Source organism: Oncorhynchus keta, chromosome 25 (genome assembly GCF_023373465.1).
Source record: "Oncorhynchus keta strain PuntledgeMale-10-30-2019 chromosome 25, Oket_V2, whole genome shotgun sequence".
NCBI lineage: Eukaryota > Metazoa > Chordata > Actinopteri > Salmoniformes > Salmonidae > Oncorhynchus > Oncorhynchus keta.
The window spans coordinates 22,245,510-22,315,840 of NC_068445.1; the positions used below are offsets into that span (position 1 = coordinate 22,245,510).

At 44.7% G+C, this 70,331-nt stretch overlaps 5 protein-coding genes across 40 annotated transcripts in view; 3 read left to right on the forward strand and 2 right to left on the reverse strand.

Annotated features, from left to right (window-relative positions):
- Positions 1-25,069, forward strand: part of LOC118377435 (THO complex subunit 5 homolog) — a 26,547-nt gene extending 1,478 nt beyond the window's left edge. For 3 of the 4 annotated variants that reach the window (XM_052478893.1, XM_052478895.1, XM_052478894.1), the window contains exons 2-20: positions 2,905-3,027; positions 3,159-3,302; positions 8,340-8,453; positions 8,570-8,667; positions 8,801-8,947; positions 9,039-9,153; positions 9,228-9,360; positions 9,493-9,570; positions 9,711-9,757; positions 12,858-12,957; positions 16,878-16,986; positions 17,079-17,180; positions 17,305-17,401; positions 17,506-17,617; positions 17,992-18,095; positions 18,324-18,411; positions 19,505-19,620; positions 19,760-19,950; positions 24,425-25,069. In XM_052478893.1, coding sequence (XP_052334853.1) covers positions 2,935-3,027; positions 3,159-3,302; positions 8,340-8,453; positions 8,570-8,667; positions 8,801-8,947; positions 9,039-9,153; positions 9,228-9,360; positions 9,493-9,570; positions 9,711-9,757; positions 12,858-12,957; positions 16,878-16,986; positions 17,079-17,180; positions 17,305-17,401; positions 17,506-17,617; positions 17,992-18,095; positions 18,324-18,411; positions 19,505-19,620; positions 19,760-19,950; positions 24,425-24,488 — 2,052 coding nt within the window. In that variant the 5' untranslated portion in view covers positions 2,905-2,934 and the 3' untranslated portion in view covers positions 24,489-25,069. Of the gene's footprint in view, positions 1-2,904; positions 3,059-3,158; positions 3,303-8,339; positions 8,454-8,569; positions 8,668-8,800; positions 8,948-9,038; positions 9,154-9,227; positions 9,361-9,492; positions 9,571-9,710; positions 9,758-12,857; positions 12,958-16,877; positions 16,987-17,078; positions 17,181-17,304; positions 17,402-17,505; positions 17,618-17,991; positions 18,096-18,323; positions 18,412-19,504; positions 19,621-19,759; positions 19,951-24,424 lie in introns of those variants that run through there. The other variant, XM_052478896.1, reaches the window with a different exon arrangement.
- A 2,798-nt stretch (positions 25,070-27,867) lies between these two features.
- Positions 27,868-33,646, reverse strand: LOC118377430 (neurofilament heavy polypeptide-like). 31 transcript variants are annotated; one of them, XM_052478923.1, is made up of 6 exons: positions 32,521-33,644; positions 30,618-30,817; positions 30,411-30,535; positions 28,920-30,225; positions 28,800-28,859; positions 27,868-28,591 (listed from the first exon to the last, which is right to left on the reverse strand). In XM_052478923.1, exons 1-6 carry the CDS (start codon positions 33,386-33,388, stop codon positions 28,535-28,537), a joined length of 2,616 nt encoding a protein of 871 aa, XP_052334883.1. In that variant the 5' UTR covers positions 33,389-33,644; the 3' UTR covers positions 27,868-28,534. The 31 variants fall into 31 exon arrangements, with proteins under 31 accessions (XP_052334883.1, XP_052334880.1, XP_052334876.1 ...); XM_052478920.1 differs by having other exon boundaries at positions 27,868-28,621; XM_052478916.1 differs by having other exon boundaries at positions 27,868-28,651; positions 32,521-33,643.
- A 9,254-nt stretch (positions 33,647-42,900) lies between these two features.
- Positions 42,901-53,704, forward strand: LOC118377433 (transitional endoplasmic reticulum ATPase). Its single transcript, XM_035764341.1, has 17 exons — positions 42,901-43,079; positions 44,352-44,463; positions 44,661-44,833; positions 44,938-45,080; positions 46,557-46,687; positions 46,935-47,066; positions 47,244-47,346; positions 47,466-47,599; positions 47,840-47,975; positions 48,078-48,190; positions 48,903-49,067; positions 50,796-50,918; positions 51,206-51,418; positions 51,589-51,897; positions 52,096-52,251; positions 52,362-52,516; positions 53,168-53,704. Exons 1-17 carry the CDS (start codon positions 43,063-43,065, stop codon positions 53,271-53,273), a joined length of 2,421 nt encoding a protein of 806 aa, XP_035620234.1. The 5' UTR covers positions 42,901-43,062; the 3' UTR covers positions 53,274-53,704.
- Positions 53,705-54,565: 861 nt separating this feature from the next.
- akr1a1a (aldo-keto reductase family 1, member A1a (aldehyde reductase)) lies at positions 54,566-57,879 on the forward strand. 2 transcript variants are annotated; one of them, XM_035764342.2, is made up of 11 exons: positions 54,566-54,710; positions 54,881-54,970; positions 55,773-55,886; positions 55,979-56,098; positions 56,196-56,347; positions 56,470-56,665; positions 56,739-56,788; positions 56,921-57,070; positions 57,164-57,236; positions 57,436-57,522; positions 57,730-57,879. In XM_035764342.2, the coding sequence occupies exons 3-11, from the start codon at positions 55,806-55,808 to the stop codon at positions 57,793-57,795; spliced, it is 975 nt and encodes a 324-aa protein (XP_035620235.1). In that variant the 5' UTR covers positions 54,566-54,710; positions 54,881-54,970; positions 55,773-55,805; the 3' UTR covers positions 57,796-57,879. The 2 variants fall into 2 exon arrangements, with proteins under 2 accessions (XP_035620235.1, XP_052334889.1); XM_052478929.1 differs by lacking the exons at positions 54,566-54,710; positions 54,881-54,970 and having other exon boundaries at positions 54,978-55,886.
- Positions 57,880-63,092: 5,213 nt separating this feature from the next.
- Positions 63,093-70,331, reverse strand: part of LOC118377431 (dnaJ homolog subfamily B member 5-like) — a 13,397-nt gene continuing 6,158 nt past the window's right edge. For both annotated transcript variants that reach the window (XM_035764340.2, XM_035764339.2), the window contains exon 4: positions 63,093-63,775. In XM_035764340.2, coding sequence (XP_035620233.1) covers positions 63,542-63,775 — 234 coding nt within the window. In that variant the 3' untranslated portion in view covers positions 63,093-63,541. The remainder of the gene's footprint in view (positions 63,776-70,331) is intronic.

Here is a 70,331-nt window from a genome sequence, read left to right on the forward strand (position 1 = left end):
TTTAAACTTACTTTACCGGTTGTCCATGTGGCTGGTCCTTTTGCAGGTAGGAATTAGACAATATATCAACAGGGAAATATAATCAAATCAACTATTCATAGTGCTGGTAGTACATTCAGATTGCTGTCACTTGAAGCATGTACATGATGACAATACATGTGTGCATATGTAACAGTATAGCTTCTGTCCCTCTCCTCACCCCAACCTGGGACCCTCTGCACACATCAACCTGGGACCCTCTGCACACATCAACTACAGTCACGCACGAAGCATCGTTACCCATCGCGCCACAAAAGCCACGGCCCTTGCAGAGCAAGGGGAACAACTACTTCTAGGTCTCAGAGCGAGTGACGTCACCAACTGAAACACTATTAGTGCGCACCACCGCTAACTAGCTAGCCATTTCACATCGGCCACACCATACTTGCCGAGTTCTGCATATGCTTCAGGTGATAGAAATATGAAAGCACTGCCAGCACTTTAATAAGGTGACTTAATTATACTTTCCTGTGGATATATAGTATCGCATTCTTACCTTCCAAAGGACCAACAGCGATAACAACTGGTAGAATATGTTTCGGCTAGGCTCACTGCGTGGACACCTAGAGGTAACTAGGGGTCTAGGCGCTAACTGTGCAGTTGTACCTTCATCCACTCAATTTTTTGGGGACAAAATATCAACAGGAAAGTATTGTTTACCCTACTTTTTAGATCGCCCATACTACCGTTGAAATTTAAATCACCTGGCAAAAGCATGTAAGCCCCTAAACACTTTGGTTACAGGTAGGCGTTTTCTTCTGTCTTGTGTTCAGCAGCTGCCTTTGGTCAGAAGAAAACGTATTGATTGCCAGACATAGACCCATGTTTTGAAGACGGGTTAAGAACACTATCCTGTGGATATTTTGTCTCAAATTTAGACCAACTGAAGGACCCAACACCACAGACAATTGGCAGAGGTCAAATGAAGTTTATTCAACATTCGGACTTGTAGAGGGACAGTTTGGAATTGTTGAACATAAATGTGCATGGCGTTTCCTACATAATTTGAAAGCATCACCAAGTTTCGTACCTACATCGTGGCTAGTGCTGGGCGATTAACCACCATTTTGGTGGGGCGGGGGGGTATTAAACAACTAATTGACCAATATCAGTTCAATTACTTGAATTCCATTCAGTTTGAGTTTTTTTTGTGAGCCCAGTGCTGTTTTCTAGAACAAAATCAAATCATCCACGAGAGAAATCAAGGCAAGAACTGTGTGGGACGCTGGGCTGAAGGGAATTGTAGTTTTCATTAAGGAACTATTCAACCTCGTCAGAGATCTTTTTATAATGACGAGATGCTCATGTCTCCGCCCTAACGATCGTTGTTGGGAAGGGGTCATTCCCAATTTGGGAAGGCAGGCGACAAGTTTAGCTCCAAGATAAACCCATAGAAATGCATTGGGATTATTTTGGACAGATTTTGGCAAGTGAAACCTTTCGCTTTGCCTCTTTTCCTTTCTGACCAAGTTCAGAGAAGAAACGTAGTTATTAACTACAATGACCATAATCCATTGCACCTGTTCTTTCCGGCTCGCACAGACTAATACCCCAACTACACCGCTCGCGTTGCATGTCGTCGTAATTGCTAGTCGTCGTAATACTATGAAAGTTTAGATGTCAATCACCATATAAGTCCAAAGATGAAAAAGCCTGGAAAGAGGAGAAATTACTAGAAATGATTCAGTTGACCATTTTATGTGTGGATTAATTGTTGGAGTAGAGGATCTTGTGCATTTCCAGATAAAATAACTCATTGTTTATATCCCAGGACAAATGAACTAGCAACATCAAGTTGGCAACTTTGTTTAATGCTTTTTGACCTGTCCCCAAATTAATGTAATTGGTTCAGAGTTTGTTTTGATATTTTATCCTGCGTGTCATGATCGCGTTTGGTGTGGGGGTACAAAATAAATTCATGCATGATGGCGCACGTGTGCAGCCGGTTTGGGTTCCTTGTAATACACGTTTACGCCTGCTACATTAGGTTTGATACACACTGACCGCATGAGAGAGGAATGAACACAACGATGAGAAGGAAAGACACAGTTCGTGAAAGTACTACTTTGAAAAACGAGTACAATTATTTAGTCAGACAGCTCTGCAGCATACAGCAGTCAAGCCTAGCTAAATTGGATGACTAAAGACAGTACAGAAATAACGTTAGATGGTTGTCTGGCTGCAACTGCCTGAGCTGAGATGAAGACTTTAAGGAATTAAAAATAATGAAGTGATAAGTAATATACACAACTGAAATATTGTATTATTTCATAGTAATGATGTTTATCCATTGTGGACAATGGAATATTTTCAATGTTTTGGCAATTGAATGTTTGCTATTTTTGGCTCAAATCTAACGGAAAACGAACCAGTCTCAAATAGCAGTAATCGCTCATCACATCTACCTAGCTAGATCCTCTCAGTTACTGACGTTGACTTTGTTTTTAGAACAATCATATGGTCACTTATGATTAACATTTGTTGAACTTTGGTAAATAGCTATTTATGTGAAATGCATTAGTAACAAATAAAAGAAAATGTTATTTGTCACACACATATGGTTAACAGATGTTAATGCGAGTGTAGTGAAATGCTTGTACTTCTAGTTCCGACAGTGCAGTAATATCTAACAAGTAATCTAACAATTCCCCACAACAACCTAATACTTACAAATCTAAAGGGGTGAATGAGAATATGTACATAACTATATGGATAAGCGATGGCCAAGCTGCATAGGGAAGGTGCAATAGGGAAGGTGCAATAGATGGTATAAAATACAGTTTATACATGTAATATATGTAAATATTATTTAGAGTGGCATTGTATTTTTTACTGGTCTGTTTCCATACCAAAAACCTGCTATAGTGTCCTAGACTAGTCTGACGTTGACCAGCCATGTCTGACGCCCTGAAGAAGCGCAAGTCGAAGGTTCTCCGCAGCGAGATGGGCACACCAGAGGTGAAACGTGGCCGTGGAGAGGGGGACCAGGTGAGCACTGGAGAGGAGGGGTGGACAGCAGGTACAGTGGAGGAAGGGAGGGGGGTGGGGGTCAAGATGGGAACTGCAGAGAGGATGGAGCATTACTGAAATTGACTACTTTGTTTTGTGTGTGTATTCAGGATGTACGTGTGTATAGTGAGGAGGTGGAGCTGCATGGCAGGGACCCAGAGGAGGACTACCAGCAATATAAACTAACCTGTGAAGCTCTGGCCCAACTGATGAACGATATCCAGGAGCTGAAAGCCAACGGCGCCAAGGATGGGGTAAGAAACATACACACACCATGGTTTTTGTTAGCTGGTAAATGCCGGCTTTTGGCCGATTTAAAATGTAATAAAAGCAACAAAAAAAAAGAAATGTAGCCGGCCATATTGTCTGGAGCTGCATATCATACCCCCGGATCTTGCGCTTAAGCACCATTCTCTCACTCCTTGGCATTGCCAACTGCCTTACGTGCATGCACCTGCTGCTGAGGTCTACGCTACTGTTGATTGTGAAGAGGGAGGACTTTTTCATTGATGTAAAGCGAAAGTTAGGCATACTCTCTATGTTGAATAGCGTGAAAGGGGCATGTCCTCTTTAGCGGGGCCAAATGCAGGCTACTGTGCAGCTGTATTCAGGTAGGAACTTTTATAAAAACATTTGTATTTATAATAGTTTGTTTTAGCATTATTATTGTATGTCGTTGTCGTAGGCCTATTGATTAATATAAACCCGTTCTTTAAATATGCAAAATGTGTTTAGTTTAAGATGGGTGTTAAGTAGGCTTGTTGTAAAATAGATAGAATGGCTTGTGAAAGTATTCACCCCCCCTTGGCATTTTTCCTATTTTTTTTACATTTTTTGAGGGGGGTTTGTATTATTTGATTTACACAACGTGTAAAGTTGAATGGGTTCCGCTGGTGTACAGCAATATTTGTCATGCCACAGATTCTCAATTGGATTGAGGTCTGGGCTTTGACTTGGCTATTCCAAGACCTTTAAATGTTTCCCCTTAAACAACTCAAGTTTTGCTTTAACAGTATGCTTAGGGTCATTGTCCTGCTGGAAGGTGAACCTCCGTCCCAGTCTCAAATTTCTGGAAGACTGAAACAGATTTCCCTCAAGAATTTCCCTGTATTTAGCGCCATCCATCATTCCTTCAAGTCTGACCAGTTTTCCAGTCCCTGACGATTAAAAAAAAAAAAAAAACAACAACAACGACAACAACGACAACAACAACAACAACATCCCCACAGCATGATGCTGCCATCACCATGCTTCACTGATGGTGTTCTCGGGTTGATGAGGGGTGTTGGATTTGCGCCAGACATAGCGTTTTCTTTGATGACCAAAAAGCTCAATATTAGTCTCATCTGACCAGAGGACCTTCTTCCATATGTTTGTGGAGTCTCCCACATGCCTTTTGGCGAACGCTAAATGTGTTTGATTATTTTTTTTCTTTAAGCAATGGCTTTTTTCTGGCCACTCTTCCGTAAAACCCGGCTCTGTGGAGTGTACAGCTTAAAGTGGTCCTATTGACAGATACTCCAATCTCCGCTGTGGAGCTTTGCATCTCCTTCAGGGTTATTTTTGGTCTCTTTGTTGCCTCTCTGATTAATGCCCTCCTTGCCTGGTCTGTGAGTTTTGGTGGGTGGCCCTCTCTTGGCAGGTTTGTTGTGGTGCCATATTCTTTCCATTTTTTAATAACGGATTTAATGGTGCTCCATGGGATGTTCTAAGTTTCAGATATTATTTTATAACCCAACCCTGATCTGTACTTCACAACTTTGTCCCTGACCTGTTTGGAGAGCTCCTTGGTCTTCATATTGCCCCTTGTTTAGTGGTGTTGCAGACGCTGGGGCCTTTCAGAAAAGGTTTATAATCTCAGCAAAAAAAGAAACATCCCTTTTTCAGGACCCTGTCTTTCAAAGATAATTTGTAAAGATCCAAATAAATTCACAGATCTTCATTGTAAAGGGTTTAAACACTGTTTCCCATGCTTGTTCAATGAACCATAAACAATTAATGAACATGCACCTGTGGAACGGTCGTTAAGACACTAACAGCTTACAGACGATAGGCAATTAAGGTCACAGTTGTGAAAACTTAGGACACTAAAGAGGCCTTTCCACTGACTCTGAAAAACACCCAAAAGAAGGATGTCCAGGGTCCCTGCTCATCTTTGTGAATGTGCCTTAGGCATGCTGCAAGGAGGCATGAGGACTACAGATGTGGCCAGGGCAATAAATTGCAATGTCTGTACTGTGAGACGCCTAAGACAGCGCTACAGGGAGAAAGGACGGATAGCTGATCGTCCTCGTAGTGGTAAACCATGTGTAACAACACCTGTACAGGATCGGTACATCCGAACATCACCACCTGTGGGACAGGTACAGGATGGCAACAACAACTGCCTGAGTTACACCAGGATTGCACAATCCCTCCATCAGTGCTCAGACTGTCCGCAGTAGAGAGGCTGGACTGAGGGCTTGTAGGCCTGTTGTAAAGGCAGGCCCTCACCAGACATCACCGACAACAACGTCGCCTATGGGCACAAACCCACTGTCGCTGGACCAGACAGGACTGGCAAAAAGTGCTCTTCATTGAGGAGTCGCAGTTTTGTCTCACCAGGGGTGATGGTCGGATTTGCATTTATCGTTGAAGGAATGAGCGTTACACCGAGGCCTGTAATCTGGAGCGGGATAGATTTTTGGGGTGAAGGGTCCGTCATGGTCTGGGGCAGTTTGTCACAGCATCATCTGACTGAGATTGTTGTCATTGCAGGCAATCTCAACGCTGTGCGTTACAGGGAAGACATCCTCCTCACTTATGTGGTACCCTTCCTGCAGGCTCATCCTGACATGACCCTCCAGCATGACAATTCCACCTGCCATACTGCTCGTTCTGTGTGATTTCCTGCAAGACAGGAATGTCAGTGTTCTGCCATGGCCAGTGAAGAGCCCGGATCGCAATCCTTTTTAGCACATCTGGGACCTGTTCGATCGGAGGGTGTGGGCTAGAGCCATTCCCCCAGAAATGTCCTGGAACTTGCAGGTGCCTTGGTGGAAGAGCGGGGTAACATCTCACAGCTAGAACTTGCAAATCTGGTGCAGTCCATGAGGACGAGACACTGCAGCACTTAATGAGGCTGGTGGCCACACCAGATACTGACTTAAACTTTTGGTTTTGACCCCCCCCCGTTTGTTCAGGGACATATTTTTCCATTTCTGTTAGTCACATGTCTTGAAACTTGTTCCGTTTATGTCTGTTGTTGAATACATATGCACACACCACTTTCCCGTTTTTGTTTATTTTTTAGAATTTTTTTAAACAAGTATTTATTTTTATTTTTTCACTTCACCAATTTGGACTATTTTGTATGTCCATTACATGAAATCCAAATAAAAATCTATTTAAATTACAGGTTGGAATGCAACAAAATAGGAAAAACGGCTAGAGGGATGAATAATTTTGCAAGGCACTGTATCATTAGCTTGTTGCTGTCATTTGTTGGATACTGTAGGCACTAGTCTTTCTTTATAATTGCTGCAATATAGCCTGCAGAAGAAACAAACTCCTTCATATGTGACCCTTTCGTCCACGCGCACAGACACGGCTGGCTGTTTAAACCTGTCTGAAAACAGCCTATATTATATCTTTGCCTATAAAAAATCTGAGCTGCATGCAATTGAACGAGTCACAGGAAGCATGCGCTCCTTTTGTTGCCTTTCTTGTAGAAAGAATAAAACAGGTTTGGGCGGATTATTTGAAACATTTACTAGCCTAACCCTGGTAATAATTAATTTTCTTCAATTGGCCATATAATCTAATTATCAATAGTAAAACTAGGCCTATGATACTTCATTAATGTAGACTCAGACAGAATATGTTGGATAGGAATTGCCTTTAGCAAAGCATTGCGGCTGGTTCTGGCCGATCCTCTCGAACTTGTCAGCAGCACTCCGAATTTCTCCATCAATTGGAGGAGTTTAAGGCTACTAGTAATTGGCACCAATATGTGAAGTCTGACTTTAGCCTATTACCAGTTGCATTTTTTCAATATGAAAATACTGAATGTGACTGACCTGCACATGTAGGAAAGTGTCCAGATGACTGTGTGCTTATTTACCAGTAGGATAGGTGTGAATGTTCTGAAAGATGAATTCCCTAAATTGATGTTGGTCATCTGCTAAGAGAGAAAGCAAGGATGTTTGGAAAGGGATATAATTTTCTTTAATTCAATTGAGTAGTTTTTATTCTGGTTGTGAGGACTAAACTGATATATCACACTTGTCTGCCAAATGTGTAGGTGTCCACATAATATTTAAATTGAGTAAGTGTGATCATAATAGTTATTTTAGCGATCCACAGTAGACGTCCTTGCTAATGAAAAGCCATCCCCCAATCCCACTGACATGAGCTGCTGAACAGCGCACTTGCACTAATTTATGGATGAGAAAGTAAACTTGCCTACTCCAAAACGTTTTAAATGTAGGCCATTCATATGAAATATGTGCGCTGTACTTTGTTTTAAGCATAATTGTATTCTAATCAGTTCTTGTTTTTTGGCTCTAACTGCGAACAGCATCTGTCAAACTCTGTAATGACTCTGAAAACACACGGCCGTTGGATTTTTGCAAACAGTACGTTATTCTGGCAGGAATGATCTCCCGCCATGTAAAAATGGACATGGCAGGGCCTCCATAGTGGTTGCAGCGGTCTAAGGCACTGCATCGCAGTGCTAGAGGCGTCCCCACAGACCCGGGTTCGATCCCAGACTGTCGCAGCCAGCCGTGACCGGGTGACCCATGAAACGGCGCACAATTGGCCCAGCATCGTCCGGGTTCGAGGAGGGTTTGGCCAGTCAAACGTATTTAATTATTTATTCCAACATTTATACTGGATATGTGTGCCAATAAAGTTCAACATTCACATTTTGCTACTATTTCTGTCAAGTCTACGCACACAATTTGATGCATACATTAGATAAATACAACTTATGCAATGCAACACAATGCTGCAAGGCAAACGCAGCGTTCCATTGGAAATGAATGTACTTCTGGTGTACCAAAACACAATGATGCTGTCTCACATTGAGGCATTACTTGACAAAAAGTAGCGCTGCGTGGGTGGACGGTCTAATGGGTTACGCACCCAATGCACATGGATGACATTTCTTAAAAGTCCGAATAATGTCAATCTTCCCAGTTGCTTGTTTGGCTGCAAATTTTCCTGGCGGGAAACCTTGACACAGACGCTCCTCAGTGTTAAAAGATAGTTGTTGCTCTGACCCCCATGTTGTCTGCCCTTCCCTCCAGTGTGCTGAGGTAGAACAGAAGAGGATGCAGAGCTGTATCCACTTTATGAGTCTGAAGAAACTCAACCGCCTGGCTCACATGAGACTGAAGAGGGGGAGAGACCAGACGCATGAGGTATATATATATATATATATATATATATATCTCTCTCTTTCACACTCACAGTTCCCTCTACACACACACACGGCAAAAGCAGTTATTGACTCTCCTCACCGCTCTCCCTCCTCCAGGGCAAGCAGAGAGTAGATGTGTTGCACCTGCAGCTCCAGAACCTGCTCTATGAGGTCATGCACCTGCAGAAGGAGATTAGCAAGTGTCTGGAGTTCAAGTCAGTAAAAGGGGGAGATGGGGTTCTAATTCGCATTTGTCCAGGAACGAGAAGCTTAAGTTTTGAGGCACAATGTCTAATGTTAATAGTATATTTTCAAAGTTGATGTTGTCCTCTGCGTGTGTGTGTCCAGGTCAAAGCATGAGGAGATAGATCTTGTGAGTATAGATGAGTTCTACCAGGAGGCCCCCCCTGAGGTATCCCGCACCCCCCTCACCAAGGATGACACCCACCAACTCACGCTGGCCAGGCTGGACTGGGAACTGGAGCAAAGGAAGAGGTGCCACACACATTGAGAAACCTTTCTTGCTCTGTAGATTAGCTGAGCAGTACATGAGCTCCCACTGTTGTGTGTGTGTGTGTGTGTGTAGGCTGGCTGAGCAGTACAAGGAGTCTCTCTCCAGTAAGGAGAAGATCCAGAAAGGCATTGAGGTGAAGAAGGAACACCTGAGTTCTCTACAGCCTGGACTCAACGCTATCATGCAGGTAACATACACTCTTTGTAACTCACACTCATGTGACCTTCCAGGCCTGAAGCCTAAACCTGTCCCCTTCCCCAGGCATCCCTCCCAGTCCAGGAGTATCTCTCCATGCCGTTTGAACAGACCCAGAGACAGACAGAGATCGCCCGCCACCTTCCCACCTCTCTCTATGTCCTACTGGTACAGGCCAGTGCTTACGGACAGGCCTGCGGTGAGCGTTTGTGTGTGTTCACTTAAATTTGTGAACACGACTGTGTGCCAGAATTTTTTTTTAAATTGTCACATTATCCATTTTGATGAGGACATGCGGTTTTTATGTGTTTTGTGTTTGTGTGTGTTTCAGATAAGAGCCTGAGTGTGTCCATCAGTGGAGATGTGGACGAGGCCAAAGCTCTGTCTAAACCTCCAGAGGACTCCCAGGGTAAGACTGCAGCACACCTGCCTGGCTGCATGTTAATCACTCTATATTATGTGTGAGTGTTCGACAGGGCAGTGATTTTAAATAGAGAAACGTCTATGTGTATTTTGACTATGTGTGTCATTTGATTGTCTCCTCTCTAGATGATGATTCTGGGGATTCTGATGCAGAGGAGGAACAGGAGAAAACGGTGAGTGTGAGAGTATCCCACACCATGCTGCCACGAGAGGCCCCTGTAATACCACACACACACACACACACACACACACACACACACACACACGTGTCAGGGTCAACGAGTTCACCTCTCCTATACCCAACCCTCCTACGTACACACATTTTAAATTGCCTATTGTTATTTATTTATTGATTCATATTTCTGCTGAAAGCAACTGTCTGTGGTTGCCTGGACACATTACTGCTGCTCTGCCAAACCTCAGCTGAAACTCCTTTTCACCCCTCTTCCCTCCCTCCCTTCCCGCCAGCTAGTCCTTCACTTTCTCTGTGAAATATGTATGATCTGATTGTCTCTATTGAATACTCCTCCTATAATCTTAATAACAGATGATCACTTATAGATTGCTTCCCAAGTGGCACCCTATTCCCTATATCAAGGGTTCCCAAACTTTTTCACTCAGGCCCCCCTTCCAGCATTGATGAACATCCTGCAACGTCTATTTCTATGGAAACAAACACTGTTCATGACACAAACTGTTTACATTTTTTAAAAATAATAATAATCTTGCAATTCTTAACATTTTGCCATGTCTAATGTGTATTCTTGTGACATTTGAGTGACTCCAACATTACCACAAAAACCTACCGGTAGCTAAAAAACATTATCTGACATGGGCTAGTTGATCTGGACATTTCTGACTAGTTATAAATGGTTCTTTAAGGTATGCAACTGATGATGAACTACCCAATTTCAAAATTTCAACTTGTGCATTCTACTATTACAACTTTCATAAGTAAGTTGAAAGCCAGACTGAGTTCCCCCAAAAGTGTATGTATGTATGTATGTATGTATGTATGTATGTATGTATGTATGTATGTATGTATGTATGTATGTATGTATGTGTGCCTTCGGAAGGTATTCAGACCCCTTCACTTTTTCCACTTTTTCTTACGTTACAGTCTTATTCTAAAATAGATTAAATAAAAATCCTCAGTAATCTACACACACTACCCAATAATGACAAAGCGAAATGCTTTTTTATTTATTTTTTAAATTGGTGCAAATGTATTAAACAATTTTATTTTTTTAAATACCTTATTTTCATAACTATTCAGACCCATGTGACTCGAATTTGAGCTCCAGTCTATCCTGTTTCTATTGATCATCCTTGAGATGTTTCTACAACTTGATTGGAGTCCACCTGTGGTAAATTCAATTGATTGGACATGATTTGGAAAGGCACACACCTGTCTATAAAAAGTCCCACAGTAGACAGTGCATGTCAGAGCAAAAACCAAGCCATGAGGTTGATGGAATTGCCAGGAGAGCGCCGAGACAAGATTGTGTCGAGGCACATGTCTGGAGAAGGGTACCAAAAAATGTCGCAGCATTGAATGGCCTCCTTCGTTCTTAAATGAAGAATGATGGAGACACCAAGACTCTTCCAAGAGCTGGCCGCCCAGCTACACTGAGCAATCGGAGGAGAAGGGCCTTGGTCAGGGAGGTGACCAAGAACCCGATGGTCACTGACAGAGCTGCAGAGTTCCTCTGTGGAGATGGGAGAACCTTCCAGAAGGACAACCCTCTCTGCAGCCCTCCAACAATCAGGCCTTTATGGTAGAATGGCCAGATGGAAGCCACTCCTCATTAAATGGCACATGACAGCCTACTTAGAGTTTGCCAAAATGCACCTAAAGACTCTCAGACCATGAGAAACAAGATTCTCTGGTCTGATGAAACCAAGATTCAACTCTTTGGCTTGAATGCCAAGCATCACATCTGGAAGAAACCTGGCACGATCCCTATGGTGAAGCATGGTGGTGGCAGAATAATGCTGGGGTGATGTTTTCAGGGGAAAGTACTAGGAGGCCAGTCAGGATCGAGGGAAAGATGAATGGCGCATCGTACAGAGAGATCCTTGATGAAAACCTGCTCCAGAGAACCCAGGACCTCAGACTGGGGTGAAGGTTCACCTAACAGGACAACAACCTTATGCACACAGCCAAACAACTCAACTCGTCGAATGTCCTTGAGCGGGCCAGCCAGAACCCAGACTTCAACCATAAATCAAACATCTCTGGAGAAACCTGAAAATAGCTGTGCAGCAACTTTCCTCATCCAACCTGACACAGCTTTAGAGGATCTGCTGAAAAGGATGGGAAAAACTCCCCAAATACAGGTCTGCCAAGCTTGTAGAGTCATACCCAAGAAGACTCAAAGCTGTAATCACTACCAAAGGTGCTTCAACAAAGTACTGAGTAAAGGGTCTGAATACTTATGTAAATGTAATATTTCAGTTTAAATGTTTGTATAAATTAGCAATCCTTTTTTTTTTTAACTGTTTTTGCTTTACATTATGGGATGTTGTGTGTGTTTTAGAATAAGGCTGCAACCTAACAAAATGTGGAAAAAGTAAAGGGTCTGAATACTTTCCAATGCGCCTTTCCCAGCGCTCTGGTCTAAAGTAGTGCACTGTATAAGGCATAAGGTAAAAAATATATATATATATATATATATATACACACTGAGTATATAAAATAGGTGAATTCAGGTGAAAGCTATGATCCCTTATTGATGTCATTTGTTAAATCCATTTCAATTAGTGTAGATGAAGGGTAGGAGACCGATTTTTAAAGAAGGGTTTTTAACCCTTGAGACAATTGAGACCTGGATTGTGTATGTGTGTCATTCAGAGGGTGAATGGGCAAGACAAAATATTTAAGTGCCTTTGAACGGGGTATGGTTGTAGGTGCCAGGTGCACCGGTTTGTGTCAAGAAGTACAACGTTGCTGGGTTTTTCCACGCAGTTTCCCGTGTGTATCAAGAATGGTCCACTACCCAAAGGACATCCAGCCAACTTGACACAACTGTGGGAAGCATTGGAGTCAACATGGGCCAGCATCCCTGTGGAACGCTTTCGACACCTCGTAGAGTCCATGCTCCAACAAATTGAGGCTGTTCTGAGGGCAAAGAGGGAGGGGTGCAACTCCATTTTTGGAAGGTGTTCCTAATGTTTGGTTAAGTTAGTGTAGACATCAGTACATCTGATTAATGAGCAGTAGAACATGACAGTGTGATTACATAGTAATGGTAATTCTCTGTGTATGTGTAGAAGAGGAGGAGACCTACTACAGGTGGACAGCTGGATGATAAGAGACGTGAAATGCTGAAGAGACACCCTCTCTCCCTCTGCCTAGACCTCCGATGCAAAGGTACACACACACACACACACACACACTTTCTATTCCAGTAGTTTCTGTGTGTCAGCATCTCACAGATGGTGCTGTTTTTTTATCTCTGTGAAAGACTGCAGTACTCAGTCACTGCTCCTCAGTGACACGCACACTGTTCCTGTGTGACAGGCAGCAGGACGCTGTCACTGCTTCTTAGTCTCTCTGGGACAGTAAAGGGGAGAAATTACATCATTCAGAGCTACCGTTGAAGTCGGAAGTTTACATACACCTTAGCCAAATGCATTTAAACTAAGTTATTCACAATTCCTAACATTTTAATCATATTAAAAATGCCCTGTCTGAGGTCAGTTAGGATCACCACTTTATTTTAAAAATGTGAAATGTCAGAATAATAGTAGTGATTTATTTCAGCTTTTATTTCTTTCATCGCATTCCCAGTGGGTCAGAAGTTTACATACTAATTGAGTGTATTTGGTAGCATTGCCTTTTAAATTGTTTAACTTGAGTCAAAAGTTGCAGGTGTCCTTCCACAAGCTTCCCACAATAAGTTGGGTGAATTTTGGCCCATTCCTCCTGACAGAGCTGGTGTAACTGCGTCAGGTTTGTAGGCCTCCTTGCTCGCACACACTTTCAGTTCTGCCCACAAATGGTCTATAGGATTGAGGTCAGGGCTTTGTGATGACCACTCCAATACCTTGACTTTGTTGTCCTTAAGCCATTTTGCCACAACTTTGGAAGTATGTTTATGGTCGTTGTCCATTTGGAAGACCCATTTGCGACCAAGCTTTAACTTCCTGACTGATGTCTTGAGATGTTTCTCCTCCTTTTTCCTCCAAACATAACGATGGTCATTATGGCCAAACAGTTCTATTTTTGTTTCATCAGACCAGAGGACATTTCTCCAAAAAGTACGGTCTTTGTCCCCATGCGCAGTTGCAAACTGTAGTCTGGCTTTTTTATGGTGGTTTTGGAGCAGTTGCTTCTTCCTTGCTGAGCGGCCTTTCAGGTTATGTCGATATGGGACTCGTTTTACTGTGGATATAGATACTTTTGTACCTGTTTCCTCCAGCATCTTCACAAGGTCCTTTGCTGTTGTTCTGGGATTGATTTGCACTTTTCGCACCAAAGTCCGTTCATCTCTAGGAGACAGAATGCGTCTCCTTCCTGAGCGGTATGACGGCTATGTGGTCCCATGGTGTTTATACTTACTATTGTTTGTATAGATGAATGTGGTACCTTCAGGCATTTGGAAATTACTCACAAGGATGAACCAAAATTTTGCAGGTCTACATTTCTTTTTCTGAAGTCTTGGCTGATTTGATTTAATTTTCCCATGATGTCAAGTAAAGAGGCACTGTTTGAAGGTAGGCCTTGAAATACATCCACAGATACACCTCCAATTGACTCAAATGATGTCAATTAGACTATCAGAAGCTTCTTGTCATGCACAAAGTAGATGTCCTAACCGACCAAAACTATAGTTTGTTAACAAGAAATTTGTGGAGTGGTTGAAAAACAAGTTTTAATGACTAAGTGTATGTAGACTTCCGACTTCAACTGCATATGACTGTTATAAATGGATATTAATGTTGGTGATAAGGATTTTGTGGTGCAGTGTATATGGTGATGGTTAAGTGTATAGATTGAACAATAATTATTAATTTAGTGTAATCAACAATAACATCACTACTAAGGTTACACAATGTCGCCTCGTCTCTCCTGGCTCTGCAGTCAGACAGAACCCAATGGCACCCTGAGAGACGGACACCCAGACACACACACTCTCACAAATATACACAAACACATACGCAGCTTTTACTGCTGCAAACTACCAAAAGCTGCTTCATGGTTTAGAGCAGTGGTTTCCAACCTTTTTCAGTTACTGTACCACCAACTGAAGCCTATGGTCTCATGAGTCTTCTAAAATACCCCCTGTGGATAGGCCCAGTACCCTCCATGGGTCCTAGTAATCCTGGTTGGGAACCACTGGTTTAGAGGACAACAGAGAGTGTGAGAGGAGGCTGATGTAAATGTGCTTAAAATAAGGTGTGAGTGCTGCAGCGCTACAGTGCTGCCAGCTCCACACACACACACACATATACCGTCCTCCCTGCCTGCAGCACAACATCGCTGCCAGATCCACACACACACATACCGTCCTCTCCTCCCTGCCTGCAGCGCAACATCGCTGCCAGCTCCACACACACACACATACCGTCCTCTCCTCCATGCTTGACAGTGGATAGAGTTACGCCTGCAATGCAGAACATCCCCCTCCCCTCTCACCTCATCTCTCCTCCTCTTTAACGTCTCTCCCTCCCCTCCTCCTCTTCTCCATTCCCCAGTTCCTCTCTTCCTCCCCTCCTTCCCCTGTCAGCAAGATAATGCCTCACTTCATCTTATATAGTACTTGTGAACTCTGTTTTTGGCTGCTATGAAGCCAAAAACTATTTTCAAACCCTAGCGCCAGGATTGGTTATTTACCTGTTGTATATGAGCTCACTTGCGCTGAAGTGGGAGGGGTGGCAATATCTGAGGTGTGTCCTTGAAAACGTACGCCGAAGTGGCAATTTCATTATTTACATTTAAGTCATTCAGCAGACGCTCTTATCCAGAGCGACTTACAAATTGGTGCATTCACCTTATGACATCCAGTGGAACAGCCACTTTACAATAGTGCATCTAAATCTTTTAGGGGGGGTGAGAAGGATTACTTATCCTATCCTAGGTATTCCTTAAAGAGGTGGGGTTTCAGGTGTCTCCGGAAGGTGGTGATTGACTCCGCTGTCCATATTATGCTCTGGTAGGGCTATTTAAGACCAACCGAAAGCTGGTCTTAGCGCTAACACTGTTGGTTATGGCATGGATTTTAACATGGGTTATGGCATGGATTTTAACATGGGTTATGGCATGGATTTTAACATGGGTTATGGCATGGATTTTAACATGGGTTATGGCATGGATTTTAACATGGGTTATGGCATGGATTTTAACATGGGTTATGGCATGGATTTTAACATGGGTTATGGCATGGATTTTAACATTGGAAGTGCAGCCTATCTAGCCGTGAAGCACAGTGCCCATATACACATGGAACAAGAGATGTGCTTTTTGTGCCCATAAACCTTTTATTTAGAAACACAAACTCGTGTTTTTTCCCCCTCTCTCAATGAAGGCTGTTTTTCCCCTGTCCAATTCATTCGTCAAGTAGTCAAGACTGTTGATGACTCATGAGTCCGCTTTGAAATTAGTCTTAATCACCAAAGTTTGGCGGCAGCAAAACAGTGAGCGGACATCCCCCTTTTATCTATGTAGGCGATTGTACATTATTTTAGCCAGCTCATGTTATTATTTTGGATGTGCTTAAAATACCCTCCATGTAGGCTATATGCCCATCATGGAACGAGAGATGAGATAATCCAGTGACACTTATATTCAGAAGCTTGCAAGGCTTTAGGCTACCCTTACGCTACTATAATGAAAGCATGGTGATAGAAAATGGTGTTCATAAAGTACGCATATTTTCCCTGTTTTTTTTCTTCTGCCTTCTCCCCATTAAATACAGTTGAGGAATGTGACGCCTTTGCAGCCTGAATGGACAATGTTTTAGGTACAAACCAGTCCACGGGGGATACAAGTGTATTGCTGGCTGCATACAATGCTTTTGAACGCTAAGATTGCCATCTCTATATTTCCATCTGCTGGCCTTTGGGCTGTCTTGTGGCAGATACAATTTTCCATCCACGATACTTGCACACACACACACACACACACACACACAATGTCTCATCTCCCTGTTTGCAGTTTTCCATCCACGATACATGCACGCACACACACACACACAATGTTTCATCTCCCTGTTTGCTAAATAGCCTATTATGTATATATTATGAATAGATCGCATCATACTAAGTGAACCCCTGTCCCTCTATGTCTAGATGGCAGTGTGCTGCATCTGTTCTTCTACTACCTGATGAACCTGAACATCATGACTGTCAAGGCCAAAGTCTCCACCGCCACAGATCTCACTGGAGCCATCAGCGCCGGGTGCGTGTGTGTGCGTGCGTGTGCTTGCGTGTGTGTGTGGAGTTTGGAGAGTGCGTGTCTATCTGTCTTGTAATGATTCTATTTTCTGCCAGGGAGCTGTTGAACTCTGGCACGCTGCTCAACTGCCTGTATGCCAACGACCAGGGGTGCGAAACGCCCAACCCCTCTAATCGCTACCAGTTTGATAAAGTGGGGTAAAGATGCTGTCCTAAAGCCCAACACCTATATACACAGTGTGTACAGTTTCGCTTCAGTATCAGTACAGATATTGTTTAATTGTAGGATCAGTATTATTTGATATATTTTGTGTTATTGTAGGATCAGTTCATTTGGAGACTACGTGGCAGAACTGGGTCATCCCTACCTGTGGGTGCAGAGTCTGGGAGGACTGAAGTTCCCCAGTGACGCCCCAGAGGTGTGTGTGTGTGGCCCTCCCATTGCATTTAATGAAGTGTCTGTTGCTATGGTGTGCTTCTTTCTCTCCGTGTGTGTGTTTTAAGCCTACCGTGTGTGTTTCAGGGTTTGCATGCAGGCAGTTCTCTGAGTGCCAGTCACATGGAAAGCACCATGAAGCTGCTGAGAGGACGAGTCCTGTCACGCCTGGCCCTGCACAAACAGTTCTCCTCACTAGGTATACACACGCCTGGCCCTGCACAAACAGTTCTCCTCACTAGGTATACACACGCCTGGCCCTGCACAAACAGTTCTCCTCACTAGGTATACACACGCCTGGCCCTGCACAAACAGTTCTCCTCACTAGGTATACACACGCCTGGCCCTGCACAAACAGTCCTCCTCACAAGGTATACACACGCCTGGCCCTGCACAAACAGTCCTCCTCACTAGGTATACACACGCCTGGCCCTGCACAAACAGTCCTCCTCACTAGGTATACACACGCCTGGCCCTGCACAAACAGTTCTCCTCACATTTCTCATCCCTGGGTACACGCACACAGACAATAAAATAAATGTTTAGGGTATTGTATGCGTGTGTGTTTTTCAGAGCACAGTATTGTTCCAGTGTCCAGTGACTGCAAGCACCTGTTCCCTGCTAAGGTTCTCTCTCGCCTGGCTCGCTGGACTACCATCACACACCAGGAGTACACGGTACGAAAAACACACAAAACACTTCCTCACATTTTGTTTGCTGTCAACACAAACGAGGAGTACACAGGAAGTACACAACTTTGACTACAACTCAACCTCACACTCAATATAACAATTTCTGACTCTCATTGTAGCTGCTGTGTAGATGGTGTGGCTATAAAAGGCATTGTGGTTTAATTAAATAAACCATATAGTTTACTATTCTTTGTGTTCTCTCTCGCTCTATAGAATCTGGTGTTCACGCAGCATGTGTCAGAAGCAGGTCTGGCTCGGGAAACTGACCTCTTCTTCATGGCCATATTGGAGAGAGGAACAGGTAATTACCAAATCAAATCAAATGTATTTATATAGCCCTTCGTACATCAGCTGATATCTCAAAGTGCTGTACAGAAACCCAGCCTAAAACCCCAAACAGCAAGCAATGCAGGTGTAGAAGCACGGTGGCTAGGAAAAACTCCCTAGAAAGGCCGAAACCTAGAGAGGAACCAGGCTATGTGGGGTGGCCAGTCCTCTTCTGGCTGTGCCGGGTGGAGATTATAACAGAACATGGCCAAGATGTTCAAATGTTCATAAATGACCAGCATGGTCGAATAATAATAAGGCAGAACAGTTGAAACTGGAGCAGCAGCACAGTCAGGTGGACTGGGGACAGCAAGGAGTCATCATGTCAGGTAGTCCTGGGGCACGGTCCTAGGGCTCAGGTCCTCCGAGAGAGTGAAAGAAAGAGAGAATTAGAGAGAGCATATGTGGGGTGGCCCGTCCTCTTCTGGCTGTGCCGGGTGGAGATTATAACAGAACATGGCCAAGATGTTCAAATGTTCATAAATGACAAGCATGGTGGACTGGGGACGAATAATAGTAAGGCAGAACAGTTGAAACTTGAGCAGCAGCATGGCCAGGTGGACTGGGGACAGCAAGGAGTCATCATGTCAGGTAGTCCTGGGGCATGGTCCTAGGGCTCAGGTCAGTTGAAACTGGAGCAGCAGCATGGCCAGGTGGACTGGGGACAGCAAGGAGTCATCATGTCAGGTAGTCCTGGGGCATGGTCCTAGGGCTCAGGTCCTCCGAGAGAGAGAAAGAAAGAAGGAGAGAATTAGAGAATGCACACTTAGATTCACACAGGACACCGAATAGGACAGGAGAAGTACTCCATATATAACAAACTGACCCTAGCCCCCCGACACAAACTACTGCAGAATAAATACTGGAGGCTGAGACAGGAGGGGACAGGAGACACTGTGGCCACATCCGAGGACACCCCCGGACAGGGCCAAACATTACCAGGGGTTAAAGTGATGATTCACTATGTAATATATTAAGACATTCCTGAAGAATTGGAGGCCTGTCTGCTTTGTTTGGACAAATTCTTTAGAAAAGTCAGGGAAATAAGTTGTCTTTTTCCCTTCCAGCTCGTCTTCAGGCTGCGGTGGTGTTGAACCCCCGTTACCCAGTCATTTCTCCTCTCTTTGCTGTCTCAATCAGCTGGAAGGGGGAGCGCAGTGGACGTACTGACGACAACCTTCGAGTGAGTATACACACCCATCACACACTGTGAATACGAGATGCTATCACAGGGGAGGGCAAATCTATATGCTGTTATGCCCTTTGATGTTAGTGGTTAGACACTCACCGGCTGTGATTGACACATCTAACCTCTCCCACAGGCCATGGAGAGTGAGGTGAACGTTTTCAAATCAGAGCTCCAGGGGCCCCGCCCAGGCCACCAGCTGCTGACGAATCAGGTAGCTCGTCTGGGTGTCTGTCTGGATGTGTACCTGGAAACTGATGGACAGGACGACAGTGTGGAGGGACCAAGGGAGTTCCCCAGAGAGAAGATGTGTCTACGCACTGTCAGGTACACGTACACACACAGAGTTGGCGCCAATCGACATGGCCGTCCTGTTTCTGGCTCCTAAGCAACTTTGCAGTATATATTTTTGTTGTTGTTCTCACATTATTAGCCCAGAGTGTTTTTTGCATTATTACATACAGCCAGAAATAACTTCTGTATATCAGAGCAGCAGTAACTCGCCAGCGTTTCGACCAGAAATACGACTTTCCTGAATTGGATCCTTTGTTGGTACCCCCCAAAGCAATTTAACTTATCCCAGTGGCTGCTCCAAGACGCCGCCAGTGGAGAAGAGGTATTTGGAGTGGAGGCGGGCGGACACACCATCCACCGCTTCTGAGTATATTACTCGCTAATGTTCAGTCAGCTGGACAATAACGTAGACAAGCTCAGGGTGAGGATCTCCTTCCAGAGAGACTTCAAGGACTGTAACATACTCTGTTTCACGGAATCATGGCTCTCTCCGGATATACTGTCCCCTTCCATATAGCCAGCTGGGGTCTCGGTACATCGCGCAGATAGGAATAAAGAACTCTCAGGGAAGAAGAAAAGTGGGGGGTGTATGCTTCATGATTACCTACTCATGGCGAGATTGTGGTAACATACAGGAACTTAAGTTTTTTTTTCACCCAACGTAGAATACCTTAATCAAATGTTGATCGCATTACCTCCTAAGATAATTGTCTTAGGAGGTAATCGTCACAGGCATGTATATTCCCCCTCAAGCCGGTACCACAATGGCTCTCAAGGAACTACGCTGGACTTTGTGCAAACTGGAAACTGCATATCCTGAGGCCACATTTATTGTAGCTGGGAACTTTAATAAAGCAAATCTGAGGAAAACGCTACCTAAGTTTTATCGACATATACTCGCGCTTCAAAAACTCTGAAACATTGTTTCTCTTCCTTCCAGGATGGCTACAAGGCCCTCCCCGCCCTCACTTCGGCAAATCAGATCACGACTCCATTCTGCTCCTCCCTTCCTATAGGCAGAAACTCAAACAAGAAGTACCTGTTCCACGGTCTATTCAACGCTGGTCTGACCAATCGGAATCCATGCTTCAAGATTGTTTTGATCACCAGGACTGGGATATGCTCTAGGTTGCCTCTGAGAATAACATTGACCTATACGCTGACACATGGTCACTAAGTTCATCATGAAGTATATAGGGGATGTTGTTCCAACTGTGACAATTAAAAACTATTCAAACCAAAAACCGTGGATAGATGGCAGCAATCACGCAAACCTGAAAGTGTGAACCACAGCAAGGTGACTGGGAATATGGCTAAATAGAAACAGTCCAGTTATGCCCTCCGCAACGCAGTCAAACAGGCAAAACGTCAGTACAGAGACAAAGTGGAGTCGCAATTCAATGGCTCAAACACGAGATGTATGTGGCAGGGGCTCCAGACAATCTGCGATTATAAAGGGGAAACCGGCCACATCGCGGACACTGACGTCTTGCTCCCGAACAAGTTAAACAACACCTTTGCCCGCTTTGAGAATAACACAGTGCTGCCGACACGGGCCACTCTCAAGGACCGGGAGCTCTCGTTCTTCGTGGCCGACGTGAGTAAGCGTGTTAACCCTTGCTTGGCTACCGGCCCAGGCAGCATCCCTAGCCGTGTCCTCAGAGCATGTGCAGACCAGCTGGCTCGAGTGTTTACGGACATATTCAATCTCTCCCTATCCCAGTCTGCTGTCCCCACTTGCTTCAAGATGTCCACCATTGTTCCTGTACTCAAGAAAGTGAAGTTAACTGAGCTAAATGACCATTGCCCTGTAGCACTCACTTCTGTCATCATGAAGTGCCTTGAGAGGTTAGATAAGGATCATATCACCTCCACCTTATCTGACACCCTAAACCCATATTAATTTGCATACCGCCCCAACAGATCCACAGATGATGCCGTCTCTATTGCACTCCACACTGCCCTTTCCCACCTGGACAAAAGGAACACCTATGTGAGAATGCTATTCATAGACGACAGCTCAATGTTCAACACCATAATGCCCTCAAAGCTCATCTATAAGCTAAGCACCCTGGGACTTAACACCTCCCTCTGCAACTGGATCCTGGACTTCCTGACGGGCCGCCGCCAGGTGGTAAGGGTAGGTAACAACACATTTGCCACGCTGATCCTCAACACAGGGGCACCTCAGGGGTGCGTGATCAGCCCCCTTCTGTACTCCCTGTTCACTCATGACTGCATGGCTAGGCATGACTCCAACACCATTATATTTGCCGATGACACAACAGTGGTAGGCCTGATCACCGACAACAACGAGATAGCCTACAGGGAAGAGGTCAGAGACCTGGCCGTGTGGTGCCAGGACAACAACCTCTCCCTCAATGTGATCAAGACAAAGGAGATGATTGTGGACTACAGGAAAAAGAGGACAGAGCAAGCTCCCATTCTCATCGACTGTGCTGCAATGGAGCAGGTCGAGAGTTTCATGTTCCTTGGTGTCCACATCACCAACAAACTAACATGGTCGAAGCACACCATGACAGTCGTGAAGCGGGCACAACAAAACCTATTCCCCCTCAGGAGACTGAAAAGATTTGGCATGTGTCCTTAGATCCTCAAAAGGTTCTACAGCTGCACCATCGAGAGCATCCTGACTGGTTGCATCACTGCCTGGTATGGCAACTGCTCGGCCTCTGAACGCAAGACACTGCAGAGGGTAGTGTGGACGGCCCAGTACATCACTGGGGCCAAGCTTCCTGCCATCCAGGACCTCTCCTCTATACCAGGCGGTGTCAGAAGAAGGCCCTAAAAATTGTCAAAGACTCCAGCCACCCTAGTCATAAACTGTTCTCTCTGCTACCACATGGCAAACAGTACCGGAGCTCCAAGTCTAGGTTCAAGAGGCTTCTAAACAGCTTCTACTCCCAAGCCATAAGACGCCTGAACATCTAGTCAAATGTCTACACAGACTACTTGCATTGCCCCCCCCCCCTCCCCTCTCCACACCACTGCCACTCTCTGTTGTCATCTATGCATAGTCACTTTAATTAATTAACTCTACCTACATGTACATACTACCTCAACTAACCGGTGCCCCCGGCTCCCCCCTGTGTGTGTGTATGTATATATATATATATATATATATATAATTTTTTAACATTTTTTTTTTTACTGCTCCTCTTTAATTACTTGAGTTTTTATTTTTACAGGGACAGTGCACATTAATCAACGTTTCAGTAAAAGTGTCGGTTTTAGCCAGCCAGCTAATTTTCAACCGCAGTCTCTGGGCAGGTTATTAAAAACAATTACAATATAGACAATCATTGAGCAGTGAGCACACGCAGAGCAACAGGACAAGCAAGACATAGCATACAGACAGAGCAACAGGACAAGCAAGACGTAACATACAGACAGAGTAACGTAGAACAAAAAGCAGCAAGACAAAATTGTGTTTCCACACCTCACAAGCTACAGACAACATGGAAAGTGGCAATAGACAGCTAGGGATTATGATCACACATCTGAAAGCAGGGACTGGGACACTACTCGGGATCAAAGGAAAGTACAGAGTGATCCTTGATGAAAACCTGCTCCAAGAGCGCTCAGGCCAGACTGGGGCAAATGCTCACCTTCCAACAGGACAACGACCCCAAGCACACAGCCAAGACAACGCAGGAGTGGCTTCGGGACAAGTCTCTGAATGTCCTTGAGTGGCCCAGCCAGAGCCAGGGCTAGAACCCAGTCGAACATATCAGGAGAAACTAGAAAATAGCATTGCAGCAACATTCCCCATCCAACCGGACAGAGGATCTACAGAGATGAATTTGAGAAACTCTCCAAATACAGGTGTGCCAAGCTTGTAACATCATAACCAAGAAGACTCGGTCTGTAATGCTGCCAGGTGCTTCAACAAATTAAAGGGTAAAGGGTTTGAATGTGACATTTATGGGATTGCTGCATCAGATGACCTGGCCTCCACAATCACCTGACCTCAACCAAATTGAGATGTTTTTGGATGAGTTGGACCGCAGATTGAAGGAAAAGCAGCCAACAAGTGCTCAGCATATGTGGTAACTCCTCCAAGACTGTTGGAAAAGCATTCCAGATGAAGCTGGTTGAGAGAATGCCAAGAGTGCAAAGCTGTCATCAAAGCAAAGGGTGGCTACTTTGAAGAATCTCAATTATAAAATATATTTAGTTTTGCTTACGACATGATTCCATATGTGTTATTTCATAGTTTTGATGTCTTTGCTATTATTCTGCAATGTAGAAAAAATAAAAAAATTAAGAAAAACCCTTAAATGAGTGTGTCCAAACTTTTGACTGGTAGTGTGTGTGCATGCGTGTATCAGATATTGCTGCACTGTTGGAGCTAGGAACACAAGCATTTCGCTACACCCACAATAACATCTGCTAAATATGTGTATGCGACCAATACAATTTGATTTGACTCTCTCTCTCGCTCTCAAAATATCTGACAATGTGTTTCTCTCTGGTTGTGTTTCAGGGGTCCGAACCGTCTGAAGCCATTCAAGTACAACCACCCCCAGGGCTTCTTTAGTCACCGCTGACCTCTCCTTTACCCCTTTCCCTTCACCCCTGACCCCCTCACCCTAGATCTCTTACCCTACCTCGAGGCTTCTTCAGTCACCGCTGACTTCTCCTTTACCCCTTTCCCTTCACCCCTGACCCCCTCACCCCAGATCTCTTACCCTACCTCGAGGCTTCTTCAGTCCCCGCTGACCTCTCCTTCACCCCTGACCCCTCACCCCAGATCTCTTACCCTACTTCGAGGCTTCTTCAGTCCCCGCTGACCTCTCCTTCACCCCTGACCCCCTCACCCCAGATCTCTTACCCTACTTCGAGGCTTCTTCAGTCCCCGCTGACCTCTCCTTCACCCCTGACCCCCTCACCCCAGATCTCTTACCCTACTTCGAGGCTTCTTCAGTCCCCGCTGACCTCTCCTTCACCCCTGACCCCCTCACCCCAGATCTCTTACCCTACCTCGAGGCTTCTTCAGTCACCAGTGACTCCTGAATTTACCCTCTGTCATGCCCCTGCCCTCATATCCCCATATCTTGTTTGTTTAACACACTGTTTGACACATTATGTGTGTCGGTTGGTTAATAAAAAGCTAGTGATCTTGTTTGGATCTGCAAGTTCTTTGTCTTTTTTAATGTTATTCTTCACTGCTGACTGATTTATGCTCACTTTTATTCTACTATGAATGATCTCTCTTTTAGCTAGTACATATTTATTTCCTCATCTCTCCCTGCCATCCCTTTTTCTTTCTCCCCGCTCTCTCTGCATCAGATCACATTGTTATGTCCTTTATTATCATGGCTCAGCACTTCTCTAAAATGACTCATTCCTATGGGTCCTGGAAAAACAGTGTATACACTATCACACACACTTAGAAATGTGTTCCCTATTCTGTATTTATAGTGTAATAAGAGCTGCTTAATTGTTTCCTATGTATTTACAGTAAGAGATGATTAAATGTGTTCCCTATCCTGTACTTGCAGTGTGGCAAGAGCTGTTGAATAATACAGGACCACTTGATTATTGCTCTGGATGTAATCTGACATTAGTGCAGCATCACAGAGCCCCAGTACTGCTCTCTCCTCCAGGACAAGCTTGCCACTGTTAGGATGTAGCTGAGGTGTTTTGTGGGTTCCATACCATGGTGATCATTAGGGGAAGTGGTATTCTGAGGATGTTTTTGCTGCAGGTTGTGTCTCCTGTTGATACCCAGTCATCCATCAGCCATAAAGAGATCACATTACAACACCAAGGAGAATGAAATAATTTGAGGAGAAACTTAACGTGCGTGATGATATCCTGTCAGAATTCAGGGAGATTCACCTCATGGCCAAAAGTATCTGGACACCTGTTTGTCAGAGGCATTAATATGGAGTTGGTCCCCCCCCCCTTTTCTGCTATAACAGCCTCCACTCTTCTGGGAAGGCTTTCCACTAAATGTTGGAACATTACTGCGGGGACTTGCTTTCATTCAGCCACGAGCGTTAGTGAGGTCGGGTACTGATGTTGGGCGATTAGGTCTGGCTCGCAGTCGGCGTGCAATTCATCCCAAAGGTGTTTGATGGGATTGAGGTCAGAGCTCTGTGCAGGCCTGTCAAGTTCTTCCACACAGATCTCTACTAACCATTTCTGTATTGGCCTTGCTCTGTGCACGGGGGTATTGTGTTGAAAAAGGAAAGGGCCTTCCCCAAACTGTTGCTATGAAGTTGGAAGCACAAAATCCTCTAGAATGTCATTGTATGCTGTAGCGTTAAGATTTCCCTTCACTGGAACTTAGGGGCCTAGCCTGAACTATGAAAAACATCCCCAGACCATTATTTCTTCTCCACCAAACTTAACAGTTGGCACTATGCATTGGGGCAGGTAGCGTTCTCCTGGCATCCTCCAAACCCAGATTTGTCCGTTGGACTGCCAGATGGTGAAGCATGATTCATCACTCCAGAGAATGCGCTTCCTCTGCTCCAGTGTTCAATAGCGGTGAGCTTTACATCACTCCAGCCAACTCTCTGCATTGCGCGTGGTGATCTTAGGCTTGTGTATGGCTGCTCGGCCATGGAAACCCAACGAATAGTTCTTGTGCTGACGTTGCTTCCAGAGGCAGTTTGGAACTTGATAGTGAGTGTTAACAGACAATTTTACGCGTTTCAGCACTGAGCTGTCCTGTTCTGTGAGCTTGTGTGGCCTACCACTTCACGGCTGAGCCGTTGTTGCTGCTAGACGTTTCCACTTCACAATAACAGCACTTGACCGGGCAGAAATTTGACAAACTAACTTGTTGGAAAGGTGGCATCCTATGACAGTGCCACGTTGAAAGTCACTGAGCTCTTCAATAAGGCCATTCTACTGTCAATGATTGTCTATGGAGATTGCATCGTTGTGTTCTCAATTTTAAACACCTGTCAGCAACTACACAGCATATCACAACCACTGTCGCCCAGTGCAGTTGACTAGTGTTGTTTCCATGATGATTATGGACCACTGTGTTCCATCAAGGAAATGACAGAAACTGATATCAAAGTCAACAATAGACCTTTTTCTGTTCAGAAATAAAGGGGGTGTTTTTTTAAGCACTTCTCATACTGAGATCTATCTTTTGCAGCAATTGCATAGATCTTCAGATTAGCGTGTGTAGATTCTTCCCTGGCTGGGTAGGTTACTGCAGTATCTCTACTTTATGGTTACTGTTGTAGCAGGCTGGCATTGTAGAGCAGGTACAGTGTGTGTGTGAGAGAGAGAGAGGTAAAAGAAGGGAGAGGTGAGACAAGGAGAGACCTAACCAAAGGACAAGAGAGAGATGTGAAGGGGCAGATGTATTCTCTAGGTCTAGGATGTTGTGTGGAAGAGGGGAACAGTTCTGTTCAGGTAGCTCTATTCTCCAGACCACCTCCGGATTTATGTATGAGCCCAAGATAAACAATGTCAGAGCAGGGAGTGGAGGGGAGGAGAGAGCGATGTGAGGGTGCTGCAACACCAGTCACTGCACCCCTCAGCCGCAATGCAGCAAAACACACACACACACACAGTGTTTTAGGAGACCCACACCCCTCTCACACCTCAACTTCCTCCCTCTCACACACACCTCATCTTCCTCACTTCCACTGTGCTTCTCTTCATACCACCTTAGCACTCAGACAGTGTACTGTTCAGAACTGTTCCTTCCTTCGTAGTGTGTATGCTGAAATGTACATGAGAAGAACATGACAGAAGCTATAGCATTTACGTAATTTAGTTCAGTATCTTAGTACTGTACCAGGAAATGATCTATTTTAGCGAGCTAATTTGTCTCTCTAAGTGAGCACATCAGATCAAGACCATCACAGCAGCCATCCGTATCATTCACACCAGAGTAATACAGTATCTCTTTGCATTTGTATTAGAGTAATATAATAATGACAACACACAGAAATATTTTGGTTTGAACTTTTATTAGTTCATCAGTTTGTATTGCATACTCTCAGCAGTTTATACATAGCACAGTCATCCCTGACTTCAGAGTTCTCCTCACTGGCCTAGGTATCATTACTGACCACAGCACAGTGAGTCAGCACAACCATCAGACAGGGAGCTGTTTAAGATGCACAATGAGTAGGTTTGTAGTCTTTCTCTGCTTTTTATAGTTGTTAATATAATATACACATTTATATCTTCATAAATATACACATACAGTACAATATATTGATCTGTCACAATCATTTATAGACATTTGTTGACATTGTTACCCTTGAAGGCTTTAGAAGGTGCATGGTCCTGTGCTGTGCTCCCAGCCAAGGCAATGCTGCTGTTTTAATGCACTTATTATTCACGGGCAATTATATAGATACAATTCAGATAGAGTTTAGAGCATTCTGCATTCACTACAGTCATAGATTAGAAGAAGCATCATATCAGGGTTGAGTACCCGGGGGATAGTAACTAGAGAAAAGCTATTGCTTTGTTTGTTTACTGTTTGTCTCCTGCTCTGTTCTGCTTCCCTTTGGCTTCCCTTTACAAAGGCTGCTTAGGGCTTCAGAAGCCCCCCTCCCGATAGTTCTTTGGCGTCTCTCTTCTCCTGGCTCATATGCAGCGTGTTAGTGACTCACTTCTTGGCTTTCTCGTCTTTGACCTCAGTGCTAGAAGATTTCTCGTCTTTGACCTCAGTGCTAGAAGATTTCTCGTCTTTGACCTCAGTGCTAGAAGATTTCTCGTCTTTGACCTCAGTGCTAGAAGATTTCTCGTCTTTGACCTCAGTGCTAGAAGATTTCTCGTCTTTGACCTCAGTGCTAGAAGATTTCTCGTCTTTGACCTCAGTGCTAGAAGATTTCTCGTCTTTGACTTCAGTGCCAGAAGATTTCGTCTTTGACCTCAGTGCTAGAAGATTTCTCGTCTTTGACTTCAGTGCTAGAAGATTTCTCGTCTTTGACCTCAGTGCTAGAAGATTTCTCGTCTTTGACCTCAGTGCTAGAAGATTTCTCGTCTTTGACCTCAGTGCTAGAAGATTTCTCGTCTTTGACTTCAGTGCCAGAAGATTTCTCGTCTTTGACTTCAGTGCCAGAAGATTTCTTGGCCTTCTCTGCCTTCCCTACCTCCTTCGTATCCTTTGCCTCTTTACTGTCAGATGCTTTAGAGGCCTCCTTCTTGTCCTCCTTCTTCACCTCCTCTTTGGGCTCTGCTTTCTTCTCCTTTGTGTTCTCTGTTTTCTGTGGTGATTCTTTGGGGGCAGGCTTCACCTCTACCTGGGGTGTGTCATCTGTTTTGGCTTGTTTCTCCTCTTCTCTCTTAGCAGGGCCGTGGCTCTCCTTGGCGGGGACGGGCTTTTCCTCTACAGGCTTGGCCGGGGTGGCAGCAGGGGGGGCAGGTGTTGGGGTCTCAGTCTTGGGATTCTCATCTGGCTTGCTCTCCTTGGGATCTGGTTTGTCTGTCTTCTCCTCAACCTTCTCCTCTTTAGGCTGGCTCTCACATTTCTCCTTCTCCTTGGGTTCTGGCTCTTGTTTCTTTTCCTCCTTTACAGGCTGGGGTTGTTCCTTCTCTTTCTTCTCCTGCTTGGCCAGTTTGTCTTCTGCAGGGGGCTTGGCCTTCTCCTGGATGGGGGACTTGGGTTCAGGAGACTTTGGGAGAGGGGATTTGGGAGTGGGAGACTTAGACTCTGGGGATTTGCTGGGGAGAGATGTAGATGTTGGTGATTTCACAGCTGTGGGAGATTTGGGGGTGGGAGATTTGGCAGGTGATTTGGGGAGGGGAGATTTGGCTTGGGGTGATTTGGATTCAGGTGATTTGGGGGCAGGAGATTTGGCAGGTGATTTGGGGAGGGGAGATTTTGATTCGGGTGATTTGGGGAGGGGAGATTTTGATTCAGGTGATTTGGGGGCAGGTGATTTGGGCTGGAGGGTTTTGGGGGGAGATTGGGGAGATTTGGATGGAGACGAAGCAGCCTTTTCAGGTGACTTAGACTTCTCTTCCTCTTTCTCCTCACCTGCCTCCACTTCCTCTCCCCCCTTATCCTCAACTCCCTTTCCTTCTCCCTCTTCTGCCTCAGCTTTGGTCTCATCCTCTTCCTCCTCCTTTTCTCCCTCTTCCTCTTCCTCCTTCTCTTCTTCCTTTTCTGTCTCCTCTCCCTTTTCCTCTTCCTCATCTTCTGCTTCCTCTGTCACCTCAGTGACCTGTGTCTCATCCGTCTGTTCCTCCAGTATGACTGTGTCTGAGAGCTCCTCCCCCTTCAGGTGGGCAGAGGAGTAGGAGTACAGGCTTGGCCCAGGTATGAACCGAGTCTCCTCCCCTTCCAGCAACTTCCTGTTTAGGGGAAGAACACAGGAAGTACAGTCTGAATTGTGTGTGTCAATACAGTCTCCTGTTCAAAAACATATCAGTAATTATTCTGTGATAATCATGTTTTTTCCACAAGAGCAGGGTTTATTTAGAGATCTGCATGAGTGCACCAACAAAAGAATATACCCCACCCTTAACCTCTGACCCACCTGTAGGCTGCTATCTCTATGTCCAGAGCCATCTTGACGTTCAGCAGCTCCTGGTATTCTCTCAGCTGGCTGGCCATCTCCCACTTAGTACTCTTCAGTTCACCGTCCAGCTGACGAATAGTCTCCTACACACACAAATTTTGGTGAGAAATGCGTGCCAAAGTGCAGGCAAAGAGAAGAGCCAGACTGGCAGAAGAGTTTACGTACCTGTAGTGAGTGGATATCTCCATGGTGTCTGTCCTCAGTCTCCATGCATTGTCTCTCCAGTGAGTCCTTGGTTCCTCTGAGGGTCTCCAGTTCGATGGTGCGGCTCTGCAGCTGCCGTCTGTACTCTGCTATCTCATCCTGGGCACCACGGATCGCATCTGTGTTAGAGTGAGCTGCATCTGCCAACTGCTCCATACGCACTACAGGGGAGAGATGTGAGGTTGGGGAACAGGGTCAGAGACAGGGTTTTAGAGGTCATAGAGACAGGGGCTATAACAACCCTATACTCTCAGATAGTGTCTTTTCCTTGTATCCTCTCATTGTCTCTTTTCCTCCGTGACCACCACAGAGGTCGGTCATTGAGAACACAAATCCTCTCCTCCAGGAGTAACCTTGACAGTGTCTGTCTGTCTGAGGTCTGACTCAGCTACAGGACACTGAACAACATGCTGCCAGAGTCAGCCGGACAGCTCCATCACAGTCGGCTTCAGAGCTACAAAGAGGGGGAATGGTCACTGGTAGGAGGACTGTTGACTCAGGAAGGTGGTGGACCAGTACAAATCAAGCCATGCACAACATTTATCCATCCATTCAGAGAGTTTAACTAAGGTCTCTAATCCTAATTCTAGCACCAACACTGGTACATAACATAGTTAGGACACAATAGCATTGCTTGTGGATCTATGGGGACAGGTCATGACCCTGATGGTTGAGCTAGAGGTGGAGGCCTGCATTAGCCCTGATCTTATTGTTATTGCCCTCTGATCTCTTCTATCAGGTAGAGGCAGTAGCCCTCAAGAAATTATATAATGTTATGAAGGTTAGAAAACATTCACAACACTCACTGGAAACCACACACACAGGGCCACAACATCCTCAAACACATAATCACCAAACACAGGCAAACCCCCACAGTCACATTAATAGAAATATAATCCATTGGTTATATTTCTATGGTCACATTAACATGCTATATACACACTGTACTCAGACGCCCCCTATACATGTCATCTCACCCTGCGGCGTCTGACTCTGCAGAGGAGCGCTCCCCTTGTGGTAGGAACATGGCATGACACTCAAGAGACTGCAAGTTATAAGAAAAGGTAGGACGGTGAGATAAGATACGTGACTTTGAGTTGCAAAATATATCTAATTATGGAGTTAATGCGTGCATTCACCAGGGCCACGTCGGGAATGATTGAGAGACATATTTAATATCTTATGATGTAGGGATGGGGGGGCTTTCTTGGCAAGATACATTTCCAAGGACACTAGAATGCGGCATCAGTGTTTCTAGGGACCTAATAGTGCTGACTCATAGTTGCCTGCGGCAGGAATGCATGATCAGACAGAGCACCAATAAGGCTTTCAAAACAGGACTGTAGTAGACACACATTTACACCAGACAGAACACTTTTTCCTCTCCATAAAATAAACCAATAGGCTATTTCACCACATTATTCACATATTTTATTTTTCCAAATGCAATCAGAGCCTACAATTCCATAACTATGAATGGTTCAATTCGATACTACTCTTGGGTAACACACGCTGTCATTACAGTCATTGGTGCGCACTAGATGATGTTTATGCAGTGATTTTACGGAATATATAGCCTCGAGTCTAATACAGTTAGCTTCAAATGGTGACCTTACAACGACTCAATGTTCCAATTAGGTTTGATAATAGCCTATAGGCCATGCACCACTATGTACCAAGAGCCTATTTGATAATAAAACAAACGAGATCCAGCCAACTCCTCCAAAGTTCAGCACCATGGACAGCAAACTGCACCGTAACATCCGAGCTCTAAAACTCTATAAACCAGGCTTTCTCATACTAACTGACACATCGCTGAGTAAAACCAGGTAAAGGTAGATTGACATGAAGTTGCGCCTCTCACCTTTGAACCATTCCTCCGCGTGCGTTGCGCTCTTGGTCGCGTGGCCATCCAGCTGAGCGCGGATCTCCCGCAGGGCGTTCGTGACGTCCGCCTTGATTGTGTCTCGAGCCTCGAAGCTCACCTGTGCACCCTGGATCTGTGCTAGCAGCTCCGCCACCTCCTCCTCGTGGTTCTTCTTCAGGAACGCTGCTTCTTCCTGCAGCGCGCTCAGCTTCTTGTCCAGCTCTAGCCGTGCGAGCCCAGACTCATCCACATACTTGTTCATTAGGCGTGCCTTGGCTTCCAGCTCCTCCCTGCTGCGTGCCTCGTCCTCGAGCCTGGTCCGCACATGCTGGATATCCTCTTCCAGGTGGTCTTGCTCCAAGAGTGCGCATGCCTTCTCCCCGGTCAGCTGTTGAACCAGACCCCTCAGGTTCCCCAGCTCGCGCTCATAGTGCTCTCCCACGGTAGCGCGCCCGGTCTGGCTCTGTCGCAGCGCAGCCGCTTCCTGCTCCAGATTTGAGTTCATCAGCTCGAGGTTCCGCACCTTGTCGATGTAGCCGGCGAAACGGTCATTGAGTGTCTGCAGAATCTCCTTCTCGTTCCTCCGAGTCATGTCGCCGTTAAAGATCTCCAAGCTGTCGGCGGAGGGTGTCTGGCTGTAGGCCTGGCGGCGGCGCTGAGAGGTCGTCCAGGGCTGGGAGTGGAAGCCGGAGGAGGAGAGGGAAGCGGCAGGCCGGGCAGAGAGGCCCTGTGGTGCCCTGCGGTAGGATCCGTGGCCGTAGAGGTGGTCCAGTGGGTAGCTCATCTCTAAACCGGATGCAGACTGCGGCAGGATGGAGAGAGGTGAGCTTTTATACCGCGGGAGGAGAAACTCACAACTCAGCATGGACACTCTCTCTCTTTAAGGATACATCATCTTCGCTATCGTCATGCACCACTCCTTCCTCACACAGACTAACTACAGAAGAACAGCATGATGCAGCGCATGATACTTGAATTTTTACCCAATGTCCAATTGACATTAGTCAGTCACTTACATGATTTACACATGTCTAATAACTTCTGACTGCAAGAATCTTGTCGGGACATTGGGTTTATGCAGATGGTTCCTACTATATATCTAGTTTAAGCATCCATCTGGGTAAGGATCCATCTGTTTAAGAATCCATCTGTGTAAGCCCAATGTCCCGACAATATCCTAGCTGTGGTCTGAAGCTAGGTGTCTGAGTGTGCACAATGCATCAATATGATTGTTCAATCTTCGTTACAGTAGACCAACATAATTATATCCACAACACCATGTTCACTTCAAGAAATATAGCTGATGTAACATTTCCATTTTAGGTTTCAATTATTTTATTGTGTTTGGACAAGGCTGGAAGTTTCATGTGGAGCTCTTCATTCTCTCTGTCAGTGCTCTGTGAATACATTACAGTGTGTGTACATGTGTGTGGTTCTGTCAGTCTGCCAGGTGTGTGTCCCAGGTGGGTTGTATCAGGATAAGGTAAGACCCAGATGCAGATCGTATCGAAGTAACAATGTTTATTACAGTGAACAGAGGCAAAGGTACAAGACGGCAGGCAGGTTCAGGGTCGAGACAGGCAAGGGTCAAAAACCAGGAGGGAGAGAAAAAGAGAGGTTGGAAAAAGAAAGGAGCTGACAGGACAAACACTGGTAAGCTTGACAAACAAGACAAACTGGCAACAGACAAACAGAACACACAGGTATAAATACACTGGGGATAATGGGGAAGATGGGCGACACCTGGAGGGGGTGGAGACAAGCACAAAGACCGGTGAAACAGATCAGGGTGTGACAGGTTGAAGTGGATCTGCAGACTCACACTGCAGCAGTAACCAGACCGCTTATCAGCAGAACATTTGACATTTTAGCCACTTTAGCATGTCAGTCATTGCATACCTTAGAAAGTTATTCATGACTTGTCAGAAATATCAAGATCAACTAGTCCAGGTCAGCTAATGTTTTTTTTGCTAGGTTTTTTAGCCCATAGATTTTGTTGTACGAGATGTTCCCAAATGCTTGAAGGGGGTCTCTCTCACTCTCTCTCTTTCGCTCTCTCTCTCTCTCTCTCTCTCTCTCTCTCTCTCACACACACACACACACACACACACACACACACACACACACACACACACACACACACACACACACACACACACACACACACACACACACACACACACACACACACACACACACACACACACACACACACACACGCACCTGGCCCACTGACAGCTTTACACATTGTAAGAGTGTTTGAGGTTTAATGTCATAATCTGTTTTCATCATGATCCTCGGAAATAAAAGTGAATGGCCCATCTCCAAAAAAATAAAAGTGAATGGCCCAGCTCCAATGCAATAGTTGAGACCAGAAATACCTCTGTCAATAGCCCTGTTAAAGGAAGTGGAGATGACTGAGCATTAAGTACGCACACACAAGCACACTTGCTATTTTAGTTCAGTCCTTGTAAGTGTGTGTCAGCTGATTTGGAGGAATGTGTCTGAGGAGGATGATTCTGTCCCTACAGCACCTATTGATCAAACTCCTTTAGGATCTACACACACACACACACACACACACACACACACACACACACACACACACACACACACACACACACACACACACACACACACACACACACACACACACACACACACACACACACACACAGGAACATGAAGAAGAAGCTATAGCATTTACATCGTTTAGTTCTGTACTGTACCAGTAAATTATCTATTTTAGCGAACAAATTTTTCTCTCTAAGTGAGCACATCAGATAACGTCAAGACCATCACAGCAGCCATCAGTATCATTCACACCAGAGTAATACAGTATCTCTTTACATTTGTATTAGAGTAATATAATAATGACAACACACAGAAATATTTTGGTTTTAACTTTTATTAGTTCATCAGTTTGTATTGCATACTCTCAGCAGTTTATACATAGCACAGTCATCCCTGACTTCAGAGTTCTCCTCACTGGCCTAGGTATCATTACTGACCACAGCACAGTGAGTCAGCACAACCATCAGACAGGGAGCTGTTTAAGATGCACAATGAGCAGGTTTGTAGTCTTTCTCTGCTTTTTATAGTTGTTATTATAATATACACATTTATATCTTCATAAATATACACATACAGTACAATATATTGATCTGTCACAATCTTTCATAGACATTTGTTGACCTATCTGACCTTGAAAGCCTTTGAAGAATAGTTTCATGTGCAGCTCTTCATTCTCTCTGTCTTCCAGTGTTTTGAATACATGACAGTAAACACACACACACACACACACACACACACACACACACACACACACACACACACACACACACACACACACACACACACACACACACACACACACACACACACGCGTTGTCATGGCCTTCTCCTCCTCAGAGGCATAAACTCTCTAATTACATATCAGTCAGACAGACAGCATCACATTCAGACCAGAAATAAACACTCAACACGCTCCTAGTCCCAGTTACTCACTACATCCAATATATATGAGGCCACTGCAAGTGGAGATCACTGAGCCAGAATGGAGGGGTGGAGCCAGTCCTGTATTCTCAGTTCTTGAAATGTCACTCAGTTTGATGTTTGAGGAAGGGAGGGGAAGGTATTGATGTAAGAGGGAGAGAAAGAGAAGAGGGGTGGAGGAGGGAGATGAAAAGAGGGGAAGGGAAAGATGAGAGGGAGAGGAAGAAAGAGCAAGACCTAATGGACATGGAGGGAGGAGAGAGATGATGGAGAAAGAAAATGAGAGAGAAAAGGAGGAGGACAAAGAGAGTGACCTTGGGAAGACAGAGCTCTACTGGCAGGAGCCGAAGATGAGTCAGTTTCTATACAATGAAGCTTTTCGATTGTATTACATTGTACATTTATGTATGCCTGCCTGCCTGCCTGCCTGCCTGCCTGCCTGCCTGCCTGCCTGCCTGCCAGTGCCTGCCTGCCTGCCTGCCTGCCTGCCTGCCTGCCTGCCTGCCTGCCTGCCTCAAATCAAATGTTATTTGTCACATGCTTCGTAAACAGGTGTAGACTAAACAGGTGTAGACTAAACAGGTGTAGACTAACCGTGAAAGTTTTAACCTTACTTACCAACAAATAAATAAAAAACATAGAAAAAATTGAAAAATAATAACAGAAGGAATAAATACACAATGAGTATTAATAACTTGGCTATATAGAGTATATCACAAAAGTGAGTACACCCCTAAGTGAAAATGTCCAAATTGGGCCCAATTAGACATTTTCACTTAGGGGTGTACTCACTTTTGTTGCCAGCGGTTTAGACATGAATGGCTGTGTGTTGAGTTATTTTGAGGGGACAGCGAATTTACACTGTTATACAAGCTATACACTCACTACTTTACATTGTAGCAAAGTGTCATTTCTTCAGTGTTGTCACATGAAAGATATACTCAAAATGTAACAAAAATGTGAGGGGTGTACTGACTTTCTGACTTTAACTATTTAACTAACTATTTAGCAGTCGTATAGTTTGGGGGTAAAAGCTTTTCAGGGACCTGTCGGTTCCAGACTTGGTGCACCATTACTTCTTGCCATACCAGTAGCAGAGAAAACAGTCTATGATTTGGGTGGCTGGGGTCTTTGACCATTTTTAGGGCCTTCCTCTGACACCACCTGGTATAGAGTTCCTGGATGTCACCAGGCAAGTGGCTCTCAATGGTGCAGCTGTAGGACTCCTTGAGGATCTGAGGGCCCATGCCAAATCTTGTCAGTCTCTTAATGGGGTAGAGGCGTTGTCATGCCCTATTCACGAATGTGTTGACGTGTGTGGACCATGATAGTTCCTTAGCGATGTGGACACAGAGGAACTTGAAGCTCTTCCACTTCTTCCACAGCGGTTCCACAACAACCCCGTCTCTCTGGATGGGGGCGTGCTCAGCCCTCCATTTCCTGTAGTTCACGATCAGCTCCTTTGTCTTGCTGACGTTGAGGGAGAGGTTGTTATGCCGGCACCACACTGCCAGGTCTCTGACCTCCTCCCTGTAGGCTATCATCGTCATCGCTGATCAAGCCTACCACTGTTGTGTTGTCTGCAAATGATGATGCTGGAGTCGTGTGAGGCCACGCAATCGCAGGTGAACAGGGAATAGAGGAGGGAACTAAGCACGCATCCCTGAGAGGCCCCAGTGTTGAGGGTCAGCGTGGTGGATGTGTTGTTGCCTACCCTCACCACCTGGGTGCGTCCCGTTATGAGGTCCAGGATCCAGTTGCAGAGGGAGGTTTTTAATCCCTGTGTGTGTGTGTGTGTGTGTGTGTGTGTGTGTGTGTGTGTGTGTGTGTGTGTGTGTGTGTGTGTGTGTGTGTGTGTGTGTGTGTGTGTGTGTGTGTGTGTGTGTGTGTGTGTGTGTGTGTGTGTGAGTGTGAGAGAGAGAGAGACAGACAGAGAGAGAAAGATGGCAATAATTGTACACATGACACACACAATGACATAAACTGGAATTCTAAACTCATCCTCATCCTAATTTGAGGAATTATGTTGGTACTCTCCTAAATTTCTCTTCACTGTGTTCATCTGGCGCCACCTCATGGACACTCAGTCAGGACTGTTTCCAAACTCCATACTTCTGTACAAATTATAAGGGTGTAATTGCAGACTGCAATTAGGGACATTTTACTACTTATCTTTAATATATCAAGTTACACCCATTGATCCTCGCCATTGGTCCATGGCTGCTTCATTCGTGCTGGGGACGCCCGAATTGTGGTCTGGAATCACACCATCTTGGTACCCAGGCCTACACAATGATTTAGGGGGTCCCAAGGACCTAGTCTGGAAAACGCTAGCCTGGGGAGAGATAGGAAACCCCAGACACCTTAACCGTGATATGACTAGGTCTGATGCTGTAGTAGTGATGTAACGCAAATAATATGAGGAAAACACTGTCTTTTCAATACAATAGTCTCTCTCCTTCCCCCATCTCTCTCACCTCACCCCCCAACCTTTGTGCAGCTCTAGGGGCTGTAGGTTGTGATTGTCATCCTCACGACCCCCCAGTGTTCTGGGGTACAGTTCTAAAGTCCCTGGGCTTCATGTTTACCCTGCTGCTCTGCACTAGACTGTGTGTGTGTTTGACACCCCTCGCATGTAACTGGACAGGGTTATAGTATTAGGTCATGGTAAAGTAATCAGGAATGAGGTCATGAAACAATAGCTCTTTGACAGTTACACACTGACATCTCATCACAAATGTTCATGTTGTTTTTCTGGTTCCTTTTGTCTGCAGGAAGAGGTGCTTTCTCTCTCTGAGGGACTGGGGGCAGGAGAGAGGGTTGTACGGAAGAGGGCAGGAGAGGGGGATGTGGAGATGAGTGCAGTCAGGCCAGCGGTGGTAGTGCACCCCAGGGAGCTGAAGGGCCTCCTTCACATCTGCACTGTCATCGCTCAAGGTCTGACCATTTAGAGCTCTCCATGCTGGTTAGTTTAACCTGTCCAGGGTAGAGAGGTTAACCCTTACCTGTCCAGGTACTGAGCTGCTGTCTGAGGGGCGGTGTTCAGAGGCCCTGACTGTTCTTCAGAGAGACCCCTCCCCCTTGGCCCCAAGAGACCTGCTGGCCCAGATACACACCCTCATACGCCTCTGCCTCAGTGGCAAGGTACACACTCACACACACCTCAGAAGCCTCTCAGATGCATGGTGAGAGAGAGTGCGATGACCAATGGTGTGTGTGCGTGTGTTTATGTGTAGGGTCATCCCGTCAGTGCTGTGTTATAGGAAGGCTTTGGAGACAGACATGGGGTGTGTGTGTGCACTGCACCAGAGCCTCCTGGTTAACAGACAGCACGGAAACACACAAGCAGAGATCCAGGCTCTACACCTGATACACTCAGTGAGTAACACACACACACACACACACACACACACACACACACACACACACACACACACACACACACACACACACACACACACACACACACACACACACACACACACACACACACACACACACACACACAGAGAATAAAGGCATCTGTCTGATGCTGCAGTTGACTGAGGTGTGAGGGATCTTGTCTCTGTACCAGGCTCTGTACATGCCACTTGCCACTCAGCCTGCTGTGGCCCCACCTCCTCTCATCTGCCCCGCCTCTCTGCTCCCTGGCCAATCCTTGTCCAGCCTGCTTTCAGTCCCCTCCCACCTCAGCATACTACACAGTCTGGCTCAAAAGTGTGTACTCCACGGAAGGCAAGTTCCCAGACAGCCGACGTTGAATATTTTTTTCTCTATAAAGCCAATATGTAATTTATAGGCATATTCAACATATTGCATTGGGACCAATGAAGTGGGTGGAGTAGAAAGTGCTGCTAGGTATTTAGACCACATTCCCCCATGAAATAACACCATATATAGATTCTACAGGCCCCACTGAGTAATCCCAACCCCACTTTTACCTCGACACAGAGAATCGTTTTTTTCTCTACAGCCCAATATTGTGAACAGTCTGAACATTGTAGCCGAGTGGTTAAGAGCTCTAGACCCAAACTGTTATAGACCTATATCCATCCTGCCCTGCCTTTCTAAAAATCTTTGAAAGCCAATTTAACAAACTGATCACAAACCATTTTGAATCGTACCTTCTCCACTATGCAATCTGATTTCCGACCTGGTCATGGGTGCACCTCAGCAATGCTCAAGGTCCTAAACGATATCATAACCGCCATCGATAAAAGACAGTACTGTGCAGCTGCCTTCATCGACCTGGCCAAGGCTTTCGACTCTGTCAATCACCTCATTCTTATCGGCAGACTCAATAGCCTCGGTTTCTCAAATGACTGCCTCGCTTGGTTCACCAACTACTTCTCAGATAGAGTTCAGTGTGTCAAATCGGAGGGCATGTTGTCCGGACCTCTGGCAGTCTCTATGGGGGTGCCGCAGGGTTCAATTCTCGGGACGACTCTTTTCTCTGTATATATCAATGATGTCGCTCTTGCTGCTGGTGATTCTCTGATCCTCCTCTACGCAGAAGACACCTTTCTGTAAACATTTGGCCCTTCTTTGGACATCTGGCATCCAACTGCTTTTAACTGCTAATCAAATTAAATGCATGCTCTTCAACCGATTGCTGCCCGTGTGGCTGATGTGAAATGGCTAGCTAGTTAGCGCTAGTGGCGTTTCAATCGGTGACGTCACTTGCTCTGAGACCTTGAAGTAGTGGTTCCCCTTGCTCTGCAAGAGCCGCGGCTTTTGTGGAGCGATGGGTAACGATGCTTCGAGGGTGACTGTTGTCTGTGTGCAGAGCGTCCCTAGTTTGCGCCCGGGTCGGGGCGAGGGGACGGACGTAAAGTCTATACTGTTACACCCGCACCCGCCCAACTAGCATCACTACTCTGGACAGTTCTGTCCTAGAATATGTGGACAACTACAAATACCTTGGTGTCTGGTTAGACTGTAAACTCTCATTCCAGACTCACATTAAGCATCTCCAATCCAAAATTAAATCTAGAATCATTATTTCGCAACAAAGCTTCTTCACTCATGCTGCCAAACATACCTCGTAAAATTGACTTTCCTACCGATCCTTGACTTTGGCAATGTCATTTACAAAATAGCCTCCAACACTCTACTCAGCAAATTGGATGTAGTCTATCACAGTGCCATCCGTTTTGTCACCAAAGCCCCATATACTACCCACCACTGCGACCTGTATGCTCTCGTTGGCTTGCCCTCTCTACATGTTCGTCGCCAAACCCACTGGCTCCAGGTCATCTATAAGTCTTTGCTCGGTAAAGCTCCACCTTATCTCAGCTCACTGGTCACTATAGCAACACCCACCAGTAGCACGCTCTCCAGCAGGTATATTTCACTGGTCATCCCCAAAGCCAACACCTCATTTGGCCGCCTTTCTTTCCTGTACTCTGCTGCCAATGACTGGAACGAATTGCAAAAATCACTGAAGCTGGAGACTTTTATCTACCTCCCTAACTTTAAGCATCAGCTGTCAGAGCAGCTTACCGATCACTGTACCTGTACACAGCCCATCTGTAAATAGCACACCCAACTACCTCATCCCCATATTGTTTTTTTTGTTTTTTTTTGCTATTTTGCACCCCAGTATCTCTACTTGCACATCATCATATGGACATCTATCATGTGCACAATTATTTCACCTCTATGGCCTATTTAATGCCTTACCTCCCTAATCTTACTACATTTGCACACACTGTACATAGACCTTTTCTATTGTGTTATTGACTGTATGTTTGTTTATCCCATGTGTAACTCTGTGTTGTTGTTTTTGTCGCACTGCTTTGCTTTATCTTGGCCAGGTCGCAATTGTAAATGAGAACTTGTTCTCAACTGGCCAACTGGTTGAATAAAGGTGAGAGAAAAAAACATGGTGCTGGAGACCAGAGGTGTCCGTTGAGAGAAAGGCAGGTTGAGTTTGCCAAGATCAGAGTAGTACATACGGTGTCGTACGCTGAGGAAGTGAAGAGAGTAGTAAAGGAAGATGGGTCCAGGGCCTGGGAGCCTAAGAGGATCCCTGTGAGTAGGCCGAAGCCAACAGAGAGTGATAGGTATAACTGTACTTCAGTAAGGTTGGCTTCTTAGCGTTCATAGCCATTGTTATCAACTGTTCTGCAGAGGAGTTACAAGGTGTGTTGAGCAATAGTGTCCCGCACTACCAGGCTGCTGGCTTGGTGTAGGATCAGATAGGGCCAAGTAGTGGAATAGTGGGGATGTTTTTTAATAGGTGTAGGTTTAGTTGGTAGGGCAATTTTTCTACGATGTGTAATGAACTCATACACAGAACCAGATAAGAGGAATACATGAATAGGGAGGCCTTGAATGCGGTGCGAGAGAGGCAGGTTGAGGTTACCAGGGTTAGAGTAGAGGAGAGGTTGTCATATGCTGAAGTAGTGAAGAAAGTTGAGGAAGATGTATCAAGGGGGAGGGATCCTGAGAGGATTCATGTGAGTAGTAGATCTGTATCAGTACAGAGGAATAGGCCAAGGAGTGATATATGCTTCAGTAAGATTGGCTTTTTAGTGTTCATAGTAATGGTTATCAACTGTACTGAAGTTATGGTTGCAGCTGGAGAGAAGTATTTGGGTGTACAAGATTTGAGGTCAGAAGAGAGTGTTGATTGGTGGTGTCCCGTCCTTTCAGGCTGTTGGCATGAGGTAGGACTAGATAGGTTTAAATAGTGGAGTAGGGTGGTGTTTTTTAATGAGTGTAGGGATAGGTTAAATGTTAATTTATTTTCCTTTTTTCAAGTAAAGCATAAGGGTGTTATAACCCAGTCTAGTTGGTGGTGGTAATGCAACATTTATTGGATGCCAACCGCATCGACGAAGAAGAGGCCTTGAATGGCCTCACACTCCACTACTGTAGGTGGTGGTGTATGCACCACATGGATGCGATCTGCCAATACAAATGTAAAGAAGAAGAGCTCAAGAGAACGTTGTGAAGTTACTTTGCGGACAAAGCTTAACAAATAGCTACAGTAGCTACTTTTTATTTATACACATTAGCTATTTCAGAAGGAGTAACACCATGGCCTCGGGAGGAGAGTAAGTATAAATAGATACAAAGGTGTATTTTTTACAAGCGAATTAGCTAGCTAAGCTCCTAGACTCTTCTGGTATTTTACCTCAGCTAGCTAGTTAGCATATTGGATGTCATGCCATACTAACATTACGGTTTATGGAAGACTCTTACTACGAGTGAATTTAGCTAGCTAGTTAGGTAACCAAGTATTAGCTAACGTTAGCACGTAACGTTGTACACTGTAATTGGGACCAGTCAATGGAATGTCCAAAACTACCGTACATGACTGACAGACGTTTGTATCTAGCTAGCTAACGTTAGGCAACTTAACCTGACAAAAAGTAGCAAGCTGGGCCTACCGGCACAGTTTGCTAACCAATGTTAACATATGTTTCTAACTAGCTAGCCTGTGACTCTCTGGCTTGACAAACTCATCCAAGGACCCATGATGATGAATTAGAGGCAGGACACATTTTTTAAATACATTACCATGTAAATGTGTTTACGTTATAGTTAGCCAACTCGCTAGCTACCTGACGTTAACTAACGTAAGTGGTTGGGTAGCTAGCTAACTGTCAAAGCTGGATGAAAATGCCGGCCATGTCACTTACTTACTGGCTTAGCTAAACTAACGTTAACCGTTTAGTTAGCTAGCTAATAAACGTATCATTCAAAGTGTAATTACGGTTTAGGTAATTTAGGAATATATATATAAAGGTGTGTCCTTTTGCTGTGTCACCTGCAGCTTGGCTACTAGTAGCTAGTTAGCAAACATTAGCTGGCGATGAATGAACAGTATTTCCGATTTAGCTAACGTCAGCGTAGCTATTTAGCTGATCATGAAACAAAGTGTACAATATGAAAGTTTGCCAAGTTAAGTGATTGCGCGATGTTAAATTGCTAGCTTTGCAAATACGGCATTTATAGCCAGCTATACTGATCTATCTAGTTAGCTAATGACATTGTTAATCAATATTCCCAATAGGTCAAGGATTTTTTTATTTTATTTAACCGTTATTTAACTAGGCAAGTCAATTAAGAACAAATTCTTAACAATGACGGCCTACACCGACCAAACCAGGACGTCGCTGGGCCAATTGTGCACTGCCCTGTGGGACTCCCAGTTACGGACGGTTGTGATACAGCCTGGATTCGAACCAGGGTGTCTATAGTGACACCCTGGTGCAGAGTCTTAGAACGCTGCGCCACTTGGGAGCTCAAGTATTAATGTGTATGTAGTAACTGAAATATCAGGCAGTCAGGTTTAACTTATCGCTTTTGTTTGTCTCACCCAGATCCAAAAATGATGATCTTTCCACTGCGATTCTGAAGCAGAAGACCAGACCTAACAGATTGATTGTTGATGAATCCATCAATGAAGACAACAGTGTGGTCTCTCTCTCTCAGGTAGGCAAAGGTGATTGGGTGGATTTGTAACCTCATCCTCTGTTCACAGTCCCAGAATGTAATTATTCTGGCTCTAAGCAAGCATGTGTTATTTTGATTCTCAGCTGCGGCAAAGATCTGTAAACGATCTGATCCTGCTGTACTAAAAGTATTTAGAACATCTAGTGAAACTCATGGTGTTCATACTCTGTTTTTAGGCAAAGATGGATGAGCTGCAGCTGTTTCGTGGAGACACAGTGCTGATGAAGGGGAAGAAGCGCAGGGAGTCAGTATGTATTGTTTTGTCTGACGACACCTGCTCTGATGAGAAGATCCGCATGAACCGTGTGGTCCGCAACAACCTCCGCGTCCGTCTGGGGGATGTCATCAGGTACACATACAGATGCACACACACGGGAACAAACAAGTTTGTTTTTGTACATATGCCCAAAGAAAATTTAGATGAGTGATGTTTCTCTATTCTTCCTGTTGCAGTATCCAGCCGTGTCCTGATGTGAAGTATGGGAAGAGGATCCACGTTCTGCCTATTGATGATACCGTGGAGGGAATCACTGGCAATCTATTTGAGGTCTACCTCAAACCCTACTTCCTAGAGGCCTACAGGCCCATCCGCAAGGGTCAGTACACACACTAGGGATGAGCATTTGAAATGATTTCACTATTCACATAAAATATATTTTTCCGGATATTCATATAGTCAAAATTATATACAATAATCTCTACTCTTTTGACCAATCGGATTTAGAGGTCGGCCAATTTTAATTAGTGCCGATTTCAAGTTTTTAGCAATGCTTGCTTCACAGTGATGTTTATGACTTCAAACCTATCAACTCCTGAGATTAGGCTGGCAATACTAAAGTGCCTATTAGAACACCCAATAGTCAAAGGTATATTAAATACAAATGGCATAGAGAGAAATAGTCGACGCATCATAATTCCTATAATAACTACAACCTAAACTTCTTTACTGGGAATATTGAACCACCAGCTTGCATATGTTCTCATGTTCTGAGCAAGGAACTTAAATGTTAGCTTTTTTACATGGCACATATTGCACTTTTACTTTCTTCTCCAACACTGTGTTTTTGCATTATTTAAACCAAATTGTGCATGTTTCATTATTTATTTGAGACTAAATAGATTTGATTTATGTATTAAGTTAAAATAAGTGTTCATTGTTAATTTCAGTGTTGTTGTAATGGTTAATTATTACAAATTCTACGAAATATTACAAATTGTAATATATATTACAAAATATATGTTGGCTGATTTATTCGGTATTAGCTTTTTTCGGTCCTCCAGTAATCGATATCGGCGTTAAAATCATAATCGGTTGACCTCTAATCAGAATGATGCCGCAGCAGATAGTGTACAGTTGGTTTCAGGGTGCTATTCCAGTAGTTTTTAGCTAACAATAGCCTAGGCTAACAGTGAACGTGAAGTCTAATGTTCGCCATAATAGAACAGATTATATATATAATAAAAAAAAGTTTTCTGGTTAGTGTTTTGCATGAATCTGTGTCAGGTCTTGTGGACCCTCTGTTGGTGTGCGCCTGTAGGCTAACTGCTATTTGAAGTGGGGAAAATGGCATACCGCTGTCAGGGCTGACCAGAGGGCTAAATGAGCTATGATCGTCAAATGTAAAACGCAACCCATAACCTATGAGAGAGAATTTGCTTGAAAATAAAACATTCACTTTGTGTGTCCCTAGAACTAGGCTGCATTTACAGTTCTGTTAACAATGAACTGTCAATGCCATGGGACATCTGAAGCAGCAGTAGCTCAATGCGCCGTACATAAACACTACATTCTAAAGTTAGTTGTTTTATTAAATTAAGCATTTTACATGTCATTGTATATCCTTGTGTGTAACATGGACCATTTCATTTAAACAGCTTTTTCATTGTTAAAATATGCCTAAAAAATTATCCCAAAATGTGTTCAAATACGAATGTCTGTTCAGATGTCTGGATAGTCGATTAACTGTGCCCATCCCTAACACACACCTGTTACCAATCGTTTTGTTTCAAAACAGCACCGGTGAACAATTGTTTGTTCTATATTTTATTCTGTAATTTGTCATTGTGTGTAGGTGATATCTTCCTGGTTCGGGGGGGTATGCGTGCGGTGGAGTTCAAGGTGGTGGAGACTGACCCCAACCCCTATTGCATCGTTGCCCCCGATACCGTCATCCACTGCGAGGGAGAGCCTATCAGGAGAGAGGTGGGTCACAACCTCAACCAATTGCTTGTGGGCAGAGCACTCTTAATTTAGCCTATGTAAATCTAGGCATTGTACTTTTAGCCAATTAGCGTTGCTTTTCTCCAAGTCCACAGCAAGAGGGTCGGGTAGGAATATGTAATGAATCGGTACCTATGTATCCTGAAGTCCCTGCAAATACCTAGCCCTAGTAAGCAAACAAACTCTCAAGCCTCAGATTTATTTCTGTGTGTGTTTTCTGTGTGTTTAGGATGAGGAGGAGTCCCTGAATGAGGTGGGCTATGACGATATCGGAGGAGTGAGGAAGCAGCTGGCTCAGATCAAGGAGATGGTGGAGCTGCCACTCAGACACCCTGCACTATTCAAGGCTATAGGAGTCAAGGTAACACACACCGTTCACTATCTTCAAGGCCTTGTGTTAGTCTACGCACTTTCTTGAACAGTAAAGATTTTAAAAACATGTTTTCCAGACTTGAAAGTCAACCATTTCAATTGGCTTAAGCATTTTTCACTATTGGAAATGTTCTAATGACTGACATGCACCTGTACTCCCCTCCAGCCCCCCCGTGGTATCCTGCTGTACGGACCCCCCGGTACAGGAAAGACCCTGATTGCCAGAGCTGTCGCTAATGAGACTGGAGCCTTCTTCTTCCTCATCAACGGTGAGATTCTAAACCTTACCCTTTCCCTGGCAGAGGTTCAGTGTTCATGATAAGTCATTGTACTCTTGCTGTTTTGATGTTGCTCTGTATGGCCCTTCTGTCTGTGTTCCTGTCCGTAGGGCCTGAGATCATGAGTAAGCTGGCTGGAGAGAGTGAGAGCAACTTGAGGAAGGCCTTCGAGGAGGCTGAGAAGAACTCTCCTGCCATCATCTTCATTGATGAGCTGGACGCTATCGCTCCAAAGAGAGAGAAGGTGTGGGGGAGAGAGAATGGGTATTAATGGTGTCCATCAGTTGATGTGCAGACCAAGAGAATAAAAATTGAATACAAAGGAAACAGAAAAATCATTCTAAAGGGTCCCCCAACTATGACATTGTATCACTTCAATAAAAACAAAGTGCAGCAGCTATGAACTGATCTGACATTTTCTGTAGACCCATGATTGGATGGAGAGGTATATCCTGCTGTTGTTGACATGCGTGTGTGTTTGTAGACCCATGGAGAAGTGGAGAGGCGTATCGTGTCTCAGCTGCTGACCCTGATGGACGGGCTGAAGCAGAGGGCTCATGTCATTGTCATGGCAGCCACCAACAGACCCAACAGCATAGACGCTGCACTTAGGAGATTTGGTACGTATACATATTTTTACCGGTTGGTTACAGGGTGTTTTTATGTTTTTATTGTGCAGTTATATTGGTTGCTTTAATGCTCCAACGTGCTTGTGCCTACAGGGCGTTTTGACAGGGAGGTGGACATTGGAATCCCTGATGCTACAGGCAGACTGGAAATCCTGCAGATCCACACCAAGAACATGAAACTGAATGACGATGTTGACCTTGAACAGGTGTGTGCTGACTCTTGGCCTGGATATCACGAAAAAGGGGGTAAAATCCTTGTCTGCGCTGGGACAAGGAAAATAATTGTCAGATAAGAAAAACATAGATTTAAGTTGTCCGAATGGACAAGTAAAAAAAAAAAAAAAATCACACATCAGAATAATTGTTTGATATTGTGATCAGAATTAAATAAGGGAGGCCAACATTGGAACAATGTTAATAGATTACTCCCCATCCACCAGCCCAATCCACAACACCCTAGTAAAACCCAAGTCTAATTGACGGTAATAGTGCTCACTGTTGTCCCTAGTGGCCGATTTTGAAGGAGGACATCGGGAAATAATTGTCCAATGTCAATCTTGACCGATCTTCCTAAATAGGCAGCGTAGCCTAAATTTGTCAGATTATCTATGGTAAAAAAAAAAAATTAAAAGTGGTTATTTTCTTCATACAGTGATGTAAAAATGGTGTTGGACCATTTTATTTGGGGACAAGTGACTTGAGCTTTTGCACAAAATAAAAAATCTGTCCTACTTGTCCAATGGACAAGTGACAAAAAAAGTTGTCATTTCCTGATTGAAGGAATAGGGTGCCATTTGGAACACATCCTGGGTGTGTGTCTTGTTAGGTGGCTGACATACATTTCCCACACCCATTGAACTGGTAGCATTGTGTTCCGAGGCTGGCCTGCGTGTTAACTCTCCCTGTATCTCCGTGTAGGTGGCTAATGAGACCCACGGCCACGTGGGTGCTGACCTGGCTGCCCTGTGCTCTGAGGCTGCTCTCCAGGCCATCAGGAAGAAGATGGACCTAATCGACTTGGAGGACGAGACCATCGATGCGGAGGTCATGAACTCCCTGGCCGTTACCATGGACGACTTCAGGGTAGGAAACACACTACCAAGTGTTGACTGTCTCTACCTAGGGTAGAATACACAGTCTACCACAACCCAGTACATAATAACTATACTACTCCTGGTTATGTATACAGTTGAAGTCGGAAGTTTACATACACCTTAGCCAAATACATTTCAACTCAGTTTTTCACAATTCTTGACATTTCATTCTAGTAAAAATTCCCTGTTTTAGGTCAGTTAGGATCACCACTTCATTTTATGAATGTGAAATGTCAGAATAATAGTAGAGTGATTTATTTCAGCTTTTATTTCTTTCATCACATTCCCAGTGGGTCAGAAGTTTACATACACTCAATTAGTATTTGGTAGCATTGCCTTTAAATTGTTAAACTTGGGTCAAACGTTTCGGGTAGCCTTCCACACGCTTCCCACAATAAGTTGGGTGAATTTTGGCCCATTCCTCCTGACAGAGCTGGTGTAACTGAGTCAGATTTGTAGGCCTCTTTGCTCACACACACTTTTTCAGTTCTGCCCACAAACTTTCTGTAGGATTGAGGTCAGGGCTTTGTGATGGCCACTCCAATACCTTGACTTTGTTGTCCTTAAGCCATTTTGCCACAACTTTGGAAGTATGTTTGGGGTCATTGTCCATTTGGAACCAAGCTTTAACATCCTGACTGATGTCTTGAGATGTTGCTTCAATATATCCACATCATTTTCCTCCCTCATGAAGCCATCTATTTTGTGAAGTGCACCAGTCCTTCCTGCAGCAAAGCACCCCCACAACATGATGCTGCCTGTGCTTCACGGTTGGGATGGTGTTCTTCGGCTTGCAAGCCTCCCCCTTTTTCCTCCAAACATAACGATGGTCATTATGGCCAAATAGTTCTATTTTTGTTTCATCAGACCAGAGGACATTTCTCCAAAAAGTACGATCTTTGTCCCCATGTGCAGTTGCAAACCGTAGTCTGGCTTTTTTATGGCGGTTTTGGAGCAGTGGCTTCTTCCTGGCTGAGCAGCCTTTCAGGTTATGTCGATATGGGACTCGTTTTACTGTGGATATAGATACTTTTGTACCTGTTTCCTCTAGCATCTTCACATGGTCCTTTGCTGTTGTTCTGGGATTGATTTGCACTTTCCGCACCAAAGTACGTTCATCTCTAGGAGACAGAACGCGTCTCCTTCCTGAGAGGTATGACGGCTGCGTGGTCCCATGGTGTTTGTACTATTGTTTATACAGATGAACGTGGTACCTTCAGGCATTTGGAAATTGCCCCCAAGTAGGTCTTGGCTGATTTCTTTTGATTTCCCCTTCATGCCAAGCAAAGAGGCAGTGAGTTTGAAAGTAGGCCTTGAAATACATCCACAGGTACACTTCCAATTGACTCATGATGTCAATTAGGTCAATTAGCCTATCAGAAGCTTCTAAAGCCAAGATGGAATTGTCCAAGCTGTATAAAGGCACAGTCAACTTAGTGTATGTAATCTTCTGACCCACTGGAATTGTGATACAGTGAATTATATGTGAAATAATCTGTCTGTAAAAAATTGTTGGAAAAGTTACTTGTCATGCACAAAGTAGATGTCCTACCCGACTTAGTTTGTTTACTAAGTCGGGGTGGGTCCTAACCAAAACTAGTTTGTTAACAAGACATTTGTGGAGTGGTTGAAAAATGAGTTTAATGACTCCAACCTAAGTGTATGTAAACTTCGGACTTCAACTGTATATGATATTAAACGTGTGTTTGCATTTCAGTGGGCTCTGAGCCAGAGTAACCCATCAGCTCTGAGGGAGACGGTGGTAGAGGTTCCTAACATCACCTGGGGGGACATTGGAGGACTGGAAGATGTCAAGAGGGAGTTGCAGGAACTGGTGCAGGTATGACGTGCGCGCACACAAACACATTTAAAATGATTTATTTGAATCCACAAATCACATTAGTCGAAGGATTCAAACATTTCATAAGTCATGGATATATGGACACTTGTGGATGGAAAAAATAACCTTCTCCATACAGCAAGGCTGCCTGTGACCGCTGACATAGAGCAGTATACCTCGCTAGCTGCTCTGCTTTCGTCCTATGCAGGCCTGCAATCAAACCGGTGCACAAAGTTTAACCTTACACACATTGTCATACCTTATCTCTAGCTTTCTTTCCCCGATAGTACCCAGTGGAGCACCCTGATAAGTTCCTGAAGTTCGGTATGACCCCGTCTAAGGGAGTGTTGTTCTACGGGCCCCCGGGTTGCGGTAAGACCCTGCTGGCCAAGGCCATTGCCAACGAGTGCCAGGCCAACTTCATCTCCATCAAAGGACCTGAGCTTCTCACCATGTGGTTCGGAGAGTCTGAGGCTAATGTCAGGGAGATCTTTGACAAGGTATGACATAGAAGTGACTCACCAAAGTTAACATTTCTATTTGTGCGCTATGGTAGGTCATAAATCAACAAGGAGAAAAACAGTAGTCTTGGCATTGAACCCTGTGGTACACCACTACACCATTTTCAATAGTATATGGTGTAATCTACTGTGTTTTTCTGTGTGTACAGGCTCGCCAGGCAGCCCCGTGTGTGTTGTTCTTTGACGAGCTGGACTCCATAGCGAAAGCCCGTGGGGGTAATGTGGGAGATGGTGGCGGAGCGGCCGACCGTGTCATCAACCAGATCCTGACTGAGATGGACGGCATGTCCAGCAAAAAGAACGTCTTCATCATCGGCGCCACCAATCGCCCTGACATCATTGACCCTGCCATCCTTCGACCCGGCCGTCTGGACCAGCTTATTTACATCCCTCTGCCTGACGAGAAGAGCAGGATCAACATTCTCAAGGCTAACCTCCGAAAGAGCCCCATTAGCAAGGTAAAACACACACCGCTCATAAACACTACATCTTTATACACCTATCATCATGCTAATGTAGCAAGAGCCCGATGGTAGTTGTATTATGTAACAAGATTTAGTGACTCGCACCAATATGTAAGATGTTTCAGGTGCTATAGATCTGTCATTACCCTGACGTTGATTGGTTACACCCTGTCTCCTTCCTCTATCCTATAGGATGTTGATCTGGACTTCCTGGCTAAGATGACCAATGGTTTCTCGGGTGCTGACCTTACAGAAATCTGTCAGCGGGCCTGTAAGCTGGCCATCAGAGAGTGCATCGAGAACGAGATTCGCCGAGAGAGGGAGAGGCAGACCAACCCTTCTGCTATGGTAATTTCATACACACGCACACACCTCGTTCACGCCATCTCTCTTTCTCTCCGTCTACTTTTCTTTTTCAATTACCCCCCCTTCCACCCTCCCTCTATTCTCATCTCCAGGAGGTAGAGGAAGATGACCCTGTGCCAGAGATCAGGAAGGACCACTTTGAGGAGGCCATGCGATTCGCCCGCCGCTCCGTCAGCGACAATGACATCCGCAAATACGAGATGTTTGCCCAGACACTGCAGCAGAGCCGAGGCTTTGGCAGCTTCAGGTACGTTTGTGTGTGACCTCAGGGGTGTGTGTGTGACAGTGTTTAATGTGCTATAATTAAGCAATAAGCCCGAGGGGTTGTGGTATATTTAAGCAATAAGGCCAGAGGAGGTGTGGTATATTGCCAAAATATCAGACCGTATACCACGGGTACAACAAAACATTTGTTTTTATTGCTCTAATTACGTTGGTAACCAGTTTATAATAGCAATATAAGGCACCTCGGGGGTTTGTGGTATATGGCCAATATACCACGGCTAAGGGCTGTGTCCAGGCACTCTGAGATGCGTCATGCATAAGAACAGCCCTTAGCTGTGGTATGTTGGCCATATACCACACCCCCTCGTGCCTTTATTGCTTAATTATAAACTGGGTGGTTCAAGCCCTGAGTGCTGATTGGCTGACAGCAATGTTATGTCACACCAGCCCTTAGCCGTGGTGTATTGGCCATCTACCACACCCTCTGGCCTTATTGCTAAAATATGCCACGGCTAAGGCCTGTTCTTAGGTACGAAGCAGAGTTCCTGGATACAGCCCTTAGCTGTGGTATATTAGCCATATTTCCATACGGCTTTAATGCTGTTTCAGCCAATCAGCATCCAGGACCCTAACTACCTGGTTTATAATGGTGACTATTGTCTTTGTCTCACAGGTTCCCATCCAGTGCTGCAGGGGGCAGTGGTCCAAGCCAGGGTACCGGGGGAACAGGCGGGGGGCCAGTGTTTAACGAGGATAACGATGACGACCTGTATGGATAGACAGACAGACTGACGGATGGTGCCACATAGTGGCCAGCTCTTATGTGATCACACCTGTACAAACATTCAAACCTGATTGACCATTTTTTAGGACTCATCTTTCTTTCATGTTTTTTTGTTGTTGTTTGATTCCTCTCTGGTGGCAAAAGCGTGTAGCTACCTGGTTTGATCCGTCCTCAAACTGGAAGCTTCCGGTTTCTACAGACCCCGCTCAGGCGTTTCTTTTACTGCCTGCTACGGGAAGCGGGGCAGTGGATAGAGGTGAAAAGTTCAAGGTGATTGGTTGACAGTGGGGGGGGTTGAGTGGCCTCTGAGTTTATTATCACAACCCTATGTTACCAGCTATAAGAAAAATATTGGTAATTACTTTTTTATGAATAGCAGCATGTAATGTATGACGACAAGTTTGAAAATAAAATCTCACAAAATGACTAGTTTGATGTTATTGTACAGTTCCACAGTAGGTTCACCATAACAAAGTTGTCAACCCAGTTTCTCATTATTTTAGATGAGATGTCAGAGGTTCGACTTACTATGTGGGACCAGGTGTCAAACCCAGGCCATCTGCATGCTTTAGGACAGTGTTAGCCCACTGAGCTAAAAAGCCTATGTATTTGCTCTGGGAGCTAACGTGAGCCCTCAGGTCTACAGGGCTAGTCCTAACACAAGCTTGTTCACTGAACTACCTCTGTTTTCTAGTGGTCGCTAAATGTCCCATGGCACTCGAGTTGAGTAGAAGTCTAAACCCTAGTGTACTTCCCAACCTGGTCACCATACCACTGGCCACCTAATCATCCAGGCCTTCAATGGTCCCGTATAGCATTACATACCTGTAAATTACAATGGAAAGGAGTTGCATGCATGCATGAGCTGTCATGAATGTGAGACCTGTCATGAATATTTGTATTCAAAATGGTTGCCATTATCTCAATGTCTACAATCCTGTATCTGACCACACTGTCACACTTACTAGATCAAACCCATCCCAGGTTGCATATAAAAACAGACATTTAAAGGTCAAATTTTGTGAGGATTATCTGGGAGGGGTTTGAGTGGGGAGGGAAAACTGAAAATGAACTGTTATTGGCAGAGGTTTGGAACCTTCTTATTGGTCCATTATTGCCGTGTTCACGCGATAGTCGAAACTTGAAAATGTCCGACTTGCTAATTGGTTGAACACGACGTGTATAATAACTACAACCAGTTAGCAAGTAGGTTGTTTCAGAGTTCCTACTAGTAACTAATTTACTGCATGGTGATGTCACCATGGAAGGCCAAAGCTCCATCCCACAAAAAGCCGCCGTCTTTTCAAACGTCTCTCTCACTAAAAGGGAAAATTATGAAAAGGCTCAATTTCACAGTATTATTTCAACCTCGGAGTGGAAATGTATATAAAACATAGAAAATTCATGTTTTTGACTGCACTGGACCTTTAAGGTTGGCTATTTTCTTGTTTTGACATGATGTTGAGTGTCAATGTTCTAATTCATGAGACCATGAGTGTTATTCTGAGACTGAAAATGGGTTATTTATATGTTCATTGCCTGTTGGTCCTCTGTAGATCACTATAGTTCGTTTTAGAAGTTTCCCAACTGTTTGGGTTACAGATAAACAGATCCAGACTTTGACCTCTGTCTGTTTAAAACCAGCCTGACTACTGAGCATCACACACATTCTGACACACAGACTTCTGATCGGTAAGAACTATCACTCCTCACATATTCTTTCTCTAGCATTATACACATAACTTCTCACGTTAGAGAACCTTCTCCATTTCCACAGGGGGAACGGCACCAGGGTGTTAGTGTGACTCAGATGTACTATTGTGTATCTCATCTCAGTTCTAATCACTATTTGCTCACATTGGGGTTCAGGCAATGGTGGACACGGTTACAGACTGTACTAATATACTGGAACAAACTACATTTAAACTGTAAAGCTGAAGCTGAAAGAAGTAGCATATGGGGGGGGATTCTGATTTGATCAGCATGACCTCAGACCACTCAACCTATGTTAGGCATTGTACTATACTTTAATACAATACTGTATCACGTGACATAGAGGATTATGATGTTAATCAGTAATGTGTTCCCATAAAGCCAGCCTGTGACTGTCATATAGTTGGATCAGCTATTTAGGTATAGAAACTAGGTTCTTATAGAGTTATGTTATGAAAGGTTCAGAAAGAGTTGAAAATGTTTGAGAGACTGAGAGAAAAGAGAGGATTTGCCTGTTTTAACTGTTGTATGAATATTTTGGGTATATTATCTCATATGTCACACATCTGAGTCTCCTGTGCTGAGTTAATGAATTCAAACATGAGTGATAATCAGTAACACAGCATTAAGACTTAGTCATGGTGATTTGCAACTGACACCAGGTCAACTGGGTCATACTCAGAGAACTATAGCGATGGTTTAGCCTCTAGAGCTGGACACCATGTTGCTACCTCATATAACATTTATGATGTGTGTTTCTGTGTGCCTGTCTGTCTGGCAGTTTGCCTGCCTTTCAGAACCTCTGGACTGAACCATGAGTTCTTGCGTGACCCTGTCGTCAGGGCATAAGATTCCCCTGGTGGGGCTGGGCACCTGGAAGAGTGCCCCTGGACAGGTCAAAATGCTATTAATTCTCATTCAAAAAACTAACATCCACACAGATAACCTAAACCTTAACGTGTGTGTTGACTATCTGTGTCACTGTAGGTGAAGCAGGCGGTGCTGACGGCTCTAGACTGTGGCTACAGACACATTGATTGTGCTGCTGCGTACAGTAATGAGCAGGAGGTCGGGGAGGCACTGGCTCTGAGGCTGGGACCAGGAAAGGTGAGCCACACACACTTTTTGATCAGAGCATTAGAAAAACCCTTCTGGAAAGCTGTGCATGTATGTGTGTGTGTTGATCCCCTGTTTTGGCCCCCAGGCCCTGCGTCGTGAGGCTGTATTTCTGACCTCTAAGCTGTGGAACACCCAGCATCACCCTGACGATGTAGAGACAGCCTGTAGGAAGAGTCTAATACACCTGGGACTGAACTACCTGGACCTCTACCTCATGCATTGGCCCATGGCCTTCCAGTGAGCAACACACACACCCCTACTCGCACCTCAATATGACTGCACATCTCAACGAACACACTTGTACTAGAAACCCGTCCCAGACATGTTATGGTCCTCTGAGCTGCCTGTGTGTTCTCCAGGCGTGGGACAGAGCTGATGCCTAAGCGGGCCGATGGGAGTGTGTGTTACGATGACATACACTACCAGGAAACCTGGGTTGCCATGGAGAGCCTGGTTGATAAGGGGCTGGTCCGAGCCATCGGTCTGTCCAACTTCAACGCCAGACAGACAGACGATATCATCAGCATCGCCAAACACAAGCCTGTAGTCAACCAGGTATGGGACTGAGTGTGCACAGTATGTCTGTGTAATATTCTCTGACCATGTGTGTGTTGGTTTGTCTTTGTAGGTGGAGTGTCACCCATACCTGTCCCAGGCTGAGTTGCTGAGTCACTGCAGGTACGTTTGTGTGTGTGTAAGTTAGTGTGTAGTGGTGTGTGTGCCCCTGTGTATGTCTGTTGGTTTGTGTAACTGTGTGTGTGTATTCCACGGTTGTAGGTGTGTGTGTGTAATAGTTTGCGTATGTTCCAGGTCGGTAGGTGTATGTGTGACGGCCTACAGCCCCCTGGGTAGCGGTGACAGGCCCTGGGCCTCGCCTGATGAACCCTGCCTGCTGCAGGACCCTGGACTGGGGGCTATCGCCCTCCGCCACAGCATGACCCCTGCTCAGGTCATACTCAGGTAACACAGTACACTGTAACCCCCCAAGATCTCTGTGTAACTAGCCACAGTGTAATGAGCAATTCTCAGGTGTGTGTCTGTCTGTGTCTCCAGGTGGCAGGTACAGAGAGGGGTAGTCTGCATCCCCAAAAGTGTCACCCCCTCCAGGATCCAGCAGAACATACAGGTGAGGACAGTGCCATCTAGTAGAAAGAATACCAATTGACCTGCATGATTTTTGACCAGTTTGGAAACTTCTAACCTCTTCCCCAAAATGCGACTTTTTGCGAGATCCAGGGCCGGCTGAGTCTAGGAAGCTACAGGTTACAATTCTGTGCAGCTACTGTGATTGTTTTCTAGATTGGGTGTTTGTGTCTGATTGACAGGTGTTTGACTTCTCTCTGTCGGATGAAGACATGAAGCAGATGGAGTCATTCAGCAGAAACGAGAGGTACATCGTCCCAGCTGTGGAGGTAAGGTCCGATTGTCTCAGATAGGACCTCAGGGTGCATGTCAATAGTCTTATACGGCCTCCTCCCCTGGTCACAACTAGACCGGTGAAGGAGAGTAGATGAGGATGCCATATGAGACTACTGAGATGCAGGCAAATTTAGCTGAGTTTCAGTTGAGACATGGGGTTTTCCGGTGGTACAGAATGGAACTGTGTGTTCTCTTCACAGAGGGACGGAAAGAGAGTGTGGAGGGACGCAGAGCACCCCCATTTCCCCTTCAATGAGCCGTACTGACCCCACATCTAGACACAGATCTACTGACCCCACATCTAGACACAGATCAACTGACCCTACGCCGAGACAGATCTACTGACCCCACATCTAGAGACAGATCTACTGACCCCACATCTAGAGACAGATCTACTGACCCCACATCTAGAGACAGATCTACTGACCCCACATATAGAGACAGATCTACTGACCCCACATATAGAGACAGATCTACTGACCCCACATATAGAGACAGATCTACTGACCCCACATCTAGAGACAGATCTACTGACCCCACATCTGGAGACAGATCTACTGACCCCACATCTAGAGACAGATCTACTTACCCCACATCTGGAGACAGATCTACTGACCCCACATCTAGACACAGATCAACTGATCCTACGCTGAGACAGATCTACTGACCCCACATCTAGACACAGATCTACCGACCCCACATCTAGAGACAGGTCTACTGACCCCACATCTAGACACAGATCAACTGATCCTACGCCGAGACAGATCTACTGACCCCACATCTAGAGACAGATCTACTGACCCCACATCTAGAGACAGATCTACTGACCCCACATCTAGAGACAGATCTACTGACCCCACATATAGAGACAGATCTACTGACCCCACATATAGAGACAGATCTACTGACCCCACATCTAGAGACAGGTCTACTGACCCCACAACTAGAGACAGGTCTACTGACCTCACATCTAGAGACAGGTCTACCGACCCCACATCTAGAGACAGATCTACTGACCCCACATCTGGAGACAGATCTACTGACCCCACATCTGGAGACAGATCTACTGACCCCACATCTAGAGACAGATCTACTGACCCCACATCTAGAGACAGATCTACTGACCCCACATCTGGAGACAGATCTACTGACCCCACATCTAGAGACAGATCTACTGACCCCACATCTAGAGACAGATCTACTGACCCCACATCTAGAGACAGATCTACTGACCCCACATCTAGAGACAGGTCTACTGACCCCACATCTAGAGACAGGTCTACTGACCCCACATCTAGAGACAGGTCTACTGACCCCACATCTAGAGACAGGTCTACTGACCCCACATCTAGAGACAGGTCTACTGACCCCACATCTAGAGACAGGTCTACTGACCCCACATCTAGAGACAGGTCTACTGACCCCACAACTAGAGACAGGTCTACTGACCTCACATCTAGAGACAGGTCTACCGACCCCACATCTAGAGACAGATCTACTGACCCCACATCTAGAGACAGATCTACTGACCTCACATCTAGAGACAGGTCTACTGACCCCACATCTAGAGACAGATCTACCGGCCCCACATCTCAACATTATTTATGAGAGGTATTGACATGTTGAATGCGCCGAGGTGTCTGTCTAAACTACTGGCACACAGCTCCGACACCCATGCATACCCCACAAGACATGCCACAAGAGGTGTCTTCACAGTCCCCAAGTCCTGAACAGACTATGGGAGGCACACAACAGTACTACATGGAACTCTATTCCACATCAAGTAACTGATGCAAGCAGTAAAATTAGATTTAAAAAAACACCTTATGGAACAGTGGGGACTGTGAAGCAACACAAACAATGACACAGACAGACTATACACAGACATGGATTTAGTAATGTAGAGATGTGGTAGTGGTGGAGTAGGGGCCTGAGGGCACACAGTGTGTTGTGAAATCTGTGAATGTATTGTAATGTTTTAAAATTGTATAAATTGCCTTAATTTTGCTGGACCCCAGAGTAGCTGCTTTGGCAACAACTAATGGGGATCCATAATAAATGCAATACACATATCTACTTGTTTCATTTCTACACAACTCCTGACTGGAATTACTAAACCTAGTCTCTAAATTTGATTACAGAACAATCATCTGTACTGCAGTTCCTGTTCCCTTCGTGAGATTCAACGTACAGTTGAAGTCGGACATTTACATACACCTGAGCCAAATACATTTCAACTCAGTTCTTGACAATTCCTGACATTTAATCCTCGTAAAAATTCCCTGTCTTAGATCAGTTAAGATCACCACTTCATTTTATGAATGTGAAATGTCAGAATAATAGTAGAGAGAATGATTTATTTCAGCTTTTATTTCTTTCATCACATTCCCAGTGGGTCAGAAGTTTACATACACTCAAATAGTATTTGGTAGCATTGCCTTTAAATTGTTTAACTTGGGTCAAACGTTTCGGGGAGCCTTCCACACGCTTCCCACAATAAGTTGGGTGAATTTTGGCCCATTCCTCCTGACAGAGCTGGTGTAACTGAGTCAGGTTTGTAGGCCTCCTTGCTCGACACATGCTTTTTCAGTTCTGCCCATTAAGGATGTGAAATGGCTAGCTAGTTAGCGGTGTTCGCGCTAAGTAGCGTTTCAATCGGTGACGTCACTTGCTCTGAGACCTTGAAGTAGTAGTTCCCCTTGCTCTGCAAGGGCCGCGGCTTTTGTGGAGCGATGGGTAACAGTTGTTGATGTGTGCAGAGGGTCCCTGGTTCGCGCCCGGGTATGGGCGAGGGGACGATCTAAAGTTATACTGTTACATTAATGCTGTTGACCCGGATCACTGGTTGCTGCGGAAAAGGAGGAGGTCAAAAGGGGGGTGAGTGTAACGGATGTGAAATGGCTAGCTAGTTAGCGGTGTTTGCGCTAAATAGTGTTTCAATCGGTGACGTCACTTGCTCTGAGACCTTGAAGTAGTGGTTCCCCTTGCTCTGCAAGGGCCGCGGCTTTTGTAACGATGCTTTGTGGGTGACTGTTGTTGATGTGTGCAGAGGGTCCCTGGTTTGCACCCGGGTATGGACGAGGGGACGGTCTAAAGTTATACTGTTACACCCACAAACTTTCTGTAGGATTGAGGTCAGGGCTTTGTGATGGCCACTCCAATACCTTGACTTTGTTGTCCTTAAGCCATTTTGCCACAACTTTGGAAGTATGCTTGGGGCCATTGTCCATTTGGAAGACCCATTTACGACCAAGCTTTAACATCCTGACTGATGTCTTGAGATGTTGCTTCAATATATTCACATAATTTTCCTCCCTCATGAAGCCATCTATTTTGTGAAGTGCACCAGTCCCTCCTATAGCAAAGCACCCCCACAACATGATGCTGCCACCCACGTGCTTCACGGTTGGGGTGGTGTTCTGCTTGCAAGCCTTCCCCCTTTTCCTCCAAACATAACGATGGTCATTATGGCCAAACAGTTCTATTTTTGTTTCATCAGACCAGAGGACATTTCTCCAAAAGTACGATATTTGTCGCCCTGTGCAGTTGCAAACCGTAGTCTGGCTTTTTTATGGCGGTTTTGGAGCAGTGGCTTCTTCCTTGCTGAGCGATATAGGACTCATTTTTACTGTGGATCTAAATAATTTTGTACCCGTTTCCTCCAGCATCTTCACAAGGTCCTTTGCTGTTTTGGGATTGATTTGCACTTTTCGCGCCAAAGTACGTTCATCTCTAGGAGACAGAACGCGTCTCCTTCCTGAGCGGTATGGCGGTTGCGTGGTCCCATGGTCAGATGAACGTGGTACCTTCAGGCATTCGGAAATTGCTCCCAAGGATGAACCAGACTTGTGGAGGTCTACAATTTTTTTGGAGGTCTTGGCTGATTTATTTTCCCATGATGTCAAGCAAAGAGGCACTGAGTTTGAAGGTTGGCCTTGAAATACATCCACAGGAACACCTCCAATTGACTCAAATGATGTCAATTAGCCTATCATAAGCTTCTAGAATTGTCCAAGCTGTTTAAAGGCTTAGTGTATGTAAGGTGAATGCACCAATTTGTAAGTCGCTCTGGATAAGAGCGTCTGCTAAATGACTTAAATGTAAATGTAAATGTATGTAAACTTCTGACCCACTGGAATTGTGATACAGTGAAATAATCTGTAAACAATTGTTGGAAAAATAACTTGTCATGCACAAAGTAGATGTCCTCACCGACTTGCCAAAACTATAGTTTGTGGTTGAAAAACGAGTTAATGACTCCAACCTGAGTATGTAAACTTTCGACTTCATCTGTATATACAAACCATACTAAATGATCCAGAATTCAATATTAGCGTGAAAATGTATTTGCTACTGATCCGATGTATGCATATCTAATCTGTGAGATCATTGGACAAATAAAGAAAGCATTTGGTCATCGCTCCCTTCAGTCCTTGAAGTAACCCAGAGCCAGGAGCGATGGATAGATAGGTGAAAGCAGAAGTGGGGTTAGGCTACAAATAACTTCACATAAACACACAGGGCCAATACACTGTTCAGTATTTGGTTTATTGGTTGTCATCATAGCATTCAATTTACATGAAACTTTGTCAAAAGTACAGAAGTTGTGAAAAAACCACATTCACAGCACCATGCCAATGCTCACTTCCTACTTTAGCCCAGAGACCCTGCAGCTTCTCTGATTGACAGGCATCATTATTAGATCAAGATGGAATTCCTCGATGTTTGCCATTCTGTATCTTTTGGCATTACCTATAGGCAGGGAACAACCACTACAGTATCAACCTGTCCTGACAGATTCCTTCAATGTCCACATATCACAGCTGGCAAAAAGTGGAGGGGTCTCCATTTGATAGTCCTGAATAGATGTATCATGTTACGTGCCAGACTGATAGGTCCCTCAGTGCAACGCTGAAACACACTGGTACTGAGTAGCTTCACCTTTAAAATATTGCGGCATTTCTGCTCCAAAATATAAATCGTACTGGCACCCAAAACCAGAATGTATTTCACCCCATGACCTTATTAAGCACTGCATACAGTGCCACTCCCAGTATACGACCCACAAAAGCCATTATAAAGGTTCATAGAAATGATAATATTCTCTATGTTCATCCTGTGGACACCAGCAGCCATTACAATAGTTATTCACATTGAGTATGAATCCTGGTACTTGACAGGTCCATAGGGTTTCTGTAGGAATGGGGGAGCCGTGTGTGTGTCTTCAGGTTAAGGCACTTAGCAGTCCCTCGGTGAGTCGTAGAGCGCTTAAAGGCAGTTAAAGACTGTCATTCCCTCAGACAGACACCACAGGGAGCAAAGCACCTATAGATGAACGTCTTGAGGTACCAATATGATGACCCATAGTGGATTACACACAGCTGGGCTGCTGGGGGTCTCAGCCAGTCAGATGGTCTGGACCAGACATAGATACAAACTGTACACCATGTTAAAACCAACAAGCAAATCCAAATCTGAAGACATGCTTGCCAAACTATCTTAATGGTTAGGCATTGGGAGGAGGTGGGGGTAGTAGCAGTGGCCTTGTCCAGCAGATAACCTACACAGTTCATACATGATGCTTTATTAAAACATTTGAAACAGATTATTGGGGTAAAATAGGGGAGCACAGACTAAAGCTGCTGGTTGGATGTAGATAAACAAAATAATCCACTTTCAACTTTCCTCTGGAAAATCCTAGACAATCTTCTCTCTTTCAAATAAAGTGTTCCTGTCATCCCATCCATAAGAAGAGGAGGAAAGGAAGGGGGATGTATAAAACCCTTGATAAATCTGTAGGGGGAGAAAAGTTCTGGTAAAAGCCAAAGCTGCGCTGAGCCGAGCCATTCCTCCGTATCACTCCACCATGTCCGTGTGTGTGCTTGGGCAGAAAGATAAAAACATTAATAAAAACAACCTTACACTGCAGTTCCTCTTGGCACTTCAGTCATTCCTAGAAAATAAATCAAACTTTCCCTTCAAAATATAATTGTCCGTGGGCGAGGTGTTGTCCTAAGACTGGGGCAGGTGTTGTCTGATGATCTCTCTGGACTGGGGAGGGATCCTGTCTGGGAAGCGAACCGTGAACTCCACTATGAGGTCGCCGCGCTGGGTGGGGCTCTTAGGGAGGGGCAGGCCCTCCCCCCTCAGCCTCTTTACCGTCCCTGGCTTTATGACATCATGGCAGGGTAGCGGGATGACACGGTTATCTAGGGTGGGAATGTTCACCGTACAGCCACACAGCGCCTGGGGGAGGGGGATATGAGAGGGTTTACTAATCGTATCATATGACTCAAACATGTTCACTATATGACTGGTTCGTTACAACAGTGTTCTTCAATCCGTTCCTCTGGGAAATCAAGGTGTTGTACATATGTTCTATTCACACCTGATATGAAAAACAAAGTAATCGGTTGTTAGTTAATTCAGTGATTAAGGATAGGTGATAACGTGTTTCAGGAGCTATGGACGTAGAACACTAGTATATGTTCTAGTTCAGCAGTCTAGAACACAGGTTCAGCTGGAAAACATTAGATAGCATGATTTGGCACGGAGGCACTCGGAGTGAAACAGAATGACATCAGCTACAATGGATCACTCCCTCTCTGACACTAAAACAAGTTTCCCAGTCTTTCCAGGTGTGTGGTTCCTGTATAGGGTTGGTAGGTTATAGAGTGCACAGGAGGCTAATTTTAGAGAGTAGTCTCATTTTGAGAGCTAATGAAGACAGGAATCAGCTGAGGTCATAAATAGTTGGACGGTTTGTCAGAGGGGCTGGGACACAGTCTCTTCTCCTTATCACAGTGCCTATTGAATGCAGGGAGAGCAATGAGAAATAGAATGGGTTTGAGGAATGAAACCTGAGCACCCAAAGTAGTAGGATAAAGTACGTTTTGCACCCTAATTGTCAAGCTTAAAATTGAGTAAGAGTAACATTAAACTGATCCTAGATCAGCAACTGCTACCCAGAGCAGGCAGCACACCATACTAACTCCAACCCTAACCTAGAAAGGTTGCCATGATGCTGGAGGCACACAGACAGCTAACCCAAGGCCAGTTTAATTATATAAGCCTCAGCTCAGACAAGGGAGCACCAAAATAATGTAGTCCACTCCTAAGTGCGAACTCTGATTAAGTGCAGTAGGCCGACAATTTCAGTCCCAATTCAATAACATGATACTATTTCATTGTGTGTTCCAGTTTAGTACTTACAAGTTGGCCAATCAGGTGTCAGTCCCATTTCACAGCTGCCCCATTCGGTGTTTACCATCCCCCACGACCTCAACCCCCCCCCACCCCCCAATATAAGGCATCACTAAGCGTTATCACATGCATATGTTGTCTAAGCCAATGCATATCTCTCTGTAATATCAGAAGTCAAGTTCCTCTTAAAGCTCTGCAGCTAGTTAGCGATAGCCTGCTAAGTGTGGATGGGGTGTCGAGTGTGTTTTCTTCCTGTTCTCCACACTGACACCGAATGTCTGTCCTGATTTAGAGAGAACAGCCGGAGAGAGAGCAGGGCTTGAACCCTGCAGTTACAGGGCAAGGCCACTGGCTCCTGTAACAAAGATACAGAACAGTCATATGGAGAAGCAGTGGTGTAAAGTACTTAAGTAAAAATACTTGAAAGTACTACTTAAGTAGTTTTTTTGGGTATCTGTAATTTATTTTACTATTCATATTTTTGACAACTTTTACTTCACTACATTCCAAAAGAAAATGTACTTTTTACTCAAAACATTTTCTCCGACACCCCAAAAAAAGTACTTGTTACATTTTAAAACTGTGCATTTGACCATTTTCTCACTTATCAAGAGAACATGCCTGGTCATCCCTAATTTTGCTGATCTGGCATACTCACTAAAGACAAAAGCTTTTGTTTGTAAATGATGTCAGTGTTGGCGTGCCCCTGGCTATCCATACACTTAAAACAACAAGAAAATAGTGCCATCTGGTTTGCTTAATATAAGGAATTTTAAATGATTCATACTTTTACTTTTGATACTTAAATCTATTTAAAACCAAATACTTTTGACTTTAAAAAAAATCTGGTTCATACTGTAGGCACATGATAACAGCATACAATAGCTGCAGTTGGAGGGACATAAATTAGGTTATTTACATTGCCTAGCAAAGCCCCTGGTATAATGTACATTTGCTGAAGCATTATGACAACTCAACAACACAATGGTAGGGTTTAACTGAACTAGGCCTTCTGATAAGTAATTGTCTCAACGCAGCCTTAATGCTGTGAAAGGATCCCGGAACCCAAATGATTTGGGTGGATCCCATCCTCCTTATATAAGGTGTTGTTTCCAAAAAGGTATTACATTTGTCAACAAAAGTTTACACCCATTGAGCTGCAATAATCACATAGCCAGTTGTGAAGAGAAAGCATCCTGCTAAAGCGTCCAATGCCACGATTCAGAGAGCCATATATGATGGGTCTTTTATTAGTGTCTAGTAGAGTCAATCATCTCTTTAAAATCCAGTTTCAACTGTTCAGAGCTGCCCTTCAGTGTCATTAAAATGTACATGGACTATGATAGCATGGATATTTCCATATTTCCGTAGTACATTTAGAAGCAGTTTAGTCATGTCATTTACTCAAGCTCCGGGCTAGGACATTGTTTTTGCACCAGAAACTGTCACATTTCTTACCATGGATCTGCTCAAAATCACGGCTGGTGAGAAGGACAAGGAAATCTGCCCACTATCACACTTCACAGGAGTCAGAGAACCCTTTAAGGATGGGCGAGAGGCAGGATAACTTGAGCCCGTAGCTCCCAGTGCAGGCCTCCGACAGATGGAGAAGCCACGCTCGATTCAGAGCAGGGATGGAAAGTTGATGTCCAGGGCGGCGAAACGATTTGTTGTTTGTATCCACTCCGGTCCTCTCTTTGGGTGTACAGCCTGCTTTGCGGGAAACTGCTGTCTTTGGCTTCCACTGCACGTGTCATGCGACCATCCATCGTTGATTGCCACTCTTGCTGTCCGCCTTCAACTCCGCTATCAGATGGGGGAGAAGAGGCTAGAAATGGCTCCGCTGGCGAACACCGGCCAGTCGGATAACGATAAACGATAAGGCGAAGATGCATCCAACAAGCACGTCCAGCCACCGGCGTAGAAAAGGTAAACATTCAACTCGGCGTTCTCCCCAGTTTCTTACGTAGGCTGGCAACCTGCATGGTCAAGGAAGCCATTTTAAGCCTATAATCCTCGGCAAGCAAACAATTGCTACATTGGAACTCTGAGTGATCCAGTTTGTCCCAAAACAAAGTGCAGTAGATACAGCTCCCACAGCGCTGTAACCATTAATTTACTTCAACACAGAGGGTGGGCTCCATTGCAAAACTCATCTGGGACAAACTTTGTTAGCTTGATGGCTAGTAGCTTAGCAGGTGGGGTTTTAGAAGAGGTTCTAAAAGACACTCATGGGGGTGTCCACTGAAAGTTGCATAGCAACAACAACTGGGACCTAAAAGACAAGCACCTTGAGCGCCCACTAAAAGGCAAACAAAAGAAACACACCAAACTGAAAGCCTGGAAGCAAAACAAAATCAGGGAAAGGACGGTTTGTCTAGAAATCAAAATAGGGAGCGCCAATTTATGGTGTTAACCCTCTGCATCTATCAAGACAACTGGAGCACTGGGCCAGCACCAGTGAAACACCTTCCCACTGACGAGATGGCAACCAGCACATGTGTAACACATACTGACTACCGAGTTGACACCAATCGGTGCGCCCTACATGCTAACGAGTTATACGTGCTAAAGTAAAACCACAAAACATAAATGGAAAAAACAGTAGATTGTGATAGCGCTGATGTCATCCATGTATTCCTATGGAAAACTCCCGATGGCGCAAAAAGACGGACGTATTTAATTTTCAAGGGCGCCATATTGCTGAATGGGGCTCAATGGCACCAAATAAAATCACTAGGGATAATTGTGAAAGTGGCCAAAGGATCATGGTTAATGAAGTCATTTTCATCCTAAGAGAGCCTCCTCGTAGCCTGCCAGCCCTAGTTATTATCAGCACATGGTCCTGTGTGAAGACAAATGTAGTAGTCAGAATGGATCACTAATTGAATTAATTCTCAATTTGTAACAAACTTTAAAATAATTAAATGTGGGTATCAAACTTGATCATAATAAAACATATTTTAGAACCCAAAACAGGCATCCCCCAAAATTTGGGGGGTGGGGGGGTTGTTCTGGCTATCATAATTTGCATAGGCTTTCTAGGGCACACCGGGGCTTTTGGCCGATACCCACTGAGGGCCTGGTGGAGTGCATGTGTGTCTCTCTTCACAGTCAACATTGTGAGGTTTCATCAATTGAAAAAAAAACCTGATTTTACTGCTCAGCTCACTTGAATTATGGTACTTGATGTGGAAGAGAGTTCATGTAGTCATGGCTCTATCTATGTAATACTGTGCGTTTCAGAGTCTGTTCTGGACTTGGGGCCCGTGAAGAGACGCTTGGTAACGAACACATTTAGCATCTGCTGGCTTCCACGCAAAGCATACAAGCCAAATGCAGATCTTTGGAACAGCTATTTTTGAAAAAGTCTCAAATCCATATAATATAGCCTACACCATCACAATAAATCCATTATTTATTTTAGACAGGTCTAAAGAAACCTGATATTTGTATTTTATTTCACCTTTATTTAACCAGGTAGGCTAGTTGAGAACAAGTTCTCATTTACAACTGCGACCTGGCCAAGATAAAGCAAATCAGTGCGACACAAACAACAACAAAGCGTTACACATGGAATAAACAAACACAGTCAATAATACAATAGAAAAAGTCTATATACAGTGTGTGCAAATGAGGTAGGATAAAGGAGGTAAGGCAATAAATAGGCCATAGTGGCAAAATAATTACAATATAGCAATTAAACACTGGAGTGATATGTTCAAGTAGCGATAGTGGGGTGCAAAGGAGCAAAATGAATAACAGTATGGGGATGATGTAGTTGGATGGGCTATTTACAGATGAGAAATGTACAGGTGCAGTGATCTGTGAGTTGCTCTGACAGCTGGTGCTTAAAGTTAATGAGGGAGATATGAGTCTCCCGCTTCAGTGATTTTTGAAGTTCGTTCCAGTTTTTGGCAGCAGACAACTGGAAGGAAAGGCGGCCAAAGGAGGAATTGGCTTTGGGGGTGACCAGTGAAAAAAACCTGCTGGAGCACGTGCTACGAGTGGGTGCTGCTATGGTGACCAGTGAGCTGAGATAAGGCGGGGCTTTACTTAGCAAAGACTTATAGATCACCTGGAGCCAGTAGGTTTGGCGACGAATATGAAGCGAGGGCCAGCCAACGAAAGCATACAGGTCGCAGTGGTGGGTAGTATATGGGGCTTTGGTGACAAAATGGGTGGCACTGTGATAGACTACATCCAATTTGCTGAGGAAAGTGTTGGAGGCAATTTTGTAAATGACATTGCCGAAGTCAGGATAAGTGTGGGCAGCGATCGGTTGAAGAGCAGGCATTTAGTTTTACTTGCATTTAAGAGCAGTTGGAGGCCACAGAAGGAGAGTTGTATGGCATTGAAGCTTGTCTGGAGGTTAGTTAACAGTGTCCAAAGAAGTGCCAGAAGTATACAGAATCGTGTCGTCTGCGTAGAGGTGGATCAGAGAATCACCAGCAGCAAGAGCGACATCATTGATGTATACAGAGAAGAGAGTCGGCTCGAGAATTGAACCCTGTGGCACCCCCATAGAGACTGCCAGAGGTCCAGAGAACAGGCCCTCCAATTTGACACTGTCTGAAGGCTGTTGAGTCTGCCGATAAGAATGTGGTGATTGATAGAGTCGAAAGCCTTGGCCAGGTCGATGAATACAGCTGCACAGTATTGTCTCTTATTGATGGCGGTTATGATATCATTTAGGACCTTGAGCGAGCATGGCTGAGGTGCACCCATGACCAGCTCGGAAACCAGATTGCATAGCGGAGCCTCATAAGCACAGATCAAGAACTTTTAGCTTAAAATAACTATTAGGCTATTTCTTCACATTATAAGCTCAGCAATAGCAATATTAGCGGGAAAACACCATTCTCAAATGTGACCGTAAATGCAATTATGCATGTAATGCTTTTATTATAAAGGTGCATTTTTATAGTGAAAATGATCTTCCCCAAACTTGAAACTCACGTGTTGTGTATGTATGCCAGTTACTCTACACCCTTTGTAAAGCTGATTAATGTGCTTAATTTTAAGAAGTTATTTGGCCACTTCAGTTGTAACCACCATTATCAAAACATATCCATCAGTTGCCCATCCCTGCCTTAGAACTTTGGGCTAGGCTACATGAGGTGTGCAATTATGATTTCAAAAAGGCATTTGTTGTTTCTTCCCTTACTGCACACAAGCTGGGCATCAGTCACAAGTGATAGGCTAATATTGTCACCCATCAGACTAGTCTTGATTTAATCTCGTCTTTACATATACTAAATAATACGTGTGAAATTTGAATTAGAATGGACCATTATCATGCACCTGTCTCAACAGGGGGAAGAAATACATGTAATCTATGCACTTAAATAGCGGATGGAGGACATTTTTCCCATGGTTCATTTTCATGCCAGCCTGGAGCTATACTCCTGATTTAAAAAATATTTAACGAGGCAAGTCAGTCAACTGTTGTAACTACCCATCCCGTGTCCAGGATCGTTGTCATCATCTGACACTAATTAGCATAATGCAACTACACAAATATTACTAGAAAATATTCCTATTCATGAAATCACAAGTGAAATATATTGAAACACAGTTTAGCCTTTTGTTAATCACC

What these genes read in the sequence shown, in the direction of transcription:
- LOC118377433 (XM_035764341.1), top strand. An exon ending in GTGTGGTCTCTCTCTCTCAG is followed by an intron (nt 44,464 to 44,660) that starts GTAGGCAAAGGT and finishes CTCTGTTTTTAG; the next exon opens with GCAAAGATGGATGAGCTGCA. An exon ending in TCAAGGCTATAGGAGTCAAG is followed by an intron (nt 47,067 to 47,243) that starts GTAACACACACC and finishes ACTCCCCTCCAG; the next exon opens with CCCCCCCGTGGTATCCTGCT.
- LOC118377430 (XM_052478897.1), bottom strand. Translation starts at nt 33,388, where the DNA reads ATGCTGAGTTGTGAGTTTCTCCTCCCGCGGTATAAAAGCTCACCTCTC. An exon ending in GAGATATCCACTCACTACAG is followed by an intron (nt 30,536 to 30,617) that starts GTACGTAAACTC and finishes TTGTGTGTGTAG; the next exon opens with GAGACTATTCGTCAGCTGGA. An exon ending in ATAGAGATAGCAGCCTACAG is followed by an intron (nt 30,226 to 30,410) that starts GTGGGTCAGAGG and finishes TCCCCTAAACAG; the next exon opens with GAAGTTGCTGGAAGGGGAGG.
- akr1a1a (XM_035764342.2), top strand. Translation starts at nt 55,806, where the DNA reads ATGAGTTCTTGCGTGACCCTGTCGTCAGGGCATAAGATTCCCCTGGTG. An exon ending in GGAAGAGTGCCCCTGGACAG is followed by an intron (nt 55,887 to 55,978) that starts GTCAAAATGCTA and finishes GTGTCACTGTAG; the next exon opens with GTGAAGCAGGCGGTGCTGAC. An exon ending in CATTGGCCCATGGCCTTCCA is followed by an intron (nt 56,348 to 56,469) that starts GTGAGCAACACA and finishes TGTGTTCTCCAG; the next exon opens with GCGTGGGACAGAGCTGATGC.